At 46.7% G+C, this 70,518-nt stretch overlaps 2 protein-coding genes across 4 annotated transcripts; one reads left to right on the forward strand and one right to left on the reverse strand.

The window, feature by feature from the left end:
- Positions 1-239: 239 nt before the first annotated feature.
- On the forward strand, positions 240-31,370 carry FDFT1 (farnesyl-diphosphate farnesyltransferase 1). 3 transcript variants are annotated; one of them, XM_059177345.1, is made up of 8 exons: positions 247-533; positions 10,188-10,285; positions 11,225-11,408; positions 14,942-15,070; positions 17,737-17,928; positions 22,485-22,661; positions 23,430-23,582; positions 30,783-31,370. In XM_059177345.1, exons 1-8 carry the CDS (start codon positions 435-437, stop codon positions 31,002-31,004), a joined length of 1,254 nt encoding a protein of 417 aa, XP_059033328.1. In that variant the 5' UTR covers positions 247-434; the 3' UTR covers positions 31,005-31,370. The 3 variants fall into 3 exon arrangements, with proteins under 3 accessions (XP_059033329.1, XP_059033328.1, XP_059033321.1); XM_059177346.1 differs by lacking the exon at positions 22,485-22,661 and having other exon boundaries at positions 240-533; XM_059177338.1 differs by lacking the exon at positions 247-533 and having other exon boundaries at positions 9,850-10,285.
- A 3,717-nt stretch (positions 31,371-35,087) lies between these two features.
- On the reverse strand, positions 35,088-54,502 carry CTSB (cathepsin B). Its single transcript, XM_059177405.1, has 10 exons — positions 54,349-54,502; positions 42,164-42,314; positions 41,163-41,248; positions 40,297-40,411; positions 39,509-39,627; positions 38,580-38,665; positions 38,166-38,309; positions 37,524-37,640; positions 36,456-36,584; positions 35,088-36,034 (listed from the first exon to the last, which is right to left on the reverse strand). Exons 2-10 carry the CDS (start codon positions 42,287-42,289, stop codon positions 35,937-35,939), a joined length of 1,020 nt encoding a protein of 339 aa, XP_059033388.1. The 5' UTR covers positions 42,290-42,314; positions 54,349-54,502; the 3' UTR covers positions 35,088-35,936.
- Positions 54,503-70,518: the final 16,016 nt, after the last annotated feature.

Consider the following 70,518-nt stretch of genomic DNA (forward strand, 5'->3'; position numbering starts at 1 on the left):
CACCACAGAAACGTTAGAACGTCGGGTCTGGGTTCGGGCTCCAACTGCTACATAGGGAAGTGGAGGAAAAGGCCCGCCCCCGTAGAAGCACCAATCCCGCTCTACCGTCCTTTTCTCTTCTCCAATGGGCGTCCAGGGTATGGTCGTCACGCCAGCCTCATCCTGCCGCCGATTGGCCAGCGTCTTCCTCGTGCGAGCGGTCCTAGCTAGTCAGAGCCCGTCAGCCCACCCCGTAGGCCCACGAGAAGTGGCGCGAGAGCCAGAGACCGGTTGAGGTGGGCGGGGGAGTGGGCGTGACGCCCTCCTGGACCCGCCTCTGCTCCGCCCTAGTCGTCGCGCCTCCTGGGTTTAATCCGCTGAGTTCCTGCGGGTGTCCTCCAGGGGTGTACGGGAATTGAGCACCGAGCCCCGGCAGCCGGCAGCCTACTACCAGCATGGAGTTCGTGAAGTGCTTGGGGCGCCCCGAGGAGTTCTACAACCTCCTGCGGTTTCAGATGGGGGGCCGGCGGAAGGTGATACCCAAGATGGACCAGGTGGGAAGAGCATCCTTGCATCCTGGCTGGGACGGGGCGGCTGCGCGCGGTCCCCGGGCGTAGAGCCTGGCGGGTAGGCCCCACAATGGAGGGCGAGGGGCGCGGCGAGCGGGTGCCGGAAGCCTCTGGCGCCCTCCTACCCTAGGGGTAGCAGACACCCACCCCTTCTGGCGGCCCCACCCGCCCGGCCTGGTTCCGCTTCCCTTACCCAAATCCGGCCCAGCTGGCCGACGTCCCTTCGGCGGGCCGCCTCTTCCCTTCCTCGCCCTCCCTCAGGTGATGGTCTTGATGTTTAAAATGTTTCTGTTCTTTCCAGACATGGGTTGTCAGGTATTTTTTCGTCCGTCCTTCTGTCTTTGAGCATTGATGTTTATCAGTTTCTTAATAGGTGGTTGCAAAATCGAGATCGTATGGGTAGATTAAGTGGGAGAGGACGTGTGAGAGCATATCATGAAGGGTATGAACTATGCAAATATTGCCCCAATACCTTTTCGGGAATGAAACCTTCCTTGCTCATCCTTCAGTTTTTGGTTACACCTCTTCCAAAAGCTTGCCTCACTGTCCTGCAGTCTGATCAATCCAGTTTCTCAGTGCGTCTTCGTTTTTTTTAATAACACATATTTACTCTTCCAAGTTCTTAGTTATTATTGTAGTAGTTATTATTATATTATTTTATTAGTTACCTGTATTCTGTCGATTAGCAACATTGTTGGTTGCTTGAAGGCCAGACTTGGTTTTATTTACTTACATTTCATCTGCTTCATTCTTGTGCCCTTTGCTAAATGAATGCTTACAGAGGTATCTGTTACAAGAAAATGATTCTTAAGTGATTCTTGAATGAATAAACACATTTAGCCAAATTCGTGGGTTATATCAAAACTTTTAAATTATTTTCTCTGATGGCAACATCACAAAGACTATTCTTTGTTTAAATATATTCTTAATTGGGGTTCTTTATTAAACCACTTTAATTTCCCATCAGAAAAAAATTCTTCTCTTTCCCTCATAACTTGGGATCCTTCTCATCTTCAAGGTCTAGCTTCAGTGAGTGCCACCTCTATTCATTCAGTGGAGATTTTCGGACACCTGTTCCGTGCTAGATGTTATGCTGGTTGGACTGTGGCAGGATGGCTCACCATCTTGTGAAGTCAATAAAACATTATGATTGTTAATAGAAAATTCAGGTAGGCACCATAACAAGATACCTGTGAAACTCCCTCCACCATTTTCTCCAGTACTACTTTGTAATAGTCCCATAGTCTTGTATTGTGGTTATTTGTGTTTTGGTTTTATGATCCCTAAATCCCTTCTGGATTTAAGATTCTATATTTGATTCTGGATTTTTAAGCTATTTGGATGTAGGAATCCTGTTCAATGTCCCTTTAGTGAATTAATGAATAAAAGGTGGATGCGCTACCCTCAAGAAACCTCTAGCTTTTTAAACAAGTAAAACTTAAATAACTGTGGCAGAATATAGTAAATGCCATAAAGAAATTTCAAGTAGGGAAAGCTCACTGCTGGCTGGAATAGGGGATTCATCTTTTGGGGGATGCCTAAAGGAATTACAACTAAATATTGTTTCTGTGCCTTGCTCAATAGATGTTTAATCAGAGATTTTTACTAAGAGTTTTTGGAGCTTTCTTGAGATTGTTTGCAAGTTTTTATGTTCCTGCACATTTGTGTGTTTTGAAGAGAGAACAGTGTCTACTGTCATCATATTCTTCCAGGGACCTGTAACCTAAAATAGTCACTGCTTTGTAATCCAGTTTGTACAGTCTCCTGATCACCTCCTGGGACAGGTAGTTCACTGCCTCTGGAGACTTGCCCACTCCATCCGCAGACAGTTTTGGATCTTAGGAAGTGTTACCTTACAGTAAGCTGACCTTTTTTCACTCTGTTCTCCCTCTGGAACCAGAGTCCAATCCTTGTTGTGTAATACAGCACTTGCCATATTTTAAGAGAACTCTCACGTTATCACTGAGAATACTGATATTCAAGCCAAATGTTCTATGTTCTTCCTTTAGTTATCATTATCTGTTACTCTTTCCAGATCATTTACCAACCTGGCGTCTCCTTTTAAAGTCTATTGTTCGAAGTTGAATGGTACTCTTTCAGTGTGACCTGGTCATTTCAGAACTTAAAATTTCTTTCTTACAGATGCTGTGTAAAACTGCTTTCACTTTAAAAAGTATATTTTAATTATAAAATATTTCAAGCAAATAGAAAAATAATGAAAATACTCTAACCAATTTGTGTCTGTTTCCAAGATGTATAATGTTTGCTATATTTGCTTCATCTTTTGTTTTTTCTTAAGAAATAAAATGGCCATGTACAAATAAAGTCCCTTCCCCCCCCCCCCCCACTACATCAGTGTTCCTTGTCTTTTTTAGGTAGCCTTGTCATGCTATGGACTTAGAATTGTAGTCAGTCAGATCTCTAATTGCACTTGTTCAGGATGATTTCTTCCATTCTGACACCCTGCGGAGAGACTCTTAAAACCTAGATCTTTTACCTTTTAGATAAAGGGCATCACAATAATGGCTAACATTTATTGAGCTCTTATCTATGTGCCAAGCACTATTTTACATACCTCCTTGCTTCTATTATTTAAACTTCCCAGTAACCTTATAAGGAAGGTACTATAATTTTTAGCATTTTGTAGATTAGAACAGAGGCATAAGGTGGCTAATTAACTGCCTGAGGTCCAGTTATCCTGGGACAGAGCCTGTCTTTGAGCCTGGCTGTTTCACTCCAGAGCTCACTGTCTTTCTTACCTCCATCACGCTGCTTGTCATTCAGGTGATGGACCAGACCACACTAAATGAGTACTGTTCAACTTTGACCACTAGACGTTAAAAGGAGAGATGCCAGGTTGGTAAATGATTAAGCAGAGGAGACACATTGAGTAGAGGATTGTCCAGAATCAGCTAAAAATTGACAACACTTCCATGTGAGGGACACAGAGTAGAAAATGGCCACTCTGAATATATTCACAGTCCTGTGGAGAATCGGTGTCCAAAGGTCAGATAACCTAAGCAGTAATCTTTATTTATTTATTTTTTTGGCAGAGAGAGAGAGAGCGCGCGCGCGCGTGCGTGCGCAATTAGGTAGAAGGTCGCAATTAGGTAGAAGGTCGGGGGTGGGGGGGAAGCGGAGTAGGCTCCCTGCTGAGCAGAGAGCCCGATGCGGGTCTCAGTCCCAGGACCCTGAGACCATGACCAGAGCGGAAGGCAGAGGCTTAACCCACTGAGCCACACAGGCGCTCCAGTGCCAAGTAATCTTAAGTACACTTGGATTTCAGAAAATTTTAGTGAAATGAGAAATGTCTCTAAGTGAAACGATTTTAGAAAACACAGGAAAAGGGCTTTGTAAGTTATTAGATTTAATTTAGTTGGGGAGCCTCCTCAGTTGAAAAAACTAGTGTGGGCCAAGTTATAGAGGACTGGGCATGCCCTGAGCAAGTCATAGAGGACTGAGCATGACTGCGCATATATGAAGTGAAGAGAAAAGCAACCTGAAATTGAAGAATACAAGCTTAGAAGTATGAAGTTCTTTGAGGGCATGTGGGAGACCAAGAGCTGAGGTGTCTAATCAGTGAAGCAGGTAAGGGTTAAGAGCAGAACAGTGACTTGATGAAAGCAAAATTTTTGGAACACAAATTTGACAAGTGAGTGGGATTAGGAAGAAATTATATTGTGAGACTAATAAATTTAATAATGATAATAACAGTTTCCTAATAATAATAGCATTTATTGAGTTTTTATGTTTGCCGGGCCCTATGCTAAGGTCTTCAAGTCTTTTATCTTCAGTGTTACCAGTTAACTTTCATTGAATAACAAACCATACCAAAACTGAGTGACTTAATTCTGGAGATTGGGTTTATAACATTGTGAAAGTCTTTAACACTGTTGAACTGCCCACTTAAAAGTGATTAAGGTGGCAAATTTTATGTTCTGCATATTTTTCCATAATTAAAAAAACAATTCAGTGACTTAAAATTCCAACAACTTGAGTTCACAGTTTTCTGGGAGAGCTGGGGAGTTCTATGGTCTGGACCAGTTTGGTTGATTTCTTCTGGGCTTGCTCAGCAGGCTGGATGGGTTGTGGCTGGACAGTTGGATATTTGGCAGACTGTAGGTTGGAGTGGCAAGGAGAGACCGGTGTTTCTGTGTTTCATCATCCACAGGCAAGCCCTGGTGTCTTCAAGCCTTTGCATGAGTCACCTTTGCTGCTGTCTTAATGGCCAAAAAAAGTCACAAGGGAACCCACACCTAGGGAGGCAGAGAGAGAGAGAGAGAAGAGAGACCCCATCCCTTGATGGGAAGAGCCACAAACTTTTGTGGCACACTTAGTCAATCTTGACAACAACCCTAAATTGACAAGCACTATTATTACTCTTCTTTTACAGATTAGCAAACAGTGGCATAAAATAATTAGATAACTTGTTCAGGTAGTGGTTCTAGGATGCCCACCCAGGCTAGTCTGACAACCTCCATGCTCCCTGTTTGGAGGCTGTCTGCAGTGAAGAGCTCAGGTTTGACTGGCCCCAGATCACTGATCAGATCCCAGCACCATCACACGTGCTCCTGGCACATCGCAGATACCCTTTAATTCCTAGTTCCTTTCTTCCCTTCCCAACCTGGTGTATGGTAGCTTCCTTCCTTCTTTCCTTTCTTGAACAAATATATGACCACCAAATGCATGGCAGATACTGTCCTAGGTGCCGGAGATAAAAGAGTTAATAAGATGGGCAAGACCTTGCTTTTATTAACCTTTCTTATATTCTAAAGAAAGACAAAAAAAAAAAAAAAAAAAAGGCAAGTACAGTTGACCCTGGAACAGCATGACTTTGAACTGTGTGGATTTACTTATACATGGATTTTTTCCCACTAAGTACAGTACGGCACTGTAAATGTATTTTCTCTTTTCTTAAGCTTTATTGTAAGAATACATCATTATATAACATACAAAAAAACTGTGTGTTAATCAACTGTTTATGTTATCCGTAAGGCTTTTGGTCGTAGTAGGCTATAAGTAGTAAAGTTTTGGGGGAGTCCAAAGTTACATGCAGATTTTTGGCTGTGCAGGGGTCCATGTCCCTTATTCCCACACTGTTCAAGAGTTTACTGTATATAGTGTTTCGGGTGGAGGTAAATACTACAAGGAAAAATAACAGCAGGGCAAAGATCTGAGTGTCTAAAGTCAGGATACACAGTTTGTAGGGTTGTGATTTGGGTCCAGAGACTTGACTTCTCTGACTCATTCTCCTCTCTATAAAATAAGACTGTTGGAGAAAAGGGTAGCATTGGTTACCCCTAGAAACTGAAGACTTTGCACACTATAATCTCTTGATTTTTTTTTTTTTAAGTGAGACTCTTCTAGTTTTGAGATGTGATGAACAGTACAGTACAATATTATTTGTTTTGTTGCTCGCAGTTTTTCTGAGTCTAAAAACCCTAAGAGCCATTAAAAAAGAAAATGGTTGAATAGAGGGAACATAGGTTCACACATTTTCTTTTGCTTAACATGATTTTAGTTTCTCTCTCTCCCAATATTTTACTTACTTGAGAGAGTGAGCAGGGGGAGTGGGGAGAAACAGGGAGAAGCAGACTCCCCCTTGAGAAAGGAGCTTGATGCCAGGCTCCATGCAGGGCTCTATCCCAGTACCCTGGGATCATGACCTGAGCTGAAGGCAGAGACTTAAAACCAGTTGAGCCACTCAGGTGCCCCCTTAGTTTCCCTCTTTTGTAACAAAGAGACTGGGGGGAAATGTGCACTTAGCAGATATTGATGGCTGGCTATTTCTTTCACAGAAGGATTTGGCTGTAGGAATTCAGGGTTCAGTAAACTTGATTTCTACTGAGTTTTTAGGAGCCTATCCATAAATAGGGGCATGCTGGTGTGATCACCCAGACAGTACCTCATGGAAAAAGCAGGTGTTTTGTAATTGTGCATTTCTGGCCTCTATTAAGTCTAAATCCTGACTCTTAGCTAAATAATTTTTGGTAACTTAACCTCCAGGTAATAGTTTCTTCATCTATAAAACAGAGATACTGATCGCAGTCCCTGAACCACGATTTTCCAACTCAGAAATGGTCTGAAGATGAGAAATGTTTTCATAAATCTGGCTCAAAGTCATTTGGCGGCAAAACTGCCCCTAATTGAAGTGAATCTGGCTTAGTATAAATATGAGTGTTTTGCTGAAGAAATATTAACAGTTAATTATGGGATATTACTCTATAGCAATTGGGGCTGTATATGCATCTTATTGCCTATTTTCTGAAGCACTAAAAATTCTGAATTCGGCTGTACATCTGGCCATGAAGTTTGAATGAAAGTGGATATAGGTCTGTAATATATTCCTTAAAGGATTTTGTAAGGATAAAAAGTAATATTTGTATTGTGCTTGGCATGCGGTAGCTGCCCAGTAAATGGTAGCTATTAATTTTATATAAATTTGGTTAAATTGTGGGGTTTCTCCCCATTCTGAGGAATCTGCATTCAAGTCTGAAGGAGAGCTGTGGAAATGGTCGATAGCTGTTCACCTGTGGACTTTTCCTGGGAGTCCCAGTCCTGGGAGTTCGGTCTCACACTTCTAGCCACTGCACACTCTTCCTCCAAATGCCTTTCATCCCTGTTTTTCTCTCACTTGAGAGTTCTTGGGAGCATACTTGATGTCAGACAGCAGTGGAAAACATCAGGAGGCTCTAGAGACCGGCAGCTGTTAGCTCTAGTCTTTTTTCCACCCTCGCCTCCCTGCCAGCCCATGGGAATCAAGCAGTGGAAATTTTCATAGGGAGTCTAGTTCTCCAGTGCTTAATAGTTATAGCTTCCTATATCTTCTTGGTAATTTGAGGAAATTATTGTTATGGAGTGAGGAACTGAGGCAAATAGGTGACAGAAAGAAGAATGGTGAGGGAAGGAGACTGGGAAGGGGTTTATTGACCTTGCTTACTTTAAGAGTGGGAGAGGTGTGTTGATAAGGAAGGGTAGTATTCTTTAAGGTTGTTGCTCTCAAAAACCTGTCCAGCTTTTATAGGAGCTCATGGTTAGATGTCAGCTCCTAAACCGTACGTTGTAGTTGAGGATTAAAACATTTGGCAGTGCAGTGAAAGGAATCATTGTGGCCTGGTAACAACAGTTTCTGTGAAGAGCTGCCATAGAGCTCAGTAGTAGCTGTTAATTCTGTTTCTTTGACTTGACTGCAAAGCCTGAAGCCTGGCCTCTCTATACTTGAGAGGGAAGGAGTTGGTGAATGGTTTTTAAACACCCTCAATGGGGGTGGGGGTGGGGCGCCTGGGTGGCTCCTGTCAGTTGGTTGGTTAAAGCCTGCCTTGGGCTCACGTCATGATCCTAGGCCCACACGGAGGCTCCCGGCTCAGTGGGAGTCTGTTTCTCCCTCTCCCTCAGCCATTCCCCCTACTTGTGCACCCTCTCTCTGTCAAATAAATAAAGAGTATCTTTTAAAAATAAATACATAAATACTCTGAACATATTCATTTATTCATCAAACCTTCACTGAGTATATTTGTATGCCAGACACTGCATGAAATGATTTTATTAGTATGGTGCCCAGTAAACACTAATTTTTATTAATCATGTTATATTGAACATGGCAAGAAAATGAAATTCTCATGATTATGTAATTTTTTTAAGCTTTATTCTTGTTAATATGATACGCATTCATGATAGGAAATTGAGAAAATAATACACATAAAAAAGAACATGGGCCCACTAGGGTTCAGGATTCACTGTTAACATTCCAAAGTGACTGCAGATACTCTGGTTTCTCTTCAGATCGCATAAATCTTTCGCCTTTTACCAAAGTGACTGCAGTATTTCCCACCAGTGGATATGCCATTAGGTATATTTTTAACCACTCCCCTGTTAGGTATTTCAAATGTTTTCTTTTTCTTAAAAAGGGGGGGGGGGACCAGGAGTTGGTGGGATACATGAGAACTCTGTACTTTGCACTCAGTTTTCCTCTGAACCTAAAACAGCTCTAAAATTAAAGTCTGTATAAAATACACAGCAGTTCTTTCAGCTATGCTTGCTTTGAAGCTATGGCTTTTTTTTTTTTCCTGGAAAAAATGATTCTTGTTGGGGGCGCCTGGGTGGCTCAGTGGGTTAAAGCCTCTGCCTTTGGCTCAGGTCATGGTCTCGGGGTCCTGGGATCCAGCCCCACATTGGGCTCTCTGCTCAGCAAGGAGCCTGCTTCTTTATCTCTGCCTGCCTCTCTGCCTACTTGTGATCTGTCAAATAAATAAATAAATAAATCTTAAAAAAACAAAAAACGATTCTTGTTTTCCTTAGGGAAGAGTAAAAGTTCAGGAAGCAGCTCATTACAGCTTACTAATTTGAAAGAGAAAGAGGATCAGAAATCTTAAAAGTAATATCTTTCCAGTATTTCCCACCAGTGGATATGCCATTAGGTATATTTTTCATTTATTCATGAAGAAGTGAGGAAAAAAAAAAAAGAAGCCAGAGATGGACTGTAGTTAAAGCAGTAAAAACAGTTTCTTCAGAATAGTCATTGCAATGACTCAGTATAGAAAAGAGACCTCAGTATAGAACTGGGCTCAGTTCTGGGCACCTGGGTAGCTCAATGGGTTAAAGCCTCTGATTTCCACGCTCAGGTCATGATCCTGGGGTCTTGGGATTGAGCCAGCATCTGGCTCTTTTTGTTTGGCAGGATCCCGTTTCCTCCTCTCTCTCTGCCTACTTGTGATCTCCGTCCAATAAATAAATAAATAAATAAATCTTAAAGAAAGAAAGAAAGAACGAACGAACTGGGCTCAATTCTGAATACAACACGGAAAAGTGGGAATTTCTAGCCAAAGGAGCAGAGTGGAGGGGTCGGTGGATGGAAAAGATGAAGATGGAACATGTTGGGTGAGGGACGTTCTCACCACACGACCTAACCTAGTGGGATTCTTGCCAGAGGCAGACCAGGGTGATGAGATGATGGGGACTGAGGAACCCTGCCAGTAGGTCGGGGTGATCAGTAGCAGGATTCTTGCTAAAATTGAGCCATGCAGGGGTAGACACAAGTACAAGAGTGACTCACCGACTCCAGTTTGGTGAAGGAAAGATTCTGGCACCAGGAGGAAGAGCCAGCTTCTCAGAGTCGACTGGGCTTTGGCAGCTGCCCATGGGGTCCGGGGACAAGGGGAAGACTTGGAGGAAGGCACAGGTGGTGAAGGGATGGCAAGCGGGGAGGAGGGAGGCAGGGGGGCGGGGTTGACCTCGGCCCCGGGGGGGCGGGGCCAGCCAGCCACAGGCCTGGTGGGGTGGAGGGAAAGCCTGCCCCGCCCCACGGGGCGCCTCCCAGCCCCGCTCGGGTCTATGGAGGAAAAACTCTGCTCGGGCCCCACGATTCCCATGGCCGTGGCAGCCTGCGGCACCAAGGCCATGTGCCTGTTCAAGCGGACCTTTGTGCTGAGTCCGGCCGCGGCACCCCGGGGCACAGGCGCGGGCGCCGGCTCCCCGCCGCGGGGCTGCCCCTTGTCTTCCGCCGCCTGGCCCTCCAAGGACTGGCCGCGGGGGGAGGGCGTCTGCGGCTGGCTGCGCACCCCGCCGGCAGCCTGCCGCCGGCCGCAGTCCCACTCCTGCTCCTCTGCATCTCCCACTTCAGTGTGTCTTCTCTGTCCCCAGGACTCGCTGAGCAACAGCTTGAAAACTTGCTACAAGTATCTCAATCAGACCAGTCGCAGTTTTGCAGCTGTCATTGAGGCGCTGGATGGGGAAATGCGGTGAGTGGCCAGACAGCTCCTTTTCACGTGGGGGAGGAGAGCTTTTCCTGGGGACCTTGAGCTAGTCCCGGACGTTGAGCCACTCAAGGCTACTTTCTGACAGCCCCTAGCGTTGTAGTGTCCGCTTGTGGCTCATCTAGAGCGTGCCCCACCAGAGTGAAGGAAACGTGGTCGGAACACCCATGTATTTACTCTAGAATGCCCTTCCGGCCGGCCACTTCGCCGTCTAATAGTGTCCCTGTGGGCCCAGCTCTTTCAGGGAAGCAGGGGGGAAGGGGGGTGGGGGATGGTGGTGTTTATTGACTCTTTTTTAGTCCTGGCAGCTGAACTCTGAGTTCTCTGAGTAGGTCATGAATTTTTCTTGGCTTCACTATGCTACTTTGCAATTCTAGTATATGGGGCTAATTCTAATAGAGTTGCTTTTTTTGTTTTTTAAAGTTTTATTCAAGTAATCTCTATACCCCACCTGGTACTCAAATTTAGGACTCCTATGACTAAACCAGCCCAAGTTGCTTCTGGGCAGATTGCCTGGTGAACCTGGACCAGTTGCCTTTGTGTATGATAGTAATTATTACTGAGAAGTTACTGTGTTTTTTGACTTTATTTTTATCCTCAAAAATACTAGTTCCATGTAAAAAGTTGGCCTGTTGATCTTTGTACAGTTGTTCTACGTTTGTTAAATGTAACTCATTCTGAGAGTAGTTGTGACATCCAGCTGGCAGGGTTTTTGTTTTGTTTTTTATAAATAAACCACTGAAGTCCATTGCTCCCACTTAAGAAAGGAAAACTAAGATGTCTCGTATACAAAAAGCTTTGGCTATCCTTTCATAGTTCTTTAGAGGTGGGGTCCTAGTAGGGTTTCATAAATGACACGTTATTTTGAAATAAATATCTTGGAATGTTTGTCCTGTTATATTAATAGTTTCTCCATTTTCACAGCCATGCGGTATGCATATTTTATCTGGTCCTCCGAGCCCTGGACACTCTGGAAGATGACATGACCATCAGTATAGAAAAAAAGGTTCCACTGCTACACAATTTTCACTCTTACCTTTATGAACCAGACTGGCGGTATATGGAGAGCAAGGAGAAGGATCGACAAGTGCTAGAGGACTTCCCAACGGTAGCAGAATTACATATCTCTTCTGCCTATGGTTGTGTGTATAACTGATGATGTATTTGTCAGCCAGCCCTCATCCCTATAGAGAACTGTAAAATCAGGGCAGTGTAATCTAATGTGATGGGTAAGAATCTGAAGCTACGCTGCCTGGGTTGGAATCCCACCCCTTCCCCTTATTAACTGGTTTGGAGTGATGCGGCCTGTGTAAACCTCAGTTCTCCATCTATAGTGATAATAATAGTACCCACTTCGTAGTATTGTTGTGAGGTTTGAAAAGAGTCAAGACAGGTTAGAATGGTATTAGCTACTATTACTGTTATCAGTATGTTGCCTAGAAGTCCAGTGTTTCTTCTTTTGGAAAGATACATTTCTTTCTTTTCTTTTTTTCTTTTAAGATTTTATTTATTTATTTGACAGAGATCACAAGTAAGAAGAGAGGCAGGCAGAGAGAAAGGGGGAAGCAGGTTCCCTACTGAGCAGAGAGCCTGAAAAGAGGTTCGATCCCAGGACCCTGAGATCATGACCTGAGCCAAAGGCAGTGGCTTAATCCACTGAGCCACCCAGGTGCCCCTGAATAAGTGCTTCTTTCATATCAAATAAATAAAAGGTTGATTTAGTGAAGTCTCATGTTCTCTAACAGACCAAAGAAGCCCTTCCTTTTGTACACAGTTGTCAGAATTTGGGAGGAAGAATTGCCCTCATGTGGCTGTTGCTACTGAAATAGATCTATATTCTTGAGCGGGGAGGGCTGTAATCCACCCCATACAAAAGAGTGTTTGAGAGACTTCTTTGGAGCAAGGGCTATTTCAGATTACTGAGAGCATGTTTTTGGTGTCAGAGACAAAAATAAAAGACAATAAAGTTCAAACCAAAAGAAAAGAAATCTGTGAGAAGTAATTACATGGAGCTGATACAGTACAATACAATAAAAAACAAGAAAAAGGAAAAAAGAACCTGTGAAGAATAATTAGGTGGGGAATGAGAGCACTCACCTAGAGAAGGTACCAGTGATTTGGCTCTCCTAGAACACCTCTCACGACCTGAGCTGAAGACCGATGCATAACTGACTGAGCCATCCAGGTGTCCTGATGTGTATTCTTACTTAAAAAAGTTATATTCTAGCTAGAGCCTCCAAAAAAAAGAAAGAAAGAAAGAAAGAAAAACAAAAAACCTTTGACACTATTTTCGAATTGAGTAGATTCATAACAAATAGTTTCTAGTTGTGGGATAAATGTCATAGGTATTTGAAAAACCAAGGCAGCCCTATCTACTCGGCAAAAATGAAAGAATATGAAAACGTGTGAATGTCAGAATAATTTGGGGGGATATGGCAAGTAAATGTTTAGATAATATTTCAATATGCTTAGAAAACCAAAGTGGGGGCGCCTGGGTGGCTCAGTGGGTTAAGCCGCTGCCTTCAGCTCAGGTCATGATCTCAGGGTCCTGGGATCGAGTCCCATATCGGGCTCTCTGCTCAGCAGGGGGCCTGCTTCCTCCTCTCTCTGTGATCTCTTCCCTTCCTCTCTCCTACTGTGTTCTCTCTCTGTCAAATAAATAAATAAAATCTTTAAAAAAAAAAAAAAAAAAAAAAGAAAACCAAAGTGGTCTTTATAAATATTGCATTCCAATGAGAAAACAACAGTTTGTTCAAGCAAATTTCAACATTAAATTGATCATTTCCTATGTTGTAGTAGGGTGAGAGAACAGAGCCTCCCCTGCAGAGTGGAAACTTGCTCTGCCAGAATAGAAGGGAGCAGAGTGCACAGGCCAGGCATCACCATTTTGCTGGTGTTGACCTTTTATATCCTTAAGAATGTGAAATATACGAAGCTATGTGTTGGTGAGGATGGAACTTCAAAATCAGAGGTCCTTTCAGCTTGTCATTCCTATTGAGATAGGAATTTATGGAAAATCGTAGTGTCTTATTTTCAGTGGGAAAGCTTTGCACACCTGCTGATCTATCCCAGCATCTCCTTGAGACAAGATGCAAAATTTGAAGGATAAAGCAGTGTCTTTGGGTTACGCGCACCATCAGTTTCGGGCAAGGTCCTAGGGCAGAACAGTTAACTTGGCCTCACTCACACAGTACTGCTCTTAGACCGAGGGAAGAAGGGCCTGCACTTCCCGGCTCCTCACTTTTAGAGGGCCCCACTCAAAGGGGTAAGGGTTCCCCAGTGCCATGGGAGTGTGCCTACCCAGATCTTATGCAGCTCGCCTTCTAGATTATATTCCAGGTGTGTGGAATTCCTTGCCCTCAGCTCCCTGAGCCTGCTTTCTGAGTTTGCAGTCTGTTTCCTCAGGCCTGTCTTCTCCAGGGTGAACCGTGCACCAGTGACCCTGCCCCTAGGTCTTCTGGGTGCTAGACAGAGTTGGGAGTGGGAGGGCCAGGCTGCAGACCAGAAGATGGGGATCGCCAGTCTCTGCTCTTGCTTTTTGGAACAGAGCCCTGAGGGAGATTTAAACTCACACCTGAGTCCTTCAGGTTGTGGTGAAGGTCTTTGTAAAAGCAAGAGAATAACACATACTGTTTAACAGATTACTAGTGTGACTGATAATTTCAAGATTTTGAGCCAGGATGGTGTGTGTGCCTCCTTTTGTGCTCTTGTCCCAGGTCCCACAGACTTTAGGCATAAGCCTAGACAGAGTTTTCTCACCAAGTGAGCCTCTCCCCAGTGTGTGTGCATTAAGATTGAATCTGGTGTTTTATGCTTTGTGGTCATTAGTCAGTATCATCTGAAGCCAGGCTTTCTAGAACTTTCGCTGTATATTATGGATTAGAGCTTATCTTTTTCGCCTGGTACTAGTGGAAACTAGTAGTCTTTGAGACCTACCCCAAACACAACTTAAAGAATAGCATAGGGTTATTTTTAAATGCTAATAGTGGTAATAACATATATTTATTGAGCTATGAATTAGTTAATGAAATATTCATTCAAAGTTTATATTTTATGGTAATGTAATTTTAACATTTAGCCTTATAGTAGGGGAGACACTATAACTTCCTGATAGAAATTTGGAAATTGATGATAAAAATGGTGGCTCATCTCCTCCGTAGAATGTAAACTGTACCAAGTTCAAGTTTCTGTTCCTTTCCAGGCTGTGTATCCCCAGTGCCTAGAACAAAGCTTGTTACATAGGAAGTGCTTGGTGCATGTTTGAAGGAATGAGTCTTCCCTATCATGAGGTTTGTCTAAAATGGGGCATTCTCCCTAAAATTCTTATGTTTATGTCCACTTTATGTTGAAACACCTCATTTATTATCTAATGGAAAGATGAGTGTAGAGTGAGACTTTGATTTTCTTTAGAAATTTTAGCAGTTTTTAGACTCTTCTATTTTAACAGTTATAACATTTCTGAGCTTATTGTGCAATATGTAGAAAACTAGCATGACCTAGGTGTTAGGCTTATAGATGAATCATCTGGGAGTCTTAATGAGTTCTACTGTTATTTTATCTTACGATCTGTACGTACCATGTTCCCAGTGTAAATACGTATTTCATATTTTTTTTTTTTTTTTTTGTGATTTCCATTTCCAGATCTCCCTCGAGTTTAGAAATTTGGCTGAGAAATATCAAACAGTGATTGTTGACATTTGCCAGAAAATGGGATTTGGGATGGCGGAGTTTTTGGATAAACACGTAACCTCTGAACAAGAATGGGACAAGGTCAGTGTTTGCAAGCTGTGTTGGTGTGTGGCGCATAGAACAGAGCTGGCAGCATGTGCTATGAAGTTCAGAGTGAGGAAGAAAGTTGTCATACCAGTTCCAAGTTTTCTGGTTTTACAGCCCACCTGTGTAGCTTGAATGTCTCATCATAAACACTTTAAATAAAGGGGCTTAGAGTTGAATACTTGAAATAATCCATGCCCTAGGGAGTTTGCCATTAAGTTAGGCCGAAGTAAATATAACCTGTCCCAGAGATACAAACATTAACTGACTTGCTGTGAAATTTTAGATTTCTTAAAATTAATGTAATATAGAGATAGCCGAGGTTTTCAAATCTTCAAAAATGTGGTTTTGGTTATTTGCTTTCTTCCATCACTGAGTATGTGTGTATGTGGACACACCTTAGCATCTGAATCAGTTTCCAATTCCATCTTAGCACAAGATGACTTTTAAACTCTGTGCCAGCCTGACCCCATTTGTTGAGGAGAAGTAGGTACCACTTAAACTGTTAAATTATATGTGTGTTTCCTTTCCAACTTTTTGAATATCCATCTAGAGATACTGACTTAGGATCGTGGGTGTGTTGTGCTGAGGAGTAACTCTCCAATACCGTACTTCTTCTTTCCCGTCATCTCCTTACAGAACTAACACAATGGGAGAAGTTCCAAGTTTCTCAGCCTCCCTCCCCCAGTTCATATGGCCGTTAGTAATGAATATGTGTGGGGATTAGCAATGGGAGACCCCTCATGGGTGAGGTGGTCTTCCTTGGGAGGCAGGATAGCTGGAAAGGGCAATGAGAGCAGATGATGTGGCAGATAAAATTATGATGACTTTTATTTGGCCTGAGTTTACTCCTGAGCAGCAGCTGCATAGGATATGGCCAGGGTAGGAGTTAGGGGACAGGGAGAAAGTGCCTGTCTAGACAAAGTGACCTAATTGACCATGGGGACTAAACTAAGCATCAAAATACTGGATAGAAAGGAAGGATGTTGCCCATTTTCCGTAGGAATGATGTTTGTGAGACTTGTTCATCTCCCCAGTGGAAGCAAACACATTTTAAACATCTGAACTATGTGTGTATTTTGTATCTTTAATAGTGTTTAAGTTAGGATCTCAGAAGAGAGGTGACTACATGCATACTGAATATAGGTTCAAAGTCTGGCCTCTTAATCCTTCAGTCCTCAAAACTTGCTGGCAACATCTTTGCATCTGCTGGGTTATGCTCTCCAAGTTAGCATGAGTGATGCTGCTGCTGGAATACCCATTTATGAAATTAAAGTTAAAGCTGAAACTCCTCTGGGCCAGGAATCAGCACTGGTTAGCTGCGTGGTGACTCCCTTTTCCGCTCTGCAGACCTATTCAGGTAGTGGTAGTTTGTTGAGTATAATTTCTGATTAGATGAAATTCAGTACTTTGAGTGATTCTCCCCGCCTTCAACTTTGGAGGAAGAAAACTACTTCCAGTCTAGGAATATTTCTATCCAAAGAACTGTTATCTTAAAATCTTCTTTTCCTAGGGCAGTGCAAGGACAAACTGATGTTTTTAATTTTCTAGTAATTCTTTTTAAGTTTCTTTTAGCTGTCCACAGCTCATTTCTCTATTTTAGCCTATCTTTACTCTTTCCAGAGTCTTCCATTCTTAGACCACATTTTGAGTGCTTTCTCTTTGCCATTTCATTGTGCCTTTTGATTAGTCTGGCTTTGCGCATTTCTTTCATCCAGAGGTCCTCCTTGGGTCTTTCCTGAATGTTTACCCTTGCTGTTGTTCACCCCAGAGTGTACCTTCTTTAACTGCTCTCCACCTCTTACAGTGTATAATGGAAATTCATTTCATAGGAGTATTGCATTAAGTTGTCTTGGAATACTCTTTTTAAGAGAGGAGAGCTTTGACAAACTACTTCTACAGGAAGGAACTTCTTTGACAATCAAGAATGATGCCAAGATTTCTTTGGAGAAAAGGCAGTTTCAGTAAAGTTGTTAGAACCTGCCTTGTAAACCAGACCACCTGGCTTTGAGTCCCTCGCCTCTAACTTCCAGATGAGTGATCTTGGGTAATTAATTGACCAAACTCTGTCTGCCCCAGTTTGCACATCTGTAAAATGGTGGTAGTAATAATAATACATGCCTCATAAAGGTGTTTGTGAGGAGTGAATCTGCAGAGTGCTTTGAAATGTGGCAAGAACAGAGCTGTGGTACTTTGTCCTTCTATGTAATGAAGATTTTGAGACACGGCAAGATCTTGAAGTGTCCTCAAGACTAAGCTCCACTTACTATTCTACTTTCTATTAGAATATTCCTTATTCCCTCATTGCCTTCACCCTCAATTTTAGATACCAAAAAGCTTACTGTACTAGTTTATTTTTTCAGTGACCTTTTATTCTAGGAGTAATGCATGTCCACAATAGAAATACGGAAAAGCAGGTGAAAAAATAAAACCATCACACCAGCCAGAGATCAGAGGTCACTTTGGTTAAATCTTTTGTGCACGTGTTTTTTATTCTTCACATGTACATAGTGCATATTTGTATTTTTTAATCAAAATCAGATCTTGTACATTCTGTTTGGAACCTGTTTTGGGATTTTGTTTTTTTTGGCTTTTGAGATCTTTTTTATAGGCAGTTATCTCGGATGTTTCCATTATAGTAAGTACTTCATTGTTTCTTACAGTACTGTCACTATGTTGCCGGGCTGGTGGGAATTGGCCTTTCCCGTCTGTTCTCAGCCTCAGAGTTAGAAGACCCCTTAGTTGGTGAAGACACAGAATGTGCCAATTCTATGGGCCTGTTTCTGCAGAAAACAAACATCATTCGTGATTATCTGGAAGACCATCGAGAAGGAAGAGAGTTTTGGCCTCAAGAGGTAACAGATGTAGGAAATTTGAGAAAAGTAATTTTAAGTACTTTCTGAGAACAAAACAAAACAAATCTTTCAGTTGTAAATGACAGAAATGTGAACAAACTACCTTAGACAATGTAAGAGAATATATGAAACAGGTTAGGATTTAGTTTGCTTCAGAGTAGACTGGCTAAATCCCGGGGTTCAGACTATGTATAGTAATGCACACACACACACAGACGCTCACACAGAGGCTCTATCCTTGTTCTTTCTATCTCTTGAATAGGCTTTCTCCAAGTGGTGGATATAACAACTCATGACTCACAATCTACTAGCTTAATAAAGAAGTTCTTAGGAAGGCCCAGTTGATGAGACATGGATCCTGTGCCCAGCCCATAATCAGTTACCATGTAAGCAGAGGGCTGAGTACTCTGGCCAGACCTGGGTTATATCTTCCCAACACACAGAGTGGATTCTACCCCACCCTTAACCCCTGTCAAAAAAGGATTCTGTGGCAAGAAGGAAGACCATAGAGAGGGAGAGGCAAAAACTACTGAATGTTCATTATAAGAGAAGAGTTGATCTTTGACTTAATTTTAAAAAAGCAAGTAGTCAAGGAAAGCCATGGATGTTGGCTTTATTCAGAAGGACAGCTAGAAAGTATTAGGACTATGTCCTGATTTTACTCCAGTATTTGTCTATTGCTTTCCGTAAAATGATTTCCTAAAAGCAAGCGCTTTTAATTTTTTTATTATTTAAATATTTTATTTATTTGAGAGACAGAACGTGAACAGGGGAAGAGGCAGAGGCAGAGGGAGAAGCAGACTCCCCACTGAGCAGGGAGCGCCTCCATCCCAGGACCCTGAGATCGTGCATGGCCTGAGCTGAAGTCAGTCACTTAACTGACTGAGCCACCAGGCACCCCAACCAAATGATTTTAAAGTGAAAAAAAGGCAGGTGACAAAGTAGGGAAAATATTTGCAACTCATATAGCAAATACGGGACTGCTATTCCTAATATAAAAACTGCTAAAAGTTAAGACCAGCTACTTTATAGAAAACTGGGCAAAGAGATAACAGGTTATTCACAGAAAGAACAAATTTTTTTTTTTTTTTTGAAAGAAAGATCCTTAAATAGCTGAAAAGATGATCAGTCCCACACCTAATAAGAAAAATTCACGTTAAAACGACCCTGGACTGAGACATCCTAGTTTGCCAAGTTTCCCAGGTGACTCCTGTGTGGGCAGGGTTGCCAAAGAGCTCTAGACCACCCTTCTGGGATGCCACGGCTCAGCGAAGGGAAGAGGTTTGTGTGAGGACCCGCAGTGAGTCAGGGGCCATCTGGAAGGGCCACTTGAGTCTCTGGGTCCCAGCCGGGGCTTGTCCCTTGTCATCACACTGCCTGTCACCCAGGCACGTCCCCTCAGGATGGGTCATGTGCACTAGCTCTACAGGTCTGCACACCGTTTACATCCTCTTCTGTAATATTGAATAGCTGTTAGACCACAGGGTAGTGGTGTGAATAAAGTGAGATAAACCTTGGCCAGGGTGCTTCTAAATGTCAGTCCAAATAGCTTAACTAAAAAAGAGAGAAGAACCCTGAGAGACTATCCAGCACCGGACTGGCAAAAAGTCGTTAAGGTTGGTATTCACTAAGAAAAACTGGGGACGCAGGCACTCTGTGGCTGGGGAGAGTGTATCCTGGTGTAAACAGCCCTGAGCGCTGGCAGCTTGGCAAGTGAATAATATGGGGGCTTAGTCGTGCAGCTTTGTTTCTAATAGGTAAAGTTTATAAACAACTGAGATGTCTATACCGGACTGAACGAACTATGGTCTATTCCCTTGGTGGAGCACAGAAATAACTATACTACTATGGAGTAATCTCCAGGTTATATTATTAAGTGAAAAAAAGTAAGGTGCACAGCACCGTAAACATACGGAACGTAATCAAATATGTACGTAATTATACTGGGAATAATATTGAAATACTGAAACTGTTACAGAAACACTGCAACATACAGCAAATAGGCAGTTGTGTTCTTATCAGTCTGGGAACCAAGATGTTCAGTCTAAAATAAAAGGTACAAATATAGAACTATTAATAAAGTTAAGAAAAATTCCCATAATCCTAAACTGACTTGAAAATGTCAGCATGAATTCCTGATACAGATTCTCTATTAAAAAAAAAAAAAAAATGTCTCGCTCTCTCTACAAAGAGGTGTAGAAACAAACCAGTAATAATGAGTACCGCTGGTGTTCCAGTTTGGTCTTTTACTACTGTTTTCCACCACACAGAATAGGGGAGTAGGAACTGAGAATACACTGTCGTGCCAGGAAGTAAGGCGGCTATCAAAGTACAAAGTATAGGGTAAAAAGGTATAGGGTCCAATTTAAAGGTGCCTTTACTGACCACATATGGAACAATTTAAATATCGAAAAGAATGAAGACTACAGTGGGTTGAAACACAGAAAATGTGTTTAAATCTAAAGAGAAATGAGCATCTGCCTCCTGAAGGATGGGGTGCTCTCTTATCGAGAGGCACACAACGGCTGATCTTTGCCCACTTTGATGTTAGCAGTCCTTAGGCTTCATGTCTAGTTCTGTTCATTTATTGGGGATCAAGTCCCACATTGGGCTCCTTGCTCTGCAGGGAGGCTGCTTCTCCCTCATCTGCCACTCCCCCTGCTTGTGCGCTTTCTCCCTTTTCTGTCTGACAAGTAAGTAAGTAAATAAAATCTTAAAAAATCACTGATTAGGTTTAATCTGTTGTAATTATTCTCACTATTAAAGCTCAAAATTTTCCTCCTTTGGTCAGGAACAGGTTCAGGTTGGCTCCTGAGTCCTCACGAGGGGACTCTTATTATTTTGATAGCTTCCTTGCCGTTTGGTATGTACAGATGTTCTAAGCTCATTTTGTACATTTCTTGCTTGAGTACTGGACTCCTCCAGCTCTTAGGAACCCCAGGTAAGACACCTGGGCTAATGGGAAATAGTACCCAGCACTGTACTTGGACACTAGGCACAGTCACTGCTCTTGGGACAGTCTGTGTGTGTGTGTGTGTGTGTGTGTGTGTGTAGTTTTAAAGCTCAAATACCTTCTAAGTTCATGTTAATATTTCCAGTTCAGGGATTGTTACATAACCACCTCCTCTGTATTACATTTCTACTTCATTTCTTCCTCATCGAGATTCATAATTCTCAGGGAAATCAGAGATGCTAGAATTAGTATATGCCATGATTACTCATTTGCTTTTCTCCCCCTGCATTACAGATCCTGCAGTCTCTCAGTGGAGATAAAAATGCACCTACCACCAAAATGATTCTTGAAAATAATTGAAAACTATTTTTGCGTATGCTATACTAATTTCCAATTTTTTATGATTGTATTTATTTCTGAGTTGTCAGATTAGATGGCCACTGATACTGTACTATCTTCCTTTCCCCCTTCCTTAGTCTTAGTTTAAGCTCACCTTAAATTAAGGTGAGCTTTTATTGATGTCTGTAGTCATTTTGGTTGTCTGGAGCTCACACACTTATCGATTGGAAAGGCCCATGAGAATAATAATTTCTCACGTTTATACATATTGGTAATTTGTGACTTTGATATTTGAAAGTTAGTTTTTCTAGATAAATAATTTTTAGCTCACATTTTTGAGTATCCCATTTTCTTCTGCTTTACAGACTGTTAAAATTCTAAGGGTAACTTAATTTTCTTTTCCTTGTAATTTATGGGTTCTTTTTCTTTTCCTTGGTGATTACTGCTTAGATCCCTTATCACTGGAGATGCCAAAAGGTGATGTCCTAAATTCTGTCACCCTTTCTGTATTTTTTAGCAGGAATTTTGGATTTTGTAAAAATGGTAGTGGTGGTGGCCAGTCATTTATTGGGGGACAGTGTAAGGTGACAATAACCATTATTCTTTGGGAAACTTAAGAGTGATCAAAAATGAAATTAGTTTTTTCCTAGCTTCAGAGACTCCTTTAGAAATATCATTAAAAATTGTTAAATCGATCACACTGTTGGAGTTGAAGATGTTATTTCACTTTTGAGTTACTAAGATCCAAGAAGGTAATGTTGTCATTGTGTAGACTCAGCTCATTCTCCCCGAAGACACTTGTTCGGCAGCATTCTTATCAGAATTGGGAACGTCATGTTAATCATTCATTACTTTGAGTCCTGACCATCTTCAGAATATTTAACATTTAGCTTGCACAGTACTCTTGTAGCTGATTTTGTAAGGAGACTAATGCCTTCTGGAACAACAGGAGTCCTCTTTATTTGAAGTCATCAAAGTATTGCTTAGTACATGATGTACCAACTGTCCCTAAGGGACAGTTTCCCAAATACTTAACTGACTTCTAGGTTGTGATCAGACCCTGACTGGTCATCACAAGTAGCCACTTTGTGGAGCTTGAAATGGACTTGATCTTGGTGAAAGAGGAGCATGCAGCTAAGAAAAACTTCACTGTAGATCTTATTAATAAGATAGTTCTTATTAATAAGATAGTTCTTATTGATGAAGATTCTTTCCGGTTGCTTGTATGTTCTTCACTTATGCCCGTGCTAACTTACTTTTTAAGGTTTGGGGCAAGTATGTTAAGAAGTTGGGCGATTTTGCTAAGCCACAGAACATTGACTCGGCTGTGCAGTGCCTGAACGAACTTATAACCAACGCACTTCACCACATCCCACATGTCATCACTTATCTTTCAAGACTTAGAAACCAAAGTGTGTTTAACTTCTGTGCTATTCCACAGGTAGGTAAGGGAGCTATTCTTGTGTATGAGAGGCGGAAGCTAAAAGGACTGGCATGGTGGTGCTGATGGGGGTGGACAGAATCCATTTACTATTTTGGTTTGCTGTATTCAGGAATATGGTTCCTTTTAAAAAGATGACTCCAGTCTGTTTTCTTTTGCTGGGTGGGAAGGCAGGCACCTCCCCTCTGCCCCACAACCACCACACCCAGGTCAGCCTCCTTAGATGCTTAGCCTCACAATTAAATCTAAGGCTTTGGCTTAGGTTTAGGGGGAATGCTGGGTAGAATATAGGTGAAGGTTTATCATTACAGAGTCTTACTTAAGGGCCTTGTTTCTGCTGTCCTTTTCCCAGACATGGGATAACAGAACCTGATCCTATGGACCTAGCCCCTCAGTTCTCTGGTACTTAGGCTTTTTTATTTTTTTAATTTTTTTAAAAAGAGTTTTATTTATTTATTTGACAGACAGAGATCACAAGTAGGCAGAGAGGCAGACAGAGAAGGGAGGGGAAGCAGGCTCCCTGCTGAGCAGAGAGCCCTATGAGGGGCTCAATCCCAGGTCCCCAAGATCATGATCTGAGCTGAGGCAGAGGCTTTAACCCACTGAGCCACCCAGGCGCCCCACTTAGGCTTATTTAAATGCCTTTGCCAATTATTTTAGTTTTTAACTCAAATACATGAAACTCATGGGATTTAACTGATTTGGAAACTTGGTTTGATCTTTTTTCTTGTTTTTTCTCTTCTTTTCTCTCCCTCCTCATATCTGTAGGTGATGGCCATTGCCACTCTGGCTGCCTGTTACAACAATCAGCAGGTGTTCAAAGGCGTAGTGAAGATCCGAAAAGGGCAGGCAGTAACTCTAATGATGGACGCCACCAATATGCCAGCGGTCAAGGCTATAATCTACCAGTACATGGAAGAGGTGGGTTCTTACTTAACGACCTGGAAAATTTGTGTCTCTTCTTAAGATTTAAATACTGTCACTCTTTCAAGAGTTCATATTTGGCTACTAGATGATTGTAACAGCTCACGGTGTTATGGTATAAAGAGACAGGAGTTGGTGTCCTTTATTAGGAAGTGTGTGCACAGGTTGCTGATTGATTGGAGCTGCAGGGCCCCCTGCTGGGAAGCTATAAATGGAACAAGGCTTTAGGGTGGAGCCCCTATGGAGGATCGGATTTTTTGAGGAGGGGATCAGATTTGAGGTGAACCAGGCTTCATGGGTGTGCTGAGTGAAGCTGAGGCTTGTGCATGCTGATGCAGGATCTGACCAAGTGCATCTCCAGGCCCCAGGCCAGGTTGCCTGACACCCAATCCAGTACTTTCCGTTATGTGATAGGCCTCAACTGAGAAACCACAGTAGGGAAATGCAGCAAAGGAGAATCATCAAGTGGCAGTGATTTGTCAGTTTTTTAATGCGGATCTCATTTCAAATGCCAAAACCACCCTATAGGACAAAACACACTTGTTCAAGTCAGATCTCCTGCTGTGGAGGATATAATACATGACTAGGTTCTAAAAACTTTTTCTTAGAGGGTAAAACTAATCACTAGGCCTTAGAGCAGTGGTTTTTAACTGAAAGGGCTTTTGCGCCCGCCCCCTCCCCCACCCCAGGGGACATTTTGCAATGTCTGAAGACATTTTTTTGTGATGGTCACACTGGTGAGGGGGGTAGCCACTAGCTTCTGGTGAGTGGAGGCCCTGAGATCTTGGGTTCTTACTAAAGATCGAACTACTATGGAAATACATGAAACATGAAAGACCTTCCTCCTTCCTCTCTCCCAGAGAGAACTACTGCTGCCAATAATTTTCTCCCTCCTTCCTGTCCTCTGGTTACATCTTTACAGGGATGTGATGTGTAATAGTGGTCTCCCCTAAACAGAATTCTGCAAAAACAGTGATTTCCTTGGATTTCTGTTGTATAGTGCACATTCTCCTTGGAGTTCCTCTCTTCTATCTGACAAGATTTGGACCTCTGCATTTCTTTTTTTTTTTTTTTTTTTTTTTTTTTTTTTTTTTTTTTAAGATTTTATTTATATATTTGTCAGAGAGAGAACAAGCGAGAGCGAGCATAGGCAGACAGAGTGGAAGGCAGAATCAGAGGGAGAAGCAGGCTCCCTGCAGAGCAAGGAGCCCGATGTGGGACTCGATCCCAGGACGCTGGGATCATGACCTGAGCCGAAGGCAGCTGCTTAACCAACTGAGCCACCCAGGCATCCCGGACCTCTGCATTTCTACCAAAGACACCAATAGAAGACATATAAGAGCAGGGACCCTGGGTGGCTTAGTCGATTAATCATCTCCCTTTGGCTCAGATCATGATCCCAGGGTCTTGGGATCAAGCTCTGAGTTGGGCTGCCTGCTCAGTGGGGAGTCTGCTTCTCCCACTTCCTTTGCCCCTCTACCATCTCTCTTTCAAATAAATCAATAAAATCTTTAAAAAAAAAAAAAAAAGAAGAAGAAGACAGAAGACCACATTAAAAAAAAATCCTAAAATTCTTTTAGTGACTAGGTACAATGTTTAGCCATTGATCAAAAAAATTGCTACTAATGAGACTTGGGGACAGTCTTGTTGACCGTATCGCCAGCACTTCCTCTGAGCTTGCTGCGCGCCTGGCATAGCAATTGACTAGGTGGGTACTATTAATATCAAGGAAACCTGAGGCTGGAGCCATAATTTGGGCCTAGATCTGGCTGACTTCCGAGCCTGTGCTGTAAGCCACAATCCTAAGGGGTTTGGGTTACGCTTTCGAGAATGAATAGTACCATAGTAGTTACTTTTCCTTCATTTTATATAAATGAGAAACCTTTTATGTAATATGTAGTTCAGAGAAGATTTATTTGAGTCCAGAGGCTGCAACAGAGGGTGGTCCACACAGCTGAAAATAGCTCCTGGCCCCTTTAAGAAAATTTGCAGACCCCCAATTCAGGGAGTCAGTTGTTTAAAGCTACTCCAGTGAAACTCAGTGTAATTTGGGGGACACATTAACGCTTGAGTTGATTTGACTAAGAAAAATCTCTGAAGACTTCTGAGTCTGAAGGAATAAAATGTAGTAATGGTTTTGATGTCAGCATGAATGAAATTTCAAGTTAACTTTTTCTATCAAGTCCACAAGTTGTCTAGCTTTTTTTTTTTTTTTTTTTTTTTTTTTTTTAGGATTTTGTTTATGTTGAGAGAGAAAAAGATAGTGCACATGAGTGAGGGGGAAGGGCAGAGGGAGAAGCAGACTCCCTGTCTAGCAGGGAGTGCAATATGGGACTCCATCCCAGGGCCCCTGGATCAGGACCTGAGCTGAAGGCAGACACTTGAATGATTGAGCTACCCAGGCGTCCCAGCTGCCTGGCTTTTTGCTGCTATCCAGATACTAACACTGATCAAGTCTGTCCTTCGCAGGAAGACAGGCAGGCACATTTATTCTGTCAGGTTTCTGGGCCTAACAGGTGGTAACCAGAATGTCCTTGCAGGGGACTTGAAGGCTTTCCTCACGCAGCTCTAGTGTTTAAAGGAACAGTCAGAGGGACAGCCGACCGTTGCAGAGTAGGTGGGCTCTGCTCCTCATGTCGTGGGTCCTCTGGAGCAGCCACAGCTTCAAACCACTCTGATTACCTGTCAGCAGCTGGCGAGAAGCTCCGCCAGCTATTTTGGGACAGAAACAAATGCTGAGGCAAAGAGCCAGAAACTATTACTTCTTTCTCTGCCAACGCTTACTCCTTGGCGAGGGCGATCTTTTTCAAGCTGGCACTGCTTCCCGACTCACCCTGCGCTGTGGTTCGTCTAGAGCATTGCCCTGCCTTTACCAAGCTCTCCAGGTGATCACCTGTGAACCGAAAGTCTGAGATGCCATATTGTACTCCCCGTCCTGTCCTCCTCAGCTGGCACTGCTTTCACCATGGGAGGAAGTGCGAGATTGTGTGTTGTGTGGCATGAACCCCCTCCACTCCTCTGTGTCCTCTGTGTCCACCTCTCCTGGGTGAGCCTTAGCCCTCCTGCTCTTCTCTGTCACCCCTAGATCCACCACCTCGTTATCCAAAGCCCCCCCTACCCCAATCACTCCTCATGTGCACTCAGGCCACTCTGCTTCCAAAAGGGAACAGGTCATGGCTCTGGCTTGACTTTGCTCCTCTCTACCTACTCCCCTTCCCACTCTCCCTCACAGTTAAGCTTCTCAAAAGATACATGTACTTCATGTTATTTATTCCCATTTTTTTCTTTAACCCACCTCATGCTCGCTGGCTCTTTTTCCTACCTTGTCATGAGACTTTTCTTACTAAAGTGATGTGATGACCTTCTAATGACTAATTTTGAAAACATTCTCCCCGGTCCCACTGTTTTGACCCTGTGGATCTTTCTTACCTTAAAAGCTCTTTCCTCTTTGGGCTTCTGTGACTCTGGCCCCCAGTTTAACATTTTACCTGTCAGTCGACTCCTTTGCCTTTCTGGCTTCTTATTATACTGGTATTTCCTGGAGTTCTGTCTTTGTTTGCATTTTTTCTCACTGCACAAAAGCTTTCTGGTATTCTCTTCAATGGCCAGGCTTCTTTCTCCACTACACACTTGTCAGTCCTGACTTAATTAGTCCAGCTCAGGACTTGGTCATAAACTTTTTCTTTTTTTGGTTAATGATATTATCATTCACCTAATCACGGAATCCAGATAACCCAGGCTCCTCTTTATTCCCTCTAACCCTCATCCATATGAAACTCCACATCCTGCCTATTCTACTTAAAAGCTTTCTTACTTATCAGAGTTTTACATGCATTACCCTCTGACCAAGCAATTCTAGGGCTTTATGTACAAAATTAGCTAGAAGATGTCCAGAGGTGTTTGTTGTAACATTTTGTTCTCAGTCCTTATTGGGAAGGAATTGATTAAATTTTAGTACATTCACGTTATGTGGCTTGTGTTTAGAAACAGAATGACATCATTTTCTAGGTTCTGGCATTAAGAAATGTCCATAAAAAATTACGTGAGTGAAAAAAGTCAAATTGCAACATAATCTATTTATAATCTATTTTAAAAATAAAATTGTGTATAATTTTATATGCACAATGTAGTCATGTATTTATATGTTATATAGAACGATAGTCATTTTTTAAAAGATTTTATTTAATTTATTTGACAGAGAGCACAGCAGGGGGAGCGGAAGAGGGAGAAGCACCTCCCTGCCAAGCAGGGAGCCCAATGTGGGGCTCGATCCCAGGACCCTGGGATCATGACCTGAGCTGAAGGCAGGCACTTAACCAATTGAGCCACCCAGACACTATGATTTTCTAAATCATAGTCATTCTATGTAGTATATAGAATATATAATAGATATATGCATTTTATGTGTTTGTATATAGTTATATTTGCACATGGCAACAGGTATAAAAGTAACTACACCAATTTATGATGTTATTATTATAGAAGACATTTATACATTTCTATATAGAGTTTTAGGGCATAGTGAAGAAAGGTATAAAAGGTATAAAAGGTATAAAAGCCTATGGCTGAGAGAGTAGTATAAAGGAATTCTGGTTTTTTTATTTTATTTTTGTATTGTTTATTTGTTTTGAAGATCTTACTTGTTTATTTATTTATATTATTTATTTATTTTTAAAGATTTTACTTATTTATTTGTCAAAAAGAGAGCACAAGCAGGGGGATTGGCAGGGAGAAGCAGACTTCATGCTGAGCAAGGAGCCTGATGTGGGACTCGATCCCAGGGACTCTGAGATCATGACATGAGCTGAAGGCAGATGCTTATTCGACTGAGCCACCCAGGCACCTCTGAAGATTTTATTTGGAGAGAGACTGTGAGCATGCCTGCAAGCAGGAGGAGGGAGCAGAGGGAGAGAGAATCCCAAGCAGACTCCCTGCTGAGTATGAAGCCCAATGTAAATGACTGGATCTCACGACCTTTGAGATCATGACCTGAACTGAATTCTGGAGTCAAATTTTAACTAACTGAGCCACCCAGGTGCCCCTGTATTGCTTGTTTTTTACAACTGTAACTCCATCATCTAAAATATTTATTGAAAGAGGGGTGCTGGGGTGGCTTAGTTGGTTAAGTGTCTGCCTTGAGCTCAGGTCATGATCCATGGGTCCTGGGATCCAGTCTCATATGCCGCTGCCTGCTCAGCAGGGAGTGCTTGTCCCTCTCCTTCTGCCCCTCCCCCTGACTCATGCATATGTGCTGTTTCTCAGATAAGTAAAAATCTTTTTAAAAATTTTAAAACATAAAATTTTTTAAGAAGAAAGTAAAGAGGAAATTGTAGTTTCATCCCAGTTTCTGTTTTTCTCTAAAACTGTTCTTGGTAGCATAGTATTAGATATTAGATATTATTTGCATATTTCTGTAGGCTTTTTTTTTTTTTAAATTAAGTGAGCTCTGTGCCCATTATGGGGCCTAAACTCATAACCTCAAGATCAAGAGTCACATGCTCTCCCAACTAGCTAGCCAGGTGCCCCTGTAGGACGTATTCTTTTATTTTCTTGTTATTCTAGATTGTAGCTATGCCCTTTTGGTGGAGAGGTAGGAGGTTGGCAAGAATATAATATATGGAATATATTCTTGCCAGGAAAAAAATACCTATTATATAATGAGAATTTTGGGAAAAATTTATTTAAAAATACGCCTGCTCTGTCATCTTCCTTCTCTTTGCCTCCGTCTCGGCTCAGATCCTTGTTACTTCCCACCTGCATCGTCTCTTATCTGCTCTGTCAGTTTGAGTCAGTGGCCGTTTGAGCAGGGCCTCCTGTGTGCCAGGCACGGAGCTGGGCTGGAGGCAGAAAGACCAGTAAGATGTGGTTCCTTTGAGACTTGCAATCAGGGAGACTCATAGCTGAATTCAGTGTTAATTGAGAAGGTAGGAGTATGTGCAGGAGGGGGCATGTGACCCAACCTGGGGGTTCAGGCAGGTTTTTTTTTCTTTCTTTCTTTCTTTTTTTTTTTTTTTTTAAGATTTTGTGTATTTATGTGAGAGAGAGCGAGCGAGAGAGCATGAGATAGGGGAGGGTCAGAGGAAGAAACAGAGTCCCCCGCTGAGCAGGGAGTCCCATGCTGAACTTGATCCTGGGACTCCAGGATCATGACCTGAGCCCATAGAGCAGAGCTCAACCAAATGAGCCTCCTGGTGCCCCAGGGCAGGTTTCTAGAAGACTTAACACCTAATTTTGAGACTTGGGCAGCAGATAAGAGTTGGCCAGGTATCAGAGCGTCACAAGGGCATTCTGGGGGTTGTGGGGGGATGGTGTGAGCGAAGAGGGGAACAGAAGCGTGTAGAGTATCACGTGAGTTGTTCCAGGTGGGCAGCAGCAGATGAAGCTGAAGAGGTTCAGTGGGCCCAGGTCATGGGTGGCCTTGTGCTCCATGTCCCAGAGCTCACATCTCAGCAGCCCATGGGGAGCCAGTGGGGGTGTCAAGCAGAGGTTTCCATTTCTTTGGTGACGGTGTGGCAAGCAGGTGAATGGACTTCAGGATTCAGTAGAGTCAGAGCTCAGTTTGGAGGCTGGTCATAGCTCAGATGAGAGGCATCGAGGCCTCAGCTTAAGCTGTAGTTGGAAGCATGGACATGAGGCCTGGATTCAGCAAATGCTCTGGAGAGTTGCGGAGGGAGTAGGAGGGCCAGGAGGCACCGAGAGAGGGTTCTGGGAGGACTACTCTGGTTCCCAGCTTCTGCTCTCAATTTTCCTTGTCCAGCCTGTGGTCCACACCACAGATTCCATCTTGTCTGGCTGCGTCTGCCCCGTCTTTTCAGTGGCCTTTTCGCTGCTGTGTGAGCAGAGCTGTCAAACCCTGCTGACATTCCCAGGCTCCACCGCCCCCCCCCCCCCCATGCCCGGCTCTGTGTGAGGCCCAGGGAAGTGCAGCTCTATGCGGTGGCTCCCCGGGGGCAGGGACTTCCTGGTGCTCTCGAGGACAGGCTGCAGGACAATACAGGCCTCCATGGACAGTCCTGCCGTATTAGTGGAGTGACTTTAAGTTATTCCTTCCGTGTTCTCTGAGCCTGTTTGCTCATTGGTAAGAGGGACATAAAATGTCCCTTTGTAGGGTTATTGTAAGAAGTAAATACAGAAGGTGTTTATAAAGTTCCTAGGACTCATGAAGTGGCACTTATAATTTTCTCCTTTCTTTGGCAGATTTATCATAGAATCCCCAGCTCAGACCCATCTTCTGGTAAAACCAGGCAGATCATCTCCACCATCAGGACCCAGAATCTTCCTAATTGTCAGCTGATCTCCCGAAGTCACTACTCCCCTCTTTACCTGTCATTTGTCATGCTGTTGGCTGCCCTGAGCTGGCAGTACCTGAGCACGCTGTCCCAGGTCACAGAAGACTATGTGCAGACTGGAGAACACTGATTGGGTCTTAGTCTGGAAGCTCAAGTTCACCATGAAATGGATTGGCCTTTTCTTCAAGGAGAAGGATATTGGTACCCCTTGTCCTCCCCCTTTTCCCTCCTGCTTCAATCCCTGAAAGAACTCTGTGGACTTGGGACTTTTAGGAACTGTGACGTACAGTCAAGAAGCTAAGAATAAAAGGGAAGGCTACCTCACCCTCAGCAAGCAGGCCCTTGTGCACGGTGCTCCCCTCTACGCACCGTGGCCGGCAGCAGAGGGCCCCTCACTGCAGGTCAGGGGACATGGTGGCCTATGGGGCTGCTGAGAGATCTTACTTAGTGTGAATCCTAGCTAGCATTATAATTAAATGTATTTAATTTGAAGCAACCTTGGAATATATGTCCTTGTACAAAGTGAAGTGATTTTTCTTGGTTGGGTTCCCATTTTTCTCATTTTGTTTCCTTCAGTTGATTTGAATGTAGTAGACATCCATCTTTGTGGGTTTAGGCAATGGCCCCAGGTTTCCTAAGAATGCAGACTGTCTTCTGCTCATGAAGGCTAAGGACTGACTGCTGGGGGTTCTGGAATCGCTTCCTGGTTTAAAAGGAGGTTAGCTTTCAGAAAGAAACTGCAGGATTGCTTTGGGCACCATCGTAGAAGACTGGCCTCCAGTTAAGGCTGACTTTTTAAGTAGACATCATATCTCAAGATGTGTTTGTAATAAACAACTGAATTGCTTTGCATTTGTTGAGGGCAGCTCATTTGAAAGCCTGGGTGCACGTGGCAAATAAGAACACAAGAATGAAGTTAGTGATGGAGGGACATGGCCCCATGGAGCCAGCCAGAGCAGGACCAGGAAGAAGGATCCAACTGCCTGGGCTCTGCACGCTGTGCCCGCTGGAAGTGAGCGTGTGGCAGCCTAGCCGCCTCTGCCCGCTTGTGACCTGCACTCCCTCTGCCGGCCTGCTCTCACTTTGGCCAACTCTGCTAGCTGCATGCAGAAATCTTAACCATATCCAGGTTTTATGTGGTTTTTTTTTTGTCTTTTGTTTCTTTTTTAAAAAGTCACCAGTTTATACATGGAGGTCTCAAGATAGGCAAGATGGGTTTTCACTTGGTGGGCTGGAAAGCCAAAGGGCATTTAGCCTCATTCTTCTAGCATCACTGTCTGCCTTTAGCCCCACACAGGCCAACGGGGTGTGAGGCACACTCCTCCAGTGACTTACTGCGAATCTCGGCCTGGGCCGGGGAGGACACGGTCCCTTCAAAGGGTGTTTGGAAAAGCCCCCCAAGCTGAGGAATCACTGGTGTGGGGCATGAAAGTACTTTCTGGAAGCCATTCATGCTCTCGGTGTATGTAGCCTGCCCTTATGCAGTCCATTGTGTGGTTGTTTAATCATGGAAGCTGGGGGTTTTCCCTGGCAGGAATGCCGGCCTCTGGTGATTATACACATACACCAATTTCCTCCTTGTCCTCGGCTGCCACCAGACACAGTGGCTTAGTTTTAGTACATGGCACCTGCAGTGAACTGGTTCACTTGAGGTCCTGGACAAACTTGTCACCATGCTGAAGTCAGGCACTTGCGACACGGAGTACAGCTCTGAGCTGGGCTCCTAACAATTTAAGCATCAGAACTTGGTTTCAGATTCCAAGGTAGGTGGTTTCTACACATCATTTCTACACAGAAATGATGGATGAGTTCTCTACAGCCTGTGTAGGACAGAGGACAACCTGGTAGAGTCATGGTCTGAGGTGGTTGTACTGGAAGGTTTCTCTCCCAGCTCAGTGATGACCTGTGGGACTTTCTGAGCTTCTAAATGGTTTAGAAGACCTAGGCCCCTCCCAGCTACAGAGTTATGTGACTTTTACTATCACTGACTTGTGCAAAGTCTTAGCTCTTGTGCCCGCTCCTGGGTGCTTTGGAAGATCATTTTCCTTCTAGAGTTCTCTATCAAAATTGCCGGGTAAAATACAGGATGACCAGTTCAACTAGAGTTTGACACCCTAGTTTTTGTTTTGTTTTAGTATAATTATGTTGCAAAATTATTGCACAGGATGTATTTCTACTAAAAAATTATTTGATCTGAAATTTAAATCTGATTGAGCATCCTTTGTTTTTGTTGAATCTGGCAACCCCATCCTCCGCTCCACACTTTAAATCAATCAGATATATTTATCTTTGGCCTCTAGTCTACTTGATTTTTACTTACAGAGGAATATTTTAGCTTTCCCTAGAGTATCTGACACATCTGAATCAGGGCTCTAAATTTAAAAACTCCGTTACAATGGACAGGAGTAGAAGCCTGCTCTGCACGTTTTTTTTTTTTTTTTTTTAAAGATTTTATTTATTTGACAGAGATCACAAGTAGGCAGAGAGCCCGATGTGGGGTTCAATCCCAGGACCCTGGGATCATGACCCGAGCCGAAGGCAGAGGTTTTAACTCACTGAGCCACCCAGGCGCCCCGTTTTGGGAGCTTCTAAGGCTCCAGATAGACCTGCACACATGCACACCCATCTCTGTTTGGGGAAGTGCTTGGAGCAATTACTGGGAAGCCCGATTCTGTCTGAACCATTTCTGTGGGGCTAGCATGCACGTGTGTGTTGGGGGAGGAGAGGAGGCTAGCCATTTTGTTAATTAATCTTAGCAGTTTGGGAAGCAGAGCTCTAAAGCTGTGGTTCTCCCAACTTAAGCATCCAAACTACCTGAAGGTCCCAGATTGCTAGGACAGTTTGTATCTCAAACCCCGAAGCATTTTTAACAAGTTCTCAGGTGATACAAATGCTGGTCAGGAGCCCAGTTTGAGAACCATTGCTCTAAGGCCTTACTTTTCAAACTTTAATGAACATGTGAACCAGCAGGAGTCTTGTTAAATTGCAGGGGCAGATTCAGAGCTCTGGCCCAAATTCCACATTCTAAGGTGCTAGGTGTCGGCCCTGCTTTTGGTCTGAAGCACAGCTATCTGACACATTTTCAGAGTGGAAAAGCAACTATGTGCCCAAGCTTCGAAGTCTAAACTATACCCACACCCTCTTCTGGGTCATGAACAAAAAGGCACGGTGCCTTCCATTGATTGAATACCTCGTTCCAACAGGCACCCGAGAAAAGCATACCACTTGATGAACTGAGGTGACAGATTGGTCAATGAGGTAATTTGAGGTTTATTTAAGTATTGACATTGATCCCAATCCTAAACAAACATTGCTGGTTTTGTTTTCTAACAAAGGCTCCTAAGCCAAGCGTGCAGACGCCTTGTGGTTCATCTGGGTCCTTGCTGTCCATGTCCCCTGGCTTCCTGGCTGAGCGCAGGGTGGACATGGGGCCATCCAACTGTTCGGGCGCAGGTTGAATCTGTCAGAACTACACTGAGGTTATGAATTTCTTCCAGTTGAAAATTTAAGAATAAAGTGATTGCAAAGTTGTGACTTTGGCCTTTGTATTATGCTAGGTTTCACAGATTTTTAAAATTTTTCATTTAATTCCGGCTTAGTTTCTGATCCCTAACTTCTAATTTCAATCAGAAGTCAAACATCCCATGCTTTTGAACTAGTCTGGTCCTCAGCGGGGAAAGAAGTTAGGTACTGACGTGCCAGCGGGATGGGAGTAATTTCTTCTAGTTTCCTGTTCCCTCAAACACTAGTATACTTCACTGCTTGGGATTCTTAACCAGCAACAGAACCCAGAGACACGGGAACTCAGAACAGGACACACAGGCTCTGCTTCCACCCCGTCCCAACATCAGCAGGGCCCAGGGCAACCTGGCTCTCCACTAGGACAGCTGGCTTCCAGCATCACCCACACGCCATGCTTGTGTGAGTCCCCACATGGGTTACTGCTGGCTTGGGGCTGGTACAAAACGGACTACAACTATGTTCTTAGCTCTTGAAATTAAGCAGGGGCACAAATCATTGGAGCCTGAGACAGTTTAAGGGATGAATTGTAGAGCAGGGCTGATGAAAGTGACAGGAAATGACGACGAGAGAAACTGGTTTGAGGCAGGAGTTCCCTGGTTTGAGTTTCAAGGACACCTGGATCCAGGAAGACGGGATTCTGCAGGGTAAGAACGGACGGACCGCGGCATCCCACCAGAACACAGACTTCACGTTAAGGAAGAAAACGTTTAATTGGCACAGTCATTCCTTTCCTGATTAAATTAACAGTGAAGCAGTGATTTTTACAGTTAAAGCTGGTTTCTCCCCAATGAGTGTCACTGTTAGGCTGGGAGGCCAGTCCGCTCACGCCCTGCCGGTGGTACTGGAGGGACACAGTCTGTGAAGCGAGGACAGCTCTCCCAGCTGTTCCTCTTTCATTCACATGATCAGCTGAGGTGCACACAAAATAAAGTGTTTATTTAAAAAGGAATCATGCCAAGGACAAGACCAGAGGGTCTTTGCAGCAGCACCGCAAAGCTCATGAGATGCAGGTGCCCTGGGAGAATGGCTTTCTCCCAGGGCTGGCCCACTGGTTTTCTTTTCAACCCAGCCCACAGCTAGCGAGCTACTTGCTTAGAAGTACCCCTGCTGGTAGGGGACTGGTCTTGTTAGGGACTCCACTTTCCATTCCTCTGGAAAGCCTAACAGACCTCTGGGTCTCGGTCTGGCTTCTTGGTGAGTGTGGCCGGGGAGGACGCGGGGGCAGCAGGCACTATGCGCAGCACTAGTCTAGGGGGAGAAGGACTCACTTTGCTTGCTGTTGGTCTAGGTGTGCACGGGGACTGCAGTCCACCCAACGGGCTGGGAGGTAGCCAGGCCTTGGATGAGTCTCCTTGGAAGACGGCTCTGACAGTAGACACGAGGTTTGGCCCAATCCCTCAGGCCCTGTCTAAAACCTCTTGTATCATATCTGAACTCAAAAGAATAAAAGATATTCCTACCCTCCATCTCCTCACCAGCCCAACTGGCTATATTTAGGGAAACAGTGCCCCAGGGCTGGCAGAACTAATCCCACAGCACATTAGATCTTTTTCCAGTACTGGTCAGTGCATGGAATACCAGCCACAATTTCTGATTCAATTCCACAGTGATCCTGTCCTCTGAGGATTTTAAAGAAGCCTGGAAAACAAAAATGATATGCCTTAATAGTGTGCTAAGTTACGGTCTTGCCAACATATTCCAGGAAGACCCAGGAGCAAGAGACACCAGCCTAGCCAGAAAGCAGTCACCAAACTAGCCCCAAGGTGTTCTCCCAACCTGTTCTGTTCACCCAGCAGCCCAGCTCTAACCCCACTACCATGTGACCCCACATAAGCAAGCACTGCATCCCAGGCATGGGGAACTGTGAGGGACAAGCACCTCAAAGCCATGGCCTGACCCCTACCACCCCTTCTCGGCATCAGCGTCTGCCCTCATGGCAAGGGAAGCCCCGGGAGGTCACTGCTGAGCCCCAGGCCCAGTGTTTGGAGCAGAGCAGGACAGGATGACCACCCCATCCTGGCCCACACATCCTGTGAGCAGGCAGGGGGCCGCCACTCACCATTGTCGCCCCAGTCCGTGTTCCAGGAGTTGCCCACCAGCCAGTAGGGTGTGCCATTCTCCACTCCCCAGCCCAGAATGCGGACAGCGTGGCCTCCCATCATTTCTCCAGTGACGTGCTGGTACACACCTGAGAAAAGGACAGCCCGTTCAGGCAGAGACCGGGCTGCTGCCTCACTTCCCAGAGCATCCCTCCAACCCGGCTGGCCCACCACGCCCTCCCAAACAAGGTTATAGAGAATGCCCTGATGTTCTCTCAGAAGGCTCCAGCGGCTTGCACGATGTGGGGCAATGATCTCAATAGGTTTTTGAAAGCCCAATGCCCAAATATGTTGAGTAAACGTTAAAGTGGAGTCCAACAAAATGTGCTCATTGCTTGCCTTGAAAACTGAAGTTATAAATTTTAATTTGAGTAGTAAATTTAATGTTACCATCCAATTCCAGTTACCCATTCTACATGCTAGGTCTCCAGGTGAGGATTTATTTGTCAAAAGGGTTCTGTAACTTAAGTTTTTTAAGGTTCTGTCCTGGGCAGCATCCTGCAGAGGCGAAGTGAGAGGGAGGCCAGGGTGGTGGCAGGCGATGCTGACAGAGAAAGCTACAGGCCAAGGTGCTCACAGGGCCTGTGCAGCAGGTGATCCCCACACTGGTGAATCCCTCTGTCAAACTGGAAATGCACCCTTTTAAATTATAGGGAGGGACAACTCAAAAACAGCTGCTTTATAATCTTGTCTTCCAGAACTATCTCCCTTTATCCAATGGTGTTCCCTAACCGTGGATAATGCTGAAATATTTGAGCAGGCAGAATGGAGACAGCTGGGCCAGCCACACACTGTGCCAGAGTAGGGGGGTTTCTAAGGCAGCCCTCAGGCCAGGGGCATCGGGATCTCCAGGGTGAATCCCCACAGCCTCACGCAAAGCCAGGTGCTTCCTGTTCCACCGTCCACGCGGAGCATGGTCTGGGACTTCGCCAGCACAATTCGAGTTCTTCCTCCCTGATCTAGTCATGTTGGTTCCCTGGAACCCACACCTCCCCTGCCCCGCTGCCATCAGGGGGGCCAACACGCACCAGATTTGTACATCAGGAAGTCAGAATACACGGAGAAGGCCGCCTCTACCGGGCCGTTCTTGTAGATCTCTGCCATGATCTCCTTCTCGCTACTGGACACGCTGTAGGAACTGCATCCTGGCAAATGAACCAGCAGAGTGGGTGTGAGGCGTGCCCCCCGCGGTGCCGTCTTCAGCTCTTCACTGACTTACGGGGAGCCGCCAGGTGAAGCCTGCATTTGGGCTCTCACCCAGACCTCATGGAAGGCTTCCCTGGGGAGGAATGAAGGATGGCCCCGGACCCTGAAGGGGAGATGTGGGAGAGCACAGCTCCGCAGCGGGAGGGCCAGGGAGCCTGAGACCCTGGGAGAAGGACGGAGCGGTGCTCTGAAGGTTCTAGGCCTGATCACTCCCCTGTAAAACGAGGGGTCTGGTCCCTCCAACCCTAAGGGGTCTGTGACTGACGCAACAGAGATCCTGGGGCTGGAGACAGGCAGAAAATACAGTGTGCTGCTCCCTCTGACAACGTCATGACCTTTCCTTCTCCCTCCTGTGTTCCTGGCTCCAAGGGTCAACCGCCCAGGCCTCTCCCTTCCTCTGGCTCAGGAAGGGTGTCAGCGGGTCCCTGGCCCCAGGGTGCTGGGCAGCATGGGCCCCACCTTACCATAGTGCTTGTCTTCCTTGTAGGACGGGGTGTAGCCGGGCTCACAGATCTTGCTGCACTTGGGGGTATCCCCCTCCCCTGTGCATGGGGGCCGGGAGCCATTCACGTGGTGCTCACAGGGAGGGATGGAGTAGGGTCTGCAGCCTGCGGGGGGCCCAGCGGAAAGGAAGGATCAGCTGAGAGTCTCTTCAGAAGCCCCTTGAGGGCAAAACTGCAGCAATGGTAATGGGGTCAGATGTGCAGCACTGACACTTGCTAATTCTGCCCTGGAGGGGACTGCCTCCGATTCCTCCTGGATTTTTCCACCTCCCGACCTCAACTCTCAATCCTCACTTTATAATGCAAGCAGAGACCATTCTTACTCATGGCTTAGAAAATCCATTGGTCAGGTATGGGCTGGCGGCAGACACTCACCGACATGCGAGTCATAGAGGCCACCGGAAACCAAGCCTTTTTTTGTCCAGAAGTTCCAAGCTTCAGCAGGAAAGCCCCCATTACAGCTAAGGAAAGAGCCACTTATTAAATTCACTGTGCGAGAACTTCTAAGCTGTTTCCAGACCACACTGCCTGCTGCCTAAGACCCCAGGGTCCCTTACGGATCCACCAATGCCTTCGGCAGCTGGCCTAAAAGTTCTCCTGGGTCCCAACCAAGCCCACTTCACCCACCCTGGGGGTCACTTCTTCCAGGGAATCTCCCCAGCTCCCAGACCCACCCACCACCATCCTCAAAGAGACAGAAGGACCCTCGCATTCAGGTCTACCCTGAACCAGGCTGTCACACGGATTCTAAGCACACTGCAATTCCCTGGTGTTTTAATAGAAAAAATGCTAATGCCGGAGACCAGGTTAACTGGAAGGAGAGGAGGCTGGACACTTATTTTACTCCCAGGTATTCCTAACCCGCAGTCATATCTGAGAACCACGGCTGTAAAACCAAAGCCAGTCGGCAGAAAGACAGGCACCCAAGCTGGGAAATCAGTTTCTGCAACCAAGCTGGGAGCCCATCATCCCTCATTACAGAAACCAGGTGCCAGGGTTCTTACATTTCCATGATCAAGGAGAGACAACAAGGAAAACAAGCAGGCTGGAGATCAGAAATGTCCCCACATATCCTGAGACCATGTCTGTTGTGCCGGGACGCACCACCCACACCCCAGGCAGGGTCAGCCTGGCTGTAGGCAGCTCCTGGAAGGCAGCAGTCCCACCGGGGCCTGCTTCCAGACTCCCCCGGCCCCCAAGCTGTCCCAGCAGAGGGCTGTTATTGGACTTGGAATACCACTCCTGCACTCATGGAGGCTACAGCCTGGGGGCTCCCATGGTGGGAGGGGCCGGGACTGACTCACCCGTCCCCACACTGGTCACCACAGCAGGTGAGCATGTCCTCAGCAGACACCTCCACGCTGACGTGCCCATTGGTGCGGATGCAGATTCGGTCTGAAATGGCTTCCACGGCCCCAAACGCCTGCAGGAATGAGCCCCGCCCGGGTGAGCTGCAGTCCTGGGCTGTGGGCTCTGCCAGGCACCACGTCGGAGGACCACAGTGAACCCCGCAGACCTTCCTGGTGGCTGGTCTCCCCCAGTGTCAGTGAGGGTCCTGGCACTCAAGTTTGTCTCTAAAGCGGGAGGCCAATCCGCCCCAAATCTCCACCTGCACACTCAGTTCACTTCTAAGATGTGGTTTTTGTTAACATAAAGCAGCTCACACGGGACGATTACTATATGATTTTACCAACAGGAGGCAGCTCAACTGGTCAGTAAGAGACGGAAAACAGATGGTTCAATGTACACCAAGTGCACTTTACCACAGTTTGAAACAAAATTAAGACAGCTCACTGACACAGAGGGGTACTTCATGGAGCAGAGCAGGGCTCCAAACTGCTGTATTTGCTGATGGCCTTGGGACAGCGTGTCAGAGAAGTAAGAATAGCTTTCCCACTGACACACGGGCCACCGGTTCTTCCACCTCGTCTTTGCAATAACTCATGACCACAGGGATCATCATGATTTGTATGTCGACAGAAACAGACATGCAGAAAGTTTCTATAACTTGCCTAGTCACCTGGTGGTCTGGTCTGACACCTGCCCTCCCACCCCCCATGGCTCGGGCCCCTCCCAGCCAACAGGGCCTCACCCAGCAGGACCCACAGGAGCCCTGGTCCCGGATCTCTTTGATGGTCGGGCAGTTAGGCCACTGCTCCCGGGAATCGAAGCTTTCAGGCAGAATCATGTTCTCGGCAAACCAAAGTCTAGATAAAGGAAGACCTCCGTGACAAACTCGCATCTTACAACTCTCCCCCATCTGGCAGATGTTAGCGCCTGCCACCTGGGAGGGAAGGCACGGGGAAGCCAAAGGTGACATCTGTGGGCACGTCCCCTGGGAACTTTATACAACCAAACCAGGAACTTTACCATTTAGCACATCTTGTTCCCTGTGTTTCTTGCTAGTCTTATTTATGGGATATTTTTCAGGAGTTCGGCCACAGGATCTACATAACTGTGTTTCTTACTTCCCTCACTACCCCCTTGGGTCTGCCCAGGGTCCCCACAACGTTTTTAGCATCTTTGCCATTGCGTGATGTCCCGTAACTATTCCAACCATATTGTTAGGTATTTCTAATGCTTCCTACAAGAGTAGTATCTACTGCAAAATGCCCATTACAGAGTTCTCTAGGAAAAATGGAACACTGAGGGCAGATCAGATAGCTTTTCTCAGATTCTCCTTCAATTCCTAAAGACTAGATCTGCTAGGTCATACACAGCAGACCTGGGGGCCTGCCCACTGGGTTCTGAGACATGTGGAGAAGCGCAGTGGGAAATACGGCACTGGGGGCTGAGCCCTGTCAGGCAGTCTCGCAGCTCCGAGGGAAGGGACACTTCCAGATGCCAAGGAGGGCTTCTTACTCCCTCTTTCTCGCAGTCCCAAACCAACCCCTGCTGTTCCTAGGGCAGTGGGGCAGGTATGGCCAGCATATCCATCCCCAGGTAGCAGACACTCACCTCTGGGGCGGCTTTGGCCCACCCAGGAAGGTGCCACACAGCTTCTTCAGGTAGCTCTGGTCCACATTGTGGAAGTTGTGTCCAGCCTGCAGGACAGCCACAGCAGTCAACAGAGGCAGTGTGCAGGGGTGGGGTGCATGAAGGCCTGACAGGGCCAGGGGTCCTGTTTAGCTCAGGAGAGCAAGGGGGTTTGGGGGACTGCAAAAGAAATGTGTTTCCCCAAATTCATGTTGAAACCTAAACCTCAAGGTGATGGTACCTAGAGGTAGGGCCTTCAGGAGGTGATTAGGTCACGAAGCTGGAGACTTGGTGAATGGGGTTAGTGCCCCAACAGGAGCTGTGAGAGCTGGCTCCACCCACTAAGTGAGGCACTCCCCTAGAACCCAGCCATGCTGGCACCCTGCAAATGTACTTCCAGCCTCCAGAATGGTAAGCAATTGCACTTCTATTTATGAAGCACCCTATCAGTGGTATTCTGTTACAGCTGCGTGGACAGCCTCGGACAGGCACCCTACACAGCAAGCAAGGCCCTGCCCCAAGGGAGCCACCCAAGGGGCACGCAGCTCCCAGACCACTGGGTATCTCATCGGATCTGCTACACTTGCTGAGGTCCACAGAGACCCTCTATAGCCCTGAACATGGCTCATTCTTTATTCCTGTAGCCCCACGCCCCAGGGCTGGGCAAAAGCAGGGAGCCACCTGATGGGTCTTAACAACTACCAGGATTGGGCGAGGGGGTGTCCAGGGTCTTCCCGGCTGTGAGCACTTCCAAAGCTCGTTTACTCCCATGCACCACTGTGTGCATGCACACACAGCACGGGGCAGGGGGGAGGCGCAGGGAGAAGGTTAGCATGGTCTGGAGTGGCTATGACTCTCAATCAGCCCCACTCTGGGACAGACCATCCCACGGTTGCAGCTGCAGCCACCACCCTTGGGAGGCAGAATGCATCAAATGAACCCCTGGGGGAGGGGCGTGCACAGAAGCGGTCCCCACAGCTCACCTTCCACGTAGTGTTCTGTTTGTTAACATAGTGGACCAGCTCATCCGACAGCGGCTGGAAAGGCGGCCTTCTCTGGGCACTGGTCAGCACCACCAGGCAGCTAAGGGTGGCCAAGAGCTGCCACATTTTGGAAGCTGGATCTTCGATTCACCTAGAAAAGAAAAGACATCAGGATGCTCCAAGTGCGTAACGTACACGAGGGGGCTGTCTCAGGCAGCAGGGCTCTGAGGCCAGACACAACCCAGGGGTTGAAAGACCCGTGTTCTCTTCCCGGCTCCACCATGTGCCCTCTTCTGTTCCTCAGCGTCCTTCTCTGTGAAGCCTGGGTGTGGGGGCAGAGAAACCTCAAAGACCCACAGCGCCCATGAGCTCCCAGGCCCCGTCTCACCACAGACCCCAGCTATGCCTGTAGCACAACGGGCTGTGCTGTGGACTGAATGCGCGTCCACCCCAACCCCCACCCAAACTCATGTTGAAATCCTAACCCCAACATGATGGGATTTGGAGATGGGGCTGTTGGGGGTGATTTTCATGAGGATGGGACTAGAGTTCTCACAAGAGACCCCAGAGAGCTCCCTCTCGCCCTCTGCGCCAGGAGCACACAGCAGGAAGGGGGTCATCTGGAAAAGGACCCTCACCTGACAGTGAGACCTCACACTCCCACAGTGTCCCCAACTGAGAAACAAACCAGTGGGGCGAAGACAGGCCGTGTGCACTTCTCCAGATGCCCGGGAGCTGGGAGAGAGCGAGCTGCGGGCAGGGAGGTCCCTCTGCGCTGCAGCCTGGTAACCGGCGTGCTGCTTGGGTCTCCTGGGGTCCCCTGAGCCGATCTCAAGCTGGACTCATGCTCTGAGACAGGGCTGTTCCACTGATGTGCGGCTAGGTGGGGAGCTGTAGGCCCAGGGCCAGCCTGTCCATCAGAACCGAAGGCCCAGGCCACAGGCAGTACCTCTGACAACATCTGAACCCCGTCAACAGACCCATATCTTCAGGCTAAAAGGAGTTCGGGGCCCTCCCTGCTACTGCCAAATTGCCCCTTGCTGGGTTTGTCAAACTGGGTTCAAGCCTTTTCCAGGCTAGTGCTCTGAGTGAGTGAACATTCTTAGGTGATTAGGTCCCAAGGGGAGAACCACTAAGATTAGAAAAATGCAGAACAAAATCTATTTCACAAGCTACATTTGGGATATAAAACAAGCATAAACAGGGAAACAAGCAAAAACAGGCCAATGAAGCCCAACAGCACCAGGGAGGGAGAGCTAGTCTGGCCAGTGGCAAAAGTCTGGGACTTTCTCTGGTTTTTCCAGTCAGCCAAGGGCTCTGTTTCAAAGACAGTCCTTCCAGGAAGGGAACCCATCACAATATAATCACAGTCCTTAGATCTTAGACTGGCCAGCAAGTCAGGAGACTGGCTCCACCTCCTGAATCATGCTCTTAGGCAAGCAGCTCTAAGGAAAGCAAGGAATGTTCCGGGTGCCACAGTCTGTCCTTCCCCCTCCCCCCCCTGCTGGGCCTTGTGGGAGACCCATGTGGGCAGGGGGTTGGGGGGGTGGGGGGGGTGGTTTCTTGGGCTGGAAGGGGGAGGGTTTCCTGTCCCTGCCCTCTGGAGCCTCCAGAAGGACCCACCTCCTTCCAGGTCACAACTGGGCCTGCTGCCTCCCACAGTGAATTATAGTTAAAGCAAGATTTAAACCTGACGGCTGCTTAAGCAACAACCCACCCAGGAGGACAGAGGTGTGACAACAGCAAACAGCTCTGGAAAAGAGCAGGAAGAGACGCCTGCCTGCCCCCTGGGGTAGTGGAGATAGTATACAACCCTGCCAGATGCTGGCCAGGAACAGTCTGATCAACAAAACCATTCAGAAGCTTAGATTTTGTGGCACCAGTGGGAGAGGAAAGGCCTGTCTCCCGGTATGTGCCCACACCACTGGCTCTGCATTGCGAAAAACATAGGAAGGCCAAATGTTTACACCTGATTTCTCACACGTGGTATGCAGAACAAAGATCTTGAATAAAAACACATTAAGGAAATAAATGCACTTTAAAAACTGTACTATCCAAATGAGAAACACCTATGATTGACAAACAGAATCTTAAAGAGACGGAGCTTGATTACTGAAAATAAAGCCTCTCTTTCTAAGAGAAAAACAAAATAAGATAAAAAGTGGCACACTGACAAAACAGTGCTTCCGTGTGCTTAAAGCTTCATTTCCTCAATATGCAAAAAGTGCTCAACAATCCGAATAAAAACAGAATAGAGAAATGGCAAAAGGACACACAATTAAATTACAGAAAAAGTAGTACAGGGTGCCTGGGTGGCTGAGTTTGTTAAGTGTCTGCCTTTGGCTCAGGTCATGATCTCGGGGTCCTGGGATTGAGCCCCACATGAGGCTCCCTGCTCAGTGGGGAGTCTGCTTTTCCCTCTGCCTCTCTCTGTCTCTCATGAATAAATAAAATCTTAAAAAAAAAAAAAAAAAAAACAAATAGCCATCAGATATCAAAAGATACGCGAGCACAGGGAAGTACAGATAAAATGAAGGGCATGCAAAGGCTGCGCAGCTGGCCGGTCCCTGGCAGGGTCAGACATGGGCAGGCAGCAATGCTGGGCTGCTGAACCCCGGAGGCAGGCCCAATCACGGAGACGACGGCCAGGACATTTCTATTACTTTTGCAATCTGCATGCCCTCTGACTCAGCAATTTGATATTTAGAAATTAACCCTACTGGCCTCAAATTCGAAGATACAGAACAGGTATACAGATGTTTACTGAATATTCTCTGTATGACAAAAGAAACAAAGCAGGTGTCTAATAAAAAAAATAACTGTCAAATTACAGTAAATGATTAACAGAAGACAAAGCAGCCATCAAGAATGAACTAGGTAGGGCGCCTGGGTGGCTCAGTGGTTAGGCCGCTGCCTTCGGCTCAGGTCATGATCTCAGGGTCCTGGGATCGAGTCCCGCATCGGGCTCTCTGCTCAGCAGGGAGCCTGCTTCCTCCTCTCTCTCTCTGCCTGCCTCTCTGCCTACTTGTGATTTCTCTCTGTCAAATAAATAAATAAATAAATCTTTAAAAAAAAAAAAAAAAAAAAAAAGAATGAACTAGGTAAAGTGAATCATATTGTCCTGATAAAGTAAAATACGCCCAACACACGCATAAGTGGAAAAAAGCAAGTAGCAGATGAGTCACAGTAAGCGCGTGAGCCCAAGAAGCGACATACATGCCTTTTACCGTTACCACATGTAAAACATCAATAGTGTTAAAAGTAGTATGTGTGGCGGGCAGACTTATTTTTCACTATCCTTTTAAAAAAATTAAATGAACATACTATATTCAAAGTTTGGCTCGTTTAGGAAGAAAAGCAGCTAGGACTACCCAAAACCCTGAACCCCCAAATGTACTTCCAACTGACTACTGGGCAACAGTGAGGCCTTCTCCTAGTGAGTTTCTGCTCAAAACACTTAACCTTCTCATTTTCAGTGCCTTACGGGGAGGCTGTGGCTCCCATGACCATATCAGGATCCACATGGCCTCTCTCATGGTAGGTAAAGGTCTTGTCGTGTCCTCACACCTCGGAAGGAGCAACGGAGCAGAGGTCTCGCTCATAACATCTTCTGAGCAAAGGAGCAAAGCAGTCGTGTTCCCTTCCTTTATCCTGATACCCCTTATACTCGCTCGGTAGCTTCACGTTTCCTCACGACAGGAGAACCTCATGAATGAACACTGGATTGTGGCCTCCGGGCACACGGGCCATCAGACCTACACCAGCAGGGTCAGGCCTGGATGATTAGCCCATTCAAATCACAGTCAGAGGGCTGCCCTCCCTGGCTTCCACCGTGACCCATTGGGGTCTGGGAATGTGGCAGGGTGCCGGGGCAGCCTCAGGGAAATACTCCCCACAGGTCACAGAGGGGCATCCCACAGTGATCCCTGGGGGCTCTGCCATCTGCTGAGATGTTAAGTCACGAGCAAGTGGGGAAGGGGAGCAATTCATGGTAACTTGGACTTGAAACAAGCTTTCTCTGTTTTTTCTCATGGCAGAGAACAAAGAGGCACCATCCACTTCCCAGTCCGTTTCTGTGCTGAGGGCTGCGCCATGGCGATAGCCAAGTCAACTCCCAAGGCCCGTGAGGCCCCCGCAAGCGAGACTTTCACGCACTTGCCCTTCTTCTCTTGGTTCCACAGGTCCTCCTCCATACTTCCTGTCAACGTCATTCTCCCCATCTTAACCCTGCATCAGGGAGAACCAGGGACCCCAGCAAACTGCAGAGCCATTAGCCTGGAGGTCAGGAGCTCAGCTTGAACCCCTGACTCCAAGCTCCACTAGCACTGGGCACGGGGCTGTGGCTTTGGGAGAAAGTCTGGATTCGTTTCAAGTAGTGAATAGGCTGCTGTGGCCCATGGCCAGGACGAGCACTGGGCTTGGAGTCAGGAGACCTGGGTTCAGATCTTTCCCTTACTGTGCACTCTTGAGTACCAACCTGCACTGAGCCTCAGCTGTAAAAGGGGGCTCATGACTCTTCTTTTTTCCAGGTGGAAGTCAAGAGTGCCATGATGGCACCTGGTCTATAGCAAGAAAGCAACAAAGGGCTGCTCCCTTGGGCACCCTCAACTCCCAGGTCCCACCAGCCACCCTCCTTTTTTCCCCTCCCTGCCCCCTTCTTCCCCACTTCTAACCTGTGCGAGGTAACTCCCATGGACTCCAGATGTGCCCAGAGTACCTCTATACCACAGTCTGAATTAAAAAACGAGGTTCTAACCTCAATTAACCTCCAACTGGGCTTCCTTTTCTAGAGGTCGAGAGACTGCTGAGCCCAAAGACTGTGAAGTCAGACTTCTCCTGCTAGAAGGGACAGACGCAGATGTCCCATGAGCAGTGGTGACTGTACCCCAGGGAGTGCCCAGCATCTTTCTGCATCTGCAGAATCATGCACAGCGGACCAGCTACAGCAGCTGGCTAATGTGAGCTGTGCGTTCAACAAGCCGGCCTTGGGTGGGTCCTACGGCCTGCGCTTGAAACAGAAGCAGCTTTCGCTTCCCCTCTTTGGGGCAAATACTTCCCTTTTGTCAGTTTTGTGGGTTTTTTTGTTTGTTTTTTTTTTTTTTTTTAAATTACAGGACAGAATGAACAGAAAGTCCTTATTCTGTGAGAAAAGACGGGCCCAAACTGGCTAAGAACATTTGGAGTCACCAGACTTGCTTGCAGGGCGTGGATGGGCAGAGGGAACAACTGTGGGCAGATGGTTGGTCCCTCCAAACCTCAGGCAGCTGGCCTTCTTCAGGGAACCTGGGGTGCCACTACATCCCTCTGGCCCTTTGCCAAGCCAATCTCTGGCTATGAAAAAATAGGCTCTGGTACTTCTTCCCTTTCCAGACCCCTATAGCACTCAATGGTTTCTATGGAAGCACAGGCCACTGAAGTTCTGTAGAATGCTGTCATGTGCGAAAGGGGCCTGTGGCCAGCAGATCCTATGAACCCCGCTTACAGCATAATCATTCCCCAGATGACTTTGAAGCCATTCCCGGGACTATGGTGGACCTTGGGGCTCTGAAAGAAGATGGAATGGATGCGGGAGAGGAGCCAATGCTGAGTTGCAGGCTTCGGTCCTGTTATTCCCCAAGGACACGGACCTGCCACCGAGCTTGGTTTTTACCAAAGCTTCCTTTTAAGGCTGTAGAATCCCCGGGGAGACTGGATTCTCAATATGCCCCAAATCTAAGGAGACGGGACACAGGTATGTGAGGTTTCCAAGTAAGCCCAGCAGTGATCTTCTGGGCAATACTGACACAGATGAATGGGTCTCTGGCACGGCTCTCATCCCCTTCTCTGCTCGGCCTTGCCCACTGCTGCTGTTCATACACGGTGGGACCTCCTTCACAGCTGGCTCTAAAGGACCACAGGCTGAGGGCCCCGATTCTGCCCACAGCTGTGGAATAAGGCTATGCCCTGCAGATCAGTAGTGGAGTGCCTGCAGACCAGGGGGCAAGTGGACAGGCAGGAGCGCTGGGAAGATCAAGTGGGACCTGTCTGGAGAACTCGGCTGCAACTTTCTCTCTCACATTCAAGGCAGATGTTCCTGAAGTTTCGGCTGCTTCGGTGTACCACCTACACATCAAAACTACACAGCTCTTCATTTCCTCCGACGGCAACTCGCCCAGCTATGCCTCCGTGCTGGGGCGGCGCCATGGGGGCTGACACCAGCGCCTTCATCTCTGATCACACCAAAGGAGACCTTGCCTTTGAGTCTGAATCACGGCCTTGATGTTTCCTGTTTCTGCTCGTAATGGAAACGTGTCTAACTGCCTCATGGCTTACAATCCTCAAATTAAAAATAACAAAACCAAAAGGGCTCCTCATCGCCATCTGCCTCCTTAGAGCTGTGAGAATAAACGGGCACCAGCTGGCTCTCTGTGGTCTAGAGCCAAACTCCCTGCAGCTGAATGGCCCCCGGGCGACTGCTGTGTGACCCAGAAAGGGCACCCACTGCAGTGGGCCAAAGCTGTGCGGCTCACAGCAAGCCCCAGGGGGACCTGGGGAAGCAGTGAGAGGGCCCCGGCTGGGGGTGCTGGGGTGGGGAGCCTCAGTTGGTTAAGCATCTGCCTTTGGCTCAGGACATGATCCCAGGGTCCTGGGACTGAACCCTGCCTTGGGCTCGTTGCCCAGCAGGGAGTCTGCTTTCTCTTCTTTGCCCACCCCCTCCTTGTGCTAATAAATAAAATCTTTAAAAAAAAAAAAAAAAAAAAAGGCAGCTTCACCTGCCTCACCCACTTAAACAGTTTAGGTCACTCACAGGTACACCTGCCAACCATCTGTCCCAAAACCAGAGACTAATTCCCGCCAGGCTGAGCAGGCCAAGCCAGTCAATCTCCTCTCCCACAGTGCCTGGATACCATCTGGCTACAGTGCCCACAAATGGAACTCTGCTTCATCAGCCATAGCAGCCCACATCCTGAAAACAAGAAAATTATGACTTTGGTCTTCAAACAATAGACCCCGGGAAGGCCCTGGGCAGGTGAAAATATTTGTATTGTTGAGAAACAAGAATTTGGGCAAAGTTCTGGAAGCTTCTGCTCACAAGCTTTGCTCATGGACTCAGACACTGACTTACTGGGATGCTAAAGGGGGCATTACATTCTCAAGTCTCGGTTTCTAAAACAGGTATATTGCCTGGATTCTGAAGGACCTTAGGACTACTTTATACAAGCTGGCGGAAACCCTTGGGAGATTGAAATGAGATCAATGTTCTAGTCCTCCCCAGCTCACAGGAGCACTGCGGCTCTAACTCGATTGCAGGCTAGATCCCATTTCCGGGCTGGCTGGGGGCTCAGAGGGGCGGAGACACTGGCAGTGACAAAAGCAAGCAACTGAAAGACGCTGCCTCCCCAGCTTGGTTCTAGTTCCTCTTGAGGCCCCACGAAGATGAAGACGTATACACCCCACAAGGCTGCTGGGAGACGGAAGGAGATGGTCTTCTTCAAAGTGCCTTCCATGCAGCCTGATTTGGAGCAGACAGCCAAAGCAATGAACTAACTGCCACCAGGAAATGGCTGTGTCCTCAGTGGTGCGGGAAGCGCACAGCGCTCTACTCACAGGCTGCTCAAGCTGTACCATCCCAGACTAGTTTTTTCTTCCCCCGCCTCAGAAAAATTATGATCACCCTAGTTTTTTTAAAAGATTTTATTTTTTATTTGTCAGAGAGAGAGAGAGAGAGCGAGCACACAAGCAGGGGGAGCAGCAGGCAGAGGCAGAGAGAGAAGCAGGCTCCCCGCTGAGCAAGGAGCCTGATGCAGGAATGATTCCAGGACCTGAGCAGAAGGCAGTGGCTCAACAGACTGGGCCACACAGGCACCCCCACCCTACTTTTAGCAACACGTCCTCAAATAGTGGTTATTTAATTCTGCTACCTTGACCAGAAGAACAAAGCACTTCCAAGCACCCACAGGGCTCAGTGGAGGAAAAGATGGCTCCCAGCTGATGTCTGACTATGCCTCAGCCCTGGAGTGGCCACAGGCCTGGGCTGGCACCGCCTTCCCAGGTCTTGTGCAAGCCCAGAGGCCGAGTGACTGGTGTATGCATAAGCACACCCCACGCCAGCCCAGGTCAGAGGGTCGCGAGGAAGCCCAGCCCCTGCTGGGTCTTTTGGCAGAATAACTGGGTTGTTCTCAGTGTTTGAGACTGGATCAGTTTACTCTTTTGGTGGTACCCATCCCATCCTCCTCCCCTCACCCTTGCTAGTGACTAGGTTATCTTGACGACCAGAGTGAAGGGAGTTAAGAGGCTGGTAGAAACAGATAACACTGGCAGGCAGCTTCCTGGGCACCCCACAGTCCAAAAACAGTAATGCTGGGAAAGGACCTCTGGCTTGTATAGAACTTGTTTTATAGGTGAGAGAAAGTGGTGCCTGAGAAAACAACATGAGCAAGCCCGGAGGAGTGTACCTGGGGAGGGACAGACAATTATGAAGAGTTCAAACTCTAAAACTCCTCCACTATTATTTTAGTGACCTCTGTCATGTCACAAGCTTACAGGAACCACAGTGTTCTCATCCGCAAAATGGAAGAGTCAAACTGCACTACCCAAAACTCACACGCATTCTGAAAGTTAAAAAAAAAAAAAATTAGAAAAGGTTATCTAATTGCATTAAGTCCAGATATCTGTAAGGATCTAAAGAAAGCTCAGTGAGTTCTAGCTATTAACAAACACATTAAAACTACAAACACAGTCAGCGATTCACAACAAAAATAGAAATCCTCACTCATCAATGATTTCTGAGAGCAAAGAATTATTTGAATTCCTGGTCATGGAAAAGAAAAGAGCAACATCATTACAAGCCCATCAGGTGGGTAAAAATTAAAGTCTAATAATACCCGGTGGTGGTAAATGAGGAAAAGGGACCCTCACCCACGGCTGGCAGTACACAATGGTAAAAATCGGACAGCATTCTATCAGCAAAATAGAAGATGCACACAACTTACGCCCCAGGAGTTAACTGGACTTTTCCTGCTTCTACCCTAGAGAAACTCAGGAGTACCAGAGAGATACCAGGATTTACTGCCAGCGCTGCCTGCACTGCCTGCCGTATACAGTGAGAAAGTAAAAACAACCTGCCCCTCAGTAGACACTAGACCTCCATGTATTAAGAATAACCCTCATAAACAGAAACGGGAAAGGATATGAATAGCATAATTACAGTCGCATCACTTTTACTAATATTGTTGGGGACTGATACAAAGTAATAAAAGCACCCCCCAAAAGGTGCAAAAGAATTACAAAGAGACAAGATAGGAGCTACCTGTCCCTCAGGAAGACCAGAAGCAGGCTCTGGGGTGGTCATGAGTCTTGCAGAGCAAACAAGCCAGTACCGGCCTCTGGCCAAGAGGAGCTGTGTCCAAGAGGAAACGTACTTCCTGGTTGTGTGGAATATCCCTGTCCTTGGGAGGATAGGAAGCCTGGGTTGTGTGAGCCCCAAATGGGGGGAGGGGGGTGGGGATGAGGCTGGAGGGTAAAAATGAGATAGGTTAAGTCTAAATATATACAGGCATTTGATCCCTTGGTGGGATATGAACATGAACAGCCATGGAAAGATCCAGGATTTACTGCCCACCCACCCTTAGGCAGCTTCCAGAAGTGTGCGCAGAGCTTAAAACAAGAGGTGATGAAGGACACGAGACCAGGTGTAGACACTGATGACTGCCTCCCAACATCCACTGAGTACAATACACACCTGCATGTGCCCAACTACATGCATCAACTTGTCAACCCCACCACCTCTCTGCACGTGAGGCTGACCCATATGAAAAGTGCCTGATTTCCTTCCTTCTTGATCTAGAAAAATTCCCAGCTCTTACCATCTTTCACATTTTCCTTATGTCAAACTATCTAAAACAGGCAGCAGACACCATGAGCCCTTACTTGGAAATAGCCTAGTCCTATCCTCCCAAGGACAGGGATATTCCACACAACCACAACTTTAAGAAAATCACCCAGCGGGGGCACCTGGGTGGCTCAGTGGGTTAAGCCTCTGCCTTCTGCTCAGGTCATGATCCCAGAATCCTGGGATTGAGCCCCGCATCTGGGCTCTCTGCTCAGCAGGAGCCTGCTTCACCCTCTCTCTCTGCCTGCCTCTCTGCCTACTTGTGATCTCTGTCAAAAAAATAAAATAAAATCTTTAAAAAAAAAAAAAAAAAAAAAAAAGAAAAGAAAATCACCCAGCGGAGGCCCCACAACTCCCCTGAATGTGCTCTCCCTTGCTTCCCAATCCAACTGCCCAACAGGAATACAAAATATCTCTTACTCCTAAAATGTGCTCAACTTCCTACCCCCACGTCCAGGTCCTATAATTGAGGAACGAACCAACCGGTCTCGGAGGAACGCCTCAATTCAAGCTGCTGAATCAGCAGCGCGTGGACAGGTTCATGGGGCCAAAGAGCTTCCACCCTCACCGCCCACCCGACCAGTCCAGAGACAGAGATGTCCTGACCCAACAGCAGGGGAGTTACTGGAGCCAGGGCTGGGCTGGCCTGTGGAGCCCCCAGATAAGGGATCTACACCTTTCCACTGCCGAATGGCAATACCCCAGCTCCGGGACAGATGCCCAAAAAGATTTGAGCAGAAGCTTTCTCCAAGGCACCTTCAACTCTCTCTCTGGGAAAGCCACACAGGGTGTGGGTGTGTGTATGGGGGAGGGGGTACAGCTCAGCCCCTTTCTCTATAAAGTTCAAGGGCTCTAATCACCATCACCAGTGCCAACAGGAAACAATTCTCAGGGTGCCTGTCTGGGTCAGTCAGTAGAGCATGTGACTCTTGATCTTATGGTTGTGAGTTCAAACCCCACAGTGGGCACGGAGCCTACTTAAAAACAAACAAAACAAAAAACCGAAACAATTCTCCATTATTTAAGGATGTTATGGAAGAAAAGCAGCCCTTACCCAACCAGACACCCTTCTAAACCTATTCACCTTATCATTCTGAATCTACAGAAACAATGGGATGAATGCATTCCAGCTGCATTTGTGTCTAGTGGAAGCACCTGAAGATCAGTTTTTCTAAGCAAACTAAAGAGGCCAGATCTCCATTTGAACCACTGGGTGTGAGGGGCTGGTAGAGGATGTGGGGCCTGGGTTAGTGTCCTTATCCTTGCACAGCCTGTTGGCTTCCTCAGTGCCAGGGGAAGATAATGACTTAGGTCCACTAAGGCAAATGCAATTCATATCTACCTGGGTGGCCTGCTGAGCCCCCACACTGCTGCCTCTCCCAGGACTCCACGGTCATCAACCGAGGGAAGAGGTGGTGCCCCAGGGACTCTGCCCTGCTGTCCCTTCTACCAAACAGTCCTGGGCCTATGAAGGCACAGTCTCCCTTCCAGGACACTCCAGAGGCAGGGAGTGGCATCTTCTCCTTCCACGCCAGCCTCCCAGGGAGAAGGCAACTGGGACTCTCATGCCCTTTACCTAGTTTCCTACCCCCCCTCCCCCGGTTAAATTTGTCCTCCCATCAGCGGGTTTAACTCATCCTGTGGCCTCCACCCTACTCCACCCAGTTCCAGGTTCCAATTTTCTGGTTTCTATTTCCCGGGGCCCCCAGAATTGTGTGTGGTTCTGTGTAGAAAGTTGCCCAAGCAAACCCTCTGGAATAAGAAAACACCTGTAGGGAGACACTATTATTTCAGCAATTTCCTGAGGAAACTGAGGCCCCGAAGCTCACAGGGGGCTGGGGAGCTGGATTCCACGCGAAAGTCACCAGGATCCAAGCCAAGCGCTTCCCGCAAGCTCCTCCCCCGGAGCTCCCCCGCAAACTCCTAAGCTCCTCCCCCGCTGTTTCCCAGGCCCGACCCCGGAGCCCGGCGGACCGTGGGGGTCGGGCTGAGCCCACCTACGGTGGAGAACACAGCCCTAGGAGAGGGGGCCGGCGGGCACCTGCTTTCTGGTCAGAGTCGGGGTGGGTGCCGGACTGCCCCTCTGGGGTTGTTTTTTGGCTTTTCTCTCCCCAACGACTTTTAGGTGCTTGTGAGCTGCCACCCCTGCCCGCCCCGCTGGGGCAGCCCGAGGGTCCCCCGCCTTCTCGCCCCCCATCCCCGGGGATGCCTCGGGACCGCGCCTGGGCCTGGCTGGGGGCGCAGAGGGGCCCCGGCCTGCCCGTCCCCCTCCAAGGTCACTTCCACCGCGCCCGGGCCGCCCGTCCGCACTCACCGAGCCCCGCAGCCAAGAGCCTGGGCCTGCAGCCTGCGAGCGCGCAGGAGCCGCCGCCACCGCCGCCGATGCCCGAGCAGCCGCCGTAGCTTCCCCGAGCCGGCCCCGGCGCCTATTTACCGCGCCGGGCCCCGCCCTGCGCACCCGGCTGACTCGCCACGTGACGGCTGCGAGCCGGGGTCCGCCCCCCGGCCCTCCGCCCGCCGTCCTCCACCCCTCCGCCCCGCCGCCGCCTCCGCTGCGGACTCTGCGCCCGCCTCTGCGTCGCTGCGGGTGGGCCCCCGGCCCAGGGAAGAGGGGCTCCGAGCCCTGTGGGCGGCCTGCCTTACGGATGGGGGCCAGAAGCAGAGGGGAGATGAAGGTGGCCCTAAGGGCTTCCATCCAGCCAGGAGAAATTCCACAGGGGCCGCCGCCGCCTGAAAGCAGCCGTTCAAAGCCGGATGGATCCCTTCTTGGAGGAGGGGATGACTGTCCCTATTTCATTCATTCGGGAACCACTGAGTTGGGGATATCATGATAGCAGGTCTCCCAGAAGAACCTGAACAGGCTCCATTAGCGTTGATATTTTGAGAACATGCCTATAAGGTCCTCCAGTTTTGTAATAATAAATGGGTATGAATTTCAGGACCTGTGTCAGGATGTCTATAGAGAAGGGTCTTAGGGGCAGAAATCTGTTCGAAGAGGTGTGCCAGACCTGTCCTAAAGGGAACACGCACAGCAAGTAGACTATTTTCCCTGGAGTTTGTTCGGAGAGTGGCTAGGCAGGTTGATGGAGACGGTGGTGTGGCTCTAGACCTTGATGCATCCCCAGGTTTCTGATCCTTCTGACAACTTTGCAATCTAGGTATGATCCCAGTTTTATTCGAGAGGCTCAGGAAAGTCTCGGATTTTATCTAGGTGCTCCTGGTAATAAGAAAGCTGTAGGTCTGGTGGATTCCAAGAGGTTCCAGGTGATGTATTTTTTGAGTAGTGCTCCAGCTAAGAAGGAATTTTTCATAAGTCTTTAGTGCAAAGAAATTACTTTATTAAAGCAGGGGAACAAGACCCATGGGCAGAAAGAACTGCTGCCCCAGGGTTGTTAGTTGCAACTGACAATATACTTTGGGGTTGGGGGAAGTAAAGAAAAGAGAAGTTCCAAAAAACTTTCATAGGCTAAAGACTCACAAGGTCTTGGAGGCCTTGCTATTGCCAAACAAAGGTTGTTTTTCCCCTCTAGCAAAGCATTAAGACGGTTGGGAGCTTCCTGGAGGAATGTTAGAGTCTGCGGATCTCAAGTATTTGTCAATATGGGCTGCAGGTTATAAGGGCATTTAATTTTTTTCTACATTTCCTTCTGCCTTTGTTTCCCCTATTAGAGGCTGCTATCTGCTGCGTCTTGCAGCTAGCTGTTGCACAGTCCCTGTGCCTGCCAGGGCACATCAGAGAGCTAGCTAGACACATGTACTTATTCCTGTTTGGTCCCAATTAAAGAAAGGAGTGGAAGCAAGGAAGTCTCAGAATCTGCCCATGGTTACTAAACCCTCAACGGAGAGGGTTAGCTGAGGAGCTAGCTATCACGATGGTCCTAGCTGCAAGCTCACCCAGTCATATCTTGAGAACCGTGGACTCTAGACTGCAAATCAGTGTTTTGACATTTCGTCTCCCACATGGTGTCAGTCATTTACAGACCCCGTAATGGTGCTCATAAAAGGAAACCCCAGTGGGGAAGACACACAGAGGACCATGGTCAAAATCTCCTCATCATAACAGGAGGGCTAAGTGCTTTACATTTATCTCCTTTTTATGAAATTTTGAATGAGTGCCATTGGAGAGTGAGAAGTCATGTTTCTGAAATAAAAGAAATAAGCAAGTACTGTTTGAGTAGAATTTAACCCTTCCTGCTGCATCTAGGACGGCTTCACGGAGAAAGGAACACACTGTATAACTGACTTGTTTATTCTCCTCAATGCCCTCACTGGATCTTAAACTCCATGAGGATAAGCATTTTTGCCTGTAGTTAAAAAGAAAGCCACAGGCCCAGGGAAGAGTTGGTATAGGATTGTGGGGATACTCGTCTCTCAGAGTTAAAGAATGAATCTTGTGGACACAAAAGGGTGAAGTGAAGTGAAAGTTTATAAATGAAGGAGAGAGCAAAAAGGAAAGAAAAAAATCTCTACAGCGACAGGGGTCCCGAATGGGTTACCACTGGGCGCTTTTACTGGCAGTCTTTTTCTTGAGAACTGACAGGAAGCTTGTAGCCTTGAAATTCTTATACTGGCTTGGTTTGAGCAAGGACTAATGATGATACCCTTAATGGCTCACTTCTTTGAGGTCTGGTCATTTTCTGCGATTACAGTATAGCTGTCAAAAAAACAAAAACAAAAACAAGAAAACACCAACCCCCCCCCCCCCCCAAACTTCCTGACATTCAAGGCCAGGTGGTCTGATTTGTTCCCTTATCTCTGGTTTTGTCCACCTCAGCATTTCTCTGCATCTGGGGGTTCTGTGAGCCTATTTGGAATTTCTGTGAGCCTGGTCACGTAGCCCCCTGTGTGAGCCTAGTCAGGGGAGTCATGGGCCTCCTGTCTTTCCCTGCCTATACCCTCTTTTCCTCAGAGTCACTTGCCCCCAGGACAGCAAACCAAGACTTAACTGCAGTTTCTGTCTTCCCAAGAATGGAATTTTAAGCGAATGAATCCAGAATTTCTGGTCAGCACCAATGAGGTAATCCGTCACATGGGTTTCCACCCACCCACTCCCCAAGGAAAATGGCATGACCCTCTCTACCCTTCTGGCTAAGGGAAGGTAACCTCACCGGACCAGTCCTTTCTTTGGCTAGTAACTTTTTGTCCCAAACTCTCTCCCATAAAAACCTTCCATTTTGTACAACTCCTCAGACTTCCCCTTATTTGCCAGATGTGGGATGCTAGTCAATTCATAAATTGCTTAATAAAGCTCATTAGATCTTCACATTAACTTGGCTGAATTTTGCTTTCAAATGCTATGCTGTTATTTCCACATCCCTAGCATGTAGCAGAGAGCGTGGCATCTTGTATAGAACGAATAAACATTTACTGAGCGAATGTGTCCCGTGCATGAAGTGGGTCTTGATGGTTGAGTAGAATTTCAGCTTAACCTGCCAGGTCTGAGGTCAGGGGCTCAGGGAATACCCCTCAGAGCTTACAGAAGGACCTGAGCCTGTATATGCTGAAGCCATTTGCCTGCTGAGCTTCTGGAAAAGAGACCTAGGTATATACTCAAAAGAGAGGAAAACCTCTGTCTTCACAAAAACTTGTACTGAGATGCTCATTGCAGCCTTCACAGGATCATCAACTGCTAAAGGATTTACTTCTCCTTTGGTGTCCGAGGTTCTTGGTCACGCCACTTTGAAGAATGAAGAAGTTAGACCAGAGTGGTGGGCAGCAAAACAAGGTTTTTTTTTTTTGTTTTTTTTTTTTTAAAGATTTTATTTATTTATTTGACAGAGAGAAATCACAAGTAGTCGGAGAGGCAGGCAGAGAGAGAGAGAGAAGCAGGCTCCCTGATGAGCAGAGAGCCCAGGAACCTGAGATCATGACCTGAGCCGAAGGCAGTGGCTTAACCCACTGAGCCACCCAGGCGCCCCAGCAAAACAAGGTTTATTGAGCCCTATCAGGAAGCTCCCAGAGCAGGAGGGGACCCGAGAGGGTTGCCACCACCTTCTCTGAGTCTAGGGGTTTTTATGGGTTTGTGGGAGGGCCATTTCAATCTGATTTACCCTCCCTGCACCAGTTGTCCAGTCAGGCTTTTGTCATCTATCTATCCCATAGAAAACGGTGGAAGGCTCCCTCCAGGGTGGGTATAAAAATCCTTTTAAGGAGAGAGGTGTTTGTCCCTCCTGCCTGTCTTCCAATTATCCTTCATCAAAAAGATGGAAAAACCCAATGTCCACCACTGATGAACAAGACATCATACACCCATGCAATGGAACATTTTTCATTCATAAAAAGGAATGAAATACTTGGGCATGCTCCAACATGGATAAACTTTGAAAACATTTATGCTAAGTGAAAGAAACCAGCACTCAGATATCTGACCAGCTGAAGCCAGGGAATCGATGATACTGACCATTGCTGGCCCTGGTGACTTTGACCTAGACTCAGGCACCATATGATGACTTTGCCCCAACCCCAAGCTGTATTCACATTGCACCAGGCCCTTCATGAATATGTATGCACCCTTAGCTTAAAACTGCCTGGTTCCACTGTGGTTCAGGAAGACACTGCTTCAGGAAGGATCCCAGTTGTTCTTCTGCACTTGGCGCAAGCAAAACCCTTCCTTTTCCTAGTCTTTGGCTTGTTTTATCTTTCGGCTCAACATCCACCAAGAGGTGAGCCCAGTGTCAGGTAAGCGTTTTAGCAGCAGTCAGTTCTTTCTCCCAGGTGTGGACATCTGACGAGGGAATCCCCTCTCGACCTTCTCTTTCCTCCTGATTAGCGCTGGAACCTGGAAGTTCAGTTTTACCTTCAGGCTTTGGGTTGCAAGGACCTTACAAGGTCAGACCAACTGTCCTATCCAAACTGATTTAAAACGACAGCAGCAGGACAAGAAGGTCCTAGATCCAAGGCAAAACTGGGGCAACACGGAGCTGTATTCATGATCCCCAAAGGAATAGGATAGTATTTAACACAACAGAACAAGTTAACTTTGTTTCCTTTTGACGATCTGGCCAAAGACCAGAAGAAGGGGAAATAAAAAACAATAATTGATCATCTATTATATAATATGTACCTTGTAAAGGATATTCTCGACCTGGGACATGGGAAAAATTCCCTCCATTCTACAGATGAAGGAAAAGGGACTCAAAAGACATATTGGGGCAATGTATTAGGGGTAGAGCAGCTCATAACACAGCCTCAGGCTTTCTCCAGCTTCATCAGGTGAGAGTGAAAGACCCTGGAGCCGCACCCAAGAATCGAACAGCACGCCTCCACTGGATGCAAATTGCAAGAGGTTTATTGGTTACACAGGCGCCTGCGGACGCATCAGCCTTTGTGGACTGAGTGCGCTGGGATAGGTTGGGGAGCAGATTATATAGGGCAAGGGTTGGGGTGGCGGGAAGCGAGCTTACAGAAGCAGATGCTTGGTTACAGGGATCTGATTGGTTAACTTAAATCAAGCATTGTCAGGCACTGGGTTTAAGGCAAGGACACAACGGTTTGTTCTGGTGGGCCTTGGCTCAGCACTCTGGAAAGTCCCAGGTACACTGTATTCCTCATTTGTCTTCCCTTTTTGACAGGCAGGTTGACCATAGACAATAGACATCCTGGTATGTGTTGCCATCCGGCTATGGGGACAATCAAGCCTTCAGCAAGGGGAGAGGGGGTGCTGTGGGGACATCAGGTTACTTAAACAAGCCTTTAGCAAGGGGAGAGGGGTCTTTCAAGGGGAGTAGCCACCACTCATACACCTGCGGGTCAGAGCCTCATCAGTGATGGGATTTCAGGAAGGGACAGAGGGTTCCCCCCACTACCCCCGACCAAGGTCTTGTGTCCTCAGGAGATTGCTGTTGAAATGAACACAGGTAACCTGGAGAAGTAAGTTCCCAGGGTCCCCTGGAGCATTTTGGACTAAGAATTGCTCTCCCTTTGCTGGGGCTCCGCTGTGGGCCAAGTGTTCCTCTGCCAGGGGGTTGGGGGTAGGAAGGGAAGGTGGTTCCCTTCCCTGCCTGCTTCGGGCTCTGGTCCCTCCTAAGATGGCATGGGAGGCACTGTCTTGCCTCAGGATCCACACACTTCATTCAGCATTCTGTCTCAGAGGTGGGGTCTCAACACAGAGCGGGTGCAGTTGAAGCTGAAGCTGCCTTGTTGAGAATGTCCCCTTGGTGTGGACTCTCCCATGTAATCTGGTAGGTCACAAAGAGTCTTCTCTCAGCCCTCAGCCCCCAGCCCCAAGCCTGTGATTCCAAAGCCCTTGCCTCAGTCCTTCGCACCAGGAGGTGGACAGAATTTGCAGTCTCCCACGCAGCACTGTATGACTTGAGATCAGTGACTCAGACCCTCTGATCTTCAGATGCTTCATCTGGCTAACAAAGACACTTGAGTTTGCCTCATATGATTGTGATGGATGGAGTGCCATGTGTGCTGTTTCCTCTCCATTTATATCCCAAACCCCAGCAATGACATATTCTTTCAAATCTGGGAGCTCCCCAGGGACATAATTGGCTCTCACTGGGTCAAACAGCCCATTCGGGGTTATTATTTCAGCAAGGCAGAGCTGTAACTGAGATTAGAGCTGCACCCAGAACTCCTTATCCCCAGTGGCAGAAAAGACCTTTGGAAAGTCTCTCTGGGCCCTTCGTTCTTCCTTCAAACCTTTCATGGTCCTGAGAGCTTCATTTCCTAAGACTTCTAGCAGGTGGAAAGAGGCAAGTGTTTGGAGAAGGATTTCTCTCCTCCCTTATCCTCTATCCCCAAGTCACCCAAACCTACAGGGTCAGAAGCATCAGCTTCTAACATGGACCAGAATCTTCTGAGCTTCTTAGTGCCCTAATGGGAAACAGTTGACAACACTCCTTTGCACAGGGATCTCCCTTCTCAACACATTGTTTTTAATCAAGGTGAAAAAAAAATGGGACCAGAAAAACCTGGGTTTGAATCCCAGTCCCACAATTACCTTATTTCCCCCAGCCTCTGAGCAAGTTGTTAGAGGAATAAATTTAAATTAGATTCTGTACGGGATACTAACCACAGTGCCCACTGTACATGCTTAGTAATGGAAAGCCCCTCCCATTTCCTACTGTCCGGAGCCAAACATGTAGAAGGGTCTGGTTTTATTAAAAACACTGACGATGCCAGATGTTGGTGAAGATGTGGAACAATGGGGGTAACTGTACATCATTAGTGGGAGAATAAAAGGGCACGGGCACCTTGGTTTAAGAAACACTCTGGCAGGTTTTTCTTTTTTTTTTTAAATAACAAACTAAACATACCCTTGCTCCATGACTCAGCAATTCCATTTTTATGTGTTTACCCAAAACAGGTGAAGACAGAAGGCCACAAAAGGACGTGTACAAGAGTGTTTATAGTGCCTTCCTTCAGAATAGCCCAAAACTGGAAACAGCCCAAGTGTTCATCTGTAGGAAGATGGATCACCAGCCCCATTGGTATTTAACAATACTTCCCAAACTGAAAAAGAGGTCAAATGACTTGCTGTGCACAGCCACAGGATCTGTCTCAAACACATTATGCAGAGTGAAAGACACTGTAAGAAAAAGAAAGCATACTCTATGATTCCTTTTAAATAAAGTTCTAAAGCAAACACAACTAATCTGTAGTGGAACAAATGTTATAATAGAGGTTGCCTCTGGGCACGGTGAGGGTGGAATTGACCAAGAAGAGGCATGGCCACTTTTTCAAAGCGTTGCTCATGTTGTACATCTTGACAGGGGTTTGGGTCCACAGGGGTGTGAATGAGACTGACGCCATCTTGGAAAAAAATCCGCCATGTTGACTGGTCTGTGACCTGAAACCTCCTTGAGCACAACTCTCTCTCCCTCATTCTTTCCTTTTGTTTAACCACATCCTTAAACACACCCTCAGAGCATAATGTCCTTGATCTACCCCAGAGATATGACCGTGACACAAACCCATTTTTAAACATTCTCCTTTTGGGGGCATCTGGGTGGCTCAGTCAGTTGAGCATCCAACTCTTGATCTCAGCTCAGGTCTTGATCTCAGGGTTATGAGTTCAAACCCTGTGTTGGGTTCCATGCTGGGCATGGAGCCTAGTTTAAAAAACAAAACAAACATTTTCCTTTTGGGTGATGCCCCAGCAAGTGCTCCCAGTCTCTAAGGACTATAAAAGTCTTAAGGGAGATGTGATTTCAGAGAGATCTGGTCTTGTATCCACGCAAGACTCAATTCTTTCCTTAGTTCCCCAAATAAATCATTTCTCATCTAGATGAACTTATCAAACTTTTTCTTCCGTTATAGGGCTCTTTTGGCCTTTCGAGGTCTTTCTGCAAATGCCTCCCTTTCCCAGAACAATAAATGTATATCACTGTCAATGCTCAGGGTTGTGAATTTCATCATTGTAGATACATTTTACATGCAAAGAAACCACTGTAAACAAATACTGGATTCTGGTTAACGATATGGATGCTGAAAGGGAAGTTAGAGACATCTGCAACGTACTTTGAAACGCATTAAGATGATGGATGGGATGGAGAAACGAGGAAGGGATGGGAAAATGGACAGGTGTGCAATAAAGCAAACAGTAAAATATTAATGGTAGAATATCGGGTCCACGTACCAGCGTTCATCATAACATTCACTGTAAAATTCTTCTAGTTTTGTTGTCTTTGAAATTTTTCTTAATATCACCTTGGAATAAAAGTTCTGGTCTTAGAGCCATCGGTAACAAAGCGTAATATAAGTTGGAAACAGCTCCACCAAAACTATATTTAAAAGGTAGGCTCAATTGTCTCTTTTTTTCACTGTGCACACACAATCCCTGGTGTCTCTTTTTGTGTCCTAATATCCTTTTCTTATAAGAAAAGAGACATATTGGATCAGGGATCTCCCAGGACCAATAGAATAATTTAACATAATCAGGACTGCCTTTAAAGGCCCTGTCTCCAAATGCAGGCACATTCTGAGGTCCTGGGGTTTAGGGCTTCAACATACGAATTTTGGGGAAAGGCAGTTCAGCCTCTAACACTGTCTTAGAGGACAGGGCTATTTTGGACTTTCCTGGAAGAGGCAGGCTTATTGGCAACTCCAGAGAGAAAACTGACCGGGGACATCCTGACTATATGTTTTTGAACCAAGAAGCGAGCAGAAAACAATGAGGCAGCGAAGGCTAGTCCTTCTCAGCAAATGTTAATGGACAGTCTATTATGGGACAAGTGTCCTGATAGGTACTGGAAATTAAAGGATACTTTGCTACAAAACAAATTGGGTTAGGTTGCACACATGTTGGTAATCAAAATACATGTCCTTGAAGACAAATGCAATAGCAAATGAGTTTTCCTCTATTACTTTTTAAAGTATCTTTGTGTTGGGACATCTGGGTAGCTCTGTTGGTCAAGCCTCTGCCTTTGGCTCAGGTCATGGCGCCATCATCCTGGGATGGAGCCCTGCGTTGGGTGAGGGGTGGGGGTGGGGGTGGGTCCTTGCTCAGCAGGGAGCCTACTGCTCCCCCTACTTGTGCAGTCTTTGACAAATAAATAAAATCTTTTTTTTTTTTTTTTAAAGAGTATCTTTGTGTTGTTTCCTGGTTTATAATCAGAGATAGTATTCAGCTTTTTACACTACCAACAGATAGCTTTATCATTTTCACATAAGATACTGGTTTGGTTGTCTTATGTTTAGAGCTGACCTTCGATTGTTCAACCATCCTAAATGGTAGAACCCACTTGCTGCCTGTGGCTCTGGTCAAGTGAGAGCTCAGTAGTCCCTGTTAAGAAGGACTCTTGGAGATGCATTAGTCAGGGTAAGGAATGCCAGGTTCTATAAAAAATAGACCTATCCCAACAACAGTTCATTTCCTTTTTTTTTTTTTTAAGATTTTATTTATTTCTTTGACAGAGAGAGAGATCACAAGCAGGCAGAGAGGCTGGCAGAGAAAGAGGGGGAAGAGAGAGGAGAAGGCGGCTCCTTGCTGAGCAGAGAGCCTGATGTAGGGCTTGATCCCAGGACCCTGAGACCATGACCTGAGCCGAAGACAGAGACTTATCCCACTGAGCCACCTAGGTGCCCCTCTTCATTTCTTTTCTTTCTTTCTTTCTTTCTTTCTTTTTTTTTTTTTTAAGATTTAATTTACCCGTTTGACAGAGAGAGAGAGACAGTAAGAGAGGGAACACAAGCAGGGGGAGTGGGAGAAGCAGGCTTATTATTGAGCAGGGATCCTGATGTGGGGCTCGATCCTAGAATCCTAGGATCATGACCCAACCTGAAGGCAGATGCTTAACGACTGAGCCACCCAGGTGCCAACAGTTCATTTCCTACAGAAGTTGGAGACCAGTGAGGGTTGGCTGGGGGAGGTGCTCTGCCTCCTGATGTCACTGAGGGACCCAGGCTGCTCCCTTCTTGTTGCAGGGCTATCTCCTACACATGGACTCTGAGGTCCCTGCCACAGGAAAGGGAGACAGTGGGGAAAATGTCCCTGTCCTCTTCACCATCCTGGCTTATGGGCCATATACAGTGCTTTCACATATATTCCACTGAAGAAAACTCTCCAGGTAACAGGGCTGAGAAACATGGTTTAATCGTGTGCCCAGGAAGAAAAAATAATTTAGGTGAGTTCTGGCAGGTGACTGCCATGAATTCATAATCCTGGTTGGTGGCCTTGGCCTTGGACAAGTTCATTAAACTCTCTGGGTTCCTTTTTCCTCATCCACAGAATGGCCATGAGGACAGGGGCAATCTCAGAGTTGTTACCAGAGTGAGAGAACGTCTGACTCAGCTTGGGCTGCTCTAACAAAATAGCATAGACAGGGTTTAAAGAACAGGACTTTCTTTCTCACAGTTCTGAAGGCTGAAAGTCCAAGCTCAAGGTGCCTGCAGAGTTGCTGTCTGGTGAGGGCTGTCTCTTTGGCTTGCAAGTGGCTGCCTTCTTAATGTGTCCTCACATGGCCTTTCCTCCCTGTGGACAGGTGAGAAGAGAGAGGAGGCAGCCTTTTTAGGGTCTCTTCTTATTCCCATAACCTCATCTAGACCAACTTACTTCCCAAAAGCGCCGTCTCCAAATACTGCTCCACTGGGGATTAGGGTTTTGACACAACTCCATCTGTGGCAGACTCAGTACACGTCCAGCCCCTAGTACCCAGTACAGAGCGAGCTCAGAAAAGAGCCTGCTCCAATTCAGAAGCAGTGACAATAATTTATACTCTTAAGGCTTCTTACAGTTTACAACACGTTCTTACCCTCAACCTTTTCTGCTTGGAGCCTCTTAGCAGCCCTGTGATGTAGACTTTTTCCAGATGACAAAACCAAGGAAAGGCTGGGAAATTTTCCAAAGTCACATGCACTTAAGCAGCTAAGCCTCCTGACTCAGAGCAGTGTTCTTCCTGTCTCGCTTTCTGACGTCATAGTCACTATCTTCAGCGCCATGAAGTCCCCTGGACCCAATCCAAGGCTGCTGAGAAGCTTGACAAGAGGGTCTGAACTAAGAGAATGGATGAGTCTACTTTGGGTCTCCTACTTTGGGCTCTCATGGAATGTTTCAGAGTATTTTTTTCTCTAGGTGCTAAATTTCCCCCTAGGGACAGACCTAGTGACTTAGCTCTCTGTGAAAAGGCAGCTCCATGCCCTCCAGCAGTGAATACAGAGTGTCCAATTCCTGAATTTACCAGGAGGGGTTACAGTAAGGAGGTACCCCAACTTAAGGTTTCCCCATCATTTGTGGCCCAGCCCATGATCCAAAGGGAATGTTAACAGTGAGCTGTTTCCATTTAGATGCATAATCATGGCTCAGGCTCATTTTAGACATCGATGAGATGGGCCATAGAGAATGAACTAATTTCTCTATAATTTTATATATTTTTAAAAGATTTTATTTATTTATTTGACAGAGAGAGAGGGAGCACACAAGTGGGCAGAGCAGCAGGCAGAGGGAGAGGGAGAAGGAGGCTCTCTGCTGAGCAGGGAATCTGATGTGGGGCTCTATCCCAGGACTCTGGGATCATGAACTGAGCCAAAGGCAGCTGCTTAACCAACTGAGCCCCTCAGGAGTCCCTCTCCATCATTTTAGAAACATGGACTCATTTGCTATAGAGAGCCAATAAGTACTTTTAAAAAATTAAGTGATCGTTGAAGAAGTGTTTTTATTTTTTGTAAATTCTACTTTTGTTTGAGAATGTCTTCAGACTTTTTAATTTAATTTAATATTTATTTTACTTATTTGTTTGAGAGACAGACAGAGATAGTGAGAGAGAGTCCTAGTGGGGAGAAGGGGGGAAGCAGGCTCCCCATTGAGCAGGGAGCCAGATGGAGGACTCCATTCCAGACCCCGGGACTATAACCTGAGCCGAAAACAGGCGCTCAACTGACTGAACCGCCCAGATGCCCAAGAAGGTCTTGGGCATGGTAAGACATGAAATCCTTTGTTTCCTCCAGACATTTACCTGTGTGAGCTTCCTATCCTCGTTTGTTTATTTAGGCTTATGCGTATATGAGACCTCCTCTAATTGATGTGTGTGTTCGTGAGTAAACGTATAAAGCATGCTTCGCATGCGAATCATCTCATTTGTGTGTGCCAAGGGAAGTCATGGCTCAGTCATCAGGGGATCAGGAGGGGGAAGTTGGTGAATTTTGTACCGAGAGCTAAGAATGCGTTGGACATTTGGTGGGGGGCAGAGTGCAGCGTTAATTTCAACTCAGTTTGCTGCCTTTCGTTCAGGCAGACATGGTCTTTGGTCCAGGAACAGGAGCTTCCTGCACGGTTAGCCAGGATTGTGGACTCCAAAACCTATAAAAGAACAGAGCCTTCTGCCACCATTGGGGAGCTGACAGGTAGGAGGAAGGGTTGTAGTGTGACAGAGTGAGTCATCAGAGCGAGCACTGAGCCAGATGTAGGTCAGGTGGCCTACAGCAAGAGGACAGTCTTTGCTCAAGCCTGAACCAGCCTTCCTGGTGAACCAGCACATTAGCTCAAGACCATGGGACAGGAGGGGACCCGTGGACTGAGTATCTGAGATTAACCTGAGTTAGTCAAAGCAAAGATAGCTGTGCTCTGGGAAGCTAGCTGTTCCTTCTATGGTTTTCTATTTTTTGCTTTTGCTTTAGGTTTTCAACTGGGGCTTCCCCTTTCTTTAGATCCAGGTAAAATGGGTGGAACCCTTCTGTTTTTACGGCCCTTTGGCTGTTTAAAACCCTCCCTTTAATGTTGGATGTCCACGGGGGACGAGAGAGTGTTTGCTTTCTGAGGACGGAAAATTCCTCCCCATGCTTGATTTCTATACACATCTGCACAAATCCTGGCGAGTTTAGCAGACCCTCTGGGAAATTCCTGAGTTGGCAGCGAGGATGAGCAGGGGGTTGCCGAGAGGTGGAGAAGGGTTTTATCTTGCAAAAATGCTTCTAGAACCTGAGGCATCTCCTTTGAGAAAATGTTCTTTCGTGACCCCCAGCTCTGCTGGATTCCATTCACTCCCACGCTTTCCATCTTCCTGGCTCCCTTGCTCCTTCCCGAATCTCTCCACCTTCCTTTCAGGGCCCAAACAACCCATCCCATTCCTGTGTCCTGCACAGTGGCCTCCGCATTCTGTGCAGTCCCACAAGCCTCATCTACCCCAACCTGGTTATATCAGTTAGAGCTCCAGGACCAGCCACTCTACATTTGCCTTTCAATTTGACTTCTCTGGGAAAGTTCTTTTTGGAAATTCCAACCTTGCTCAGTCGAAGTAAGCAGATCAGGGCAGGATTGCTGGTGGGATTGTGCGTGCTTAGAGAGCCAGCATTGTGCTGGGGTGTGCCTGGAGAGAGGACGTGCTGGTTAACAGGGCATCCAGCTATTGGGTCGGGAGTGGAGAGTCGGGGGCACAGCTCCTTCCCAGTTGGTACAATGGCTTTGCTGGTGCTGTTGAAGCTTTCCTGGGAGAGGCAACGCACCTGACACATCTAGACCCACTTCCCCAGACAACAAACTTGCCCTGAAGTGGTTTTTTTTTTTTTTTTAATAATAGACTTTATTTATTTATTTATTTTTACAGACATTTTCAGTTCTCAGCAAAATTGAGAGGAAGGGACAGATGTTTCTTATATCACCCCTGTCCCCCTTCCCCCGCCACAGCTTCCCCTCCTATCAACATCCCCACAGAGTGGAACATTTGTTACAGTGATGGACATCGACACACCATTAGCGCCCAGACTCCAACAGTTTACGTTGGGGTTCACTCTGGGTGGTGTACGTTCTGATACATCCTTATATCCACCAGTACACCCAGTAGCTTCGCTGCCCTGAGGATCCTCCGCGCCACCTCTTCATGCCTCCCTTACTTTTGCCCCAGAGTTTTCATCTTACAAATGCAGGTCAAGTTTGACCTTCGTTCATAATTTCATATTCATGTTTGTGTTCATGTGAAAATAACCCAATCTTCGGATTTGCAGTGTTTATCGTATACTGATTCTGCTCACTGTGTGCCAGGCACTGTACCGGGCACTGGGAATTGAGGGGCAAGCTTGACTCAGGAGGAACTTAGGATCTAAGTGGAGAGACGGATGTTAATCAGTCAGCCCTCCAACAGAAAACACCAGCACTCTGGCTTTTATCTAGAGGCTGCCTGCCTCGAGGGGTCTGGTAAACTAGGTTAGCAAGTGCTATTTCACTCTTTCCCCAAGTTTTTCTGTAGCTAGTCCACCGCGTGGCTCCCAGGAGGCACTTAGTCCATGTTGGCTGAATGAGCGAATAAAGGGATAAATGTATGGATTATAAAGTTTGACTCTGATTCTCATTTAGGAGTGTGACAGTTAATTTTATGTGTAAACTTGTCTCTCTTGAGGGATGTCCAGGTGGCTGGTAAAATATTGTTTCTGGGTATATCTGTGAGAGTGTTTCTGGGAAAGGTTGCCACTTGATTTAGGTGGCTGAGTGAAGAGATCAGCCCTTACCAGTGCAAGCGGGCGCCATACAGTCCACCGGGGCCTCAATGGAACAAAATGGCAGAGGAAGGGTGCCCTCTCTTGACCTGGGACAACCATCTTCTCCTGTCCTCAGACATCAGAGCTACTGGTTCTTATCCTTTGGACTCCTGGACTTGCACCGGCAGCTTCCTGATTCTTGGGTTTTTGACCTCAGACTGAGAGTTATATCAGGCTCCCCTGGTTCTCGGGCTGTTGCACTTGGGCCGAATTCTACCACAGGATTTCCTGGTTGTCCGACTACAGCACACTGTGAGACTTTCTGCCCCCCACGCCCATAACCGCATGAACCAACTCCTAGAATAAATCTCCTCTTATCTAGCTCTCCTTCTCTCTCTATAGATCTATCCTGCTGGTCTGTTTCTCTGCAGAACCTTGCCTAATATAAGGAGCTTGGTGGTACAGCCAGTCTGGAATAGAGATGAAATCCAGGGAATAAAATCTGAAATGATTCGGAGATGATTCCACTTAACCTCTTGATTGGGTCTTGAGGAGGATGAGCCCTAGAGAAATAACATGGATGAGACAAGAACCCAAGATCTTGGGAGGCACTGTGGCTCCAAATCCACTACCCCAGCTGTCCATCCTTTCAAGCACACGCGGATGACTGGCATCACCCTTGACGTAGTTGTCAACAAACGTGACACAGGCATTCACCTGATAGAGATCATCATTGTGCTGGTGTTTCTAGAGCCAGAGTTAAGCAACACCAAGGTTCTAGTGTGCAGCCTGGCTACTCCCCCAAGCTCCGGGCTGCCCATGGCAGTGCGGGTTGAGGGTGTGGGGTGGAGAGAGGTGGGGTGCTAGGAATAAGGGAAACGGCTTGGCAGGAACATGCTCTCTGTAAACCATCTTTGGATGCCTCCTGGCTGGGTTCCCATTTTATTAGGCCATAATAAAGGTTATGAGGTTGCCATCCCTGGAGGTCTCCTGTCTCTTGTGGTGAGGCTACAAAAAGAGACTTCAGTGGGCTCTTGGGGATGTCTTCCGAGGGGTCTCGGGAGCAGCACTAGTGGGCTGGCCAGCTGGGTCCCTTTGTGTCATTTGGTTTCCCTCAGCGTGCAGCAGGGAGGTGGAGAGGAAGGACAGGCTTCGGGGAGATGGCCCTTGGGCTCTGTGCCTTGAGCAAGTCACTCAGCTTTCTAAGTCTCACTGTCACGTTCTGTGTCCTTCATGATAGGAGATGGTATTCACCTCAGAATATGGATGTCAAGTGACTAGCATTGTGCTTGGTCGATGGAGGTTGTAGGTGGTGGTCATCATCATAATTCTTGGAGAAGGAGCCTGACTCTCTGCTGTCCATCAGAGAGGGGGTTGATATCAGTGTTTGTGGAATAGCATCTTTCTGGGAGAGTATGAAGAATGCCTATTCCTCATCTGATCTGATTTGATTTGATTGATTATTCAGTCCTGTTGGACGCCGTGCGACTCTGATACCATGAGAGGCCCGGATGGAACACTCCCTGTCAGCCTGTCATCAGCTCTCCTGGTCCAGATGACCTTGCTGTGGGTGGAGGTAAAGCATGTTCAGGAGATTAAACGGAGTAGAGCCCCTTCCCCTTACGTCCCG

This window comes from Mustela lutreola, chromosome 1 (genome assembly GCF_030435805.1).
Source record: "Mustela lutreola isolate mMusLut2 chromosome 1, mMusLut2.pri, whole genome shotgun sequence".
NCBI lineage: Eukaryota > Metazoa > Chordata > Mammalia > Carnivora > Mustelidae > Mustela > Mustela lutreola.

What these genes read in the sequence shown, in the direction of transcription:
- FDFT1 (XM_059177338.1), top strand. Translation starts at nt 9,879, where the DNA reads ATGGAGGAAAAACTCTGCTCGGGCCCCACGATTCCCATGGCCGTGGCA. An exon ending in GCGCTGGATGGGGAAATGCG is followed by an intron (nt 10,286 to 11,224) that starts GTGAGTGGCCAG and finishes CCATTTTCACAG; the next exon opens with CCATGCGGTATGCATATTTT. An exon ending in CTGAACAAGAATGGGACAAG is followed by an intron (nt 15,071 to 17,736) that starts GTCAGTGTTTGC and finishes TGTTTCTTACAG; the next exon opens with TACTGTCACTATGTTGCCGG.
- CTSB (XM_059177405.1), bottom strand. Translation starts at nt 42,289, where the DNA reads ATGTGGCAGCTCTTGGCCACCCTTAGCTGCCTGGTGGTGCTGACCAGT. An exon ending in CCTCTATGACTCGCATGTCG is followed by an intron (nt 38,310 to 38,579) that starts GTGAGTGTCTGC and finishes GGCCCCCCGCAG; the next exon opens with GCTGCAGACCCTACTCCATC. An exon ending in CAAGGAAGACAAGCACTATG is followed by an intron (nt 37,641 to 38,165) that starts GTAAGGTGGGGC and finishes TTCATTTGCCAG; the next exon opens with GATGCAGTTCCTACAGCGTG.